The sequence below is a fragment of the Suncus etruscus genome, chromosome 5 (genome assembly GCF_024139225.1).
Source record: "Suncus etruscus isolate mSunEtr1 chromosome 5, mSunEtr1.pri.cur, whole genome shotgun sequence".
Classification (NCBI taxonomy): domain Eukaryota; kingdom Metazoa; phylum Chordata; class Mammalia; order Eulipotyphla; family Soricidae; genus Suncus; species Suncus etruscus.
Window position 1 is genome coordinate 149,231,332 of NC_064852.1, and position 72,089 is coordinate 149,303,420.

General features: G+C 45.5%; 1 protein-coding gene across 1 annotated transcript; it reads right to left on the reverse strand.

Moving 5' to 3' along the window:
• Positions 1-15,753: 15,753 nt before the first annotated feature.
• BAALC (BAALC binder of MAP3K1 and KLF4) lies at positions 15,754-49,956 on the reverse strand. Its single transcript, XM_049773940.1, has 3 exons — positions 49,733-49,956; positions 23,272-23,402; positions 15,754-16,296 (listed from the first exon to the last, which is right to left on the reverse strand). Exons 1-3 carry the CDS (start codon positions 49,890-49,892, stop codon positions 16,186-16,188), a joined length of 402 nt encoding a protein of 133 aa, XP_049629897.1. The 5' UTR covers positions 49,893-49,956; the 3' UTR covers positions 15,754-16,185.
• Between the last annotated feature and the right edge of the window lie 22,133 nt (positions 49,957-72,089).

Genomic DNA, 72,089 nt, shown 5'->3' on the forward strand with positions numbered 1-72,089 from the left:
TCTCCTGCTCCGGAAATATGCTCAAACGCTTTTTTTCTTCCTGTTATTTATCAGTCAGGCTTCAGATAAAAACAGCAACCTTTCGCTAGTTTTAGCAGAAAAGCATTTTAAAAATATGGACAAAGAGATAAGTCGATGAACTGGAGTGGATGCATTTCATGCAGGATTCCTGGGTTCAGTTATTCACACCACATGGTTCCCTGAGCACCACTGGCATTGACATTTCTGAACATTGAGCCAGTGGACCCTAAGCATCATGGGGTTTAGAGCCCCCAAATCAATAATCATTAGGCATGTAAAGAACTTCTGGAAAAACAAGAAGGCTACTTCCTGGTAACATCTCCATAAATAAATGGTAGTTCAACCCCCAACCAGAGATACTTGTCTAAGAAATTGCTAGTGGGGTGTAAGGAGGTGTCTCATCTTAGTCAGAGCTTTTGCAGTGAACTTACTATTGATAAAGTATGGATTTGTTATGCTTTATTCATTATTACTGACTTCATTATATTAATGCAGGGAAAAGAACCTCTTAGACAAGTGACTCAAGGTCCACTTATTTGCTGCATCAAAGTCCTTGAGAATTTGTGAGCCCCATACCCTATGATCAGGAGCCTCCAGGAACTTGGGTGATGCACAGGCAGTAAGAGCTACTGCTATTTCTGCTTTCCAGAACTGTTGGAAGGATTCCTGGGACAGGACTTTTATTACTATAACTGGACAAGCCAAAATAAACCAGTCATCTCAAAGGCAGCCAAACTGGGGAGGACTTATCTCAAGCCACCTGCAGAGCCACACGTTGGCAGGGAATGGGGTTGTATGCTTCTGCGTCACAGATAGGAGATGCAGTGGTCCTGAAGCGTCCCTGAAACAACATTCTTCTGCTCTCTCTGAACAACTTTTGTTTTTGTTTATGTTTTTGGTTTTTGGGCCACACCCAGCGGTGCTCAGTGGTTTCTCCTGGCTGTCTGCTCAGAAATAGCTCCTGGCAGGCACAGGGGACCATATGGGACACCGGGATTCGAACCAACCACCTTTGGTCCTGGATCGGCTGCTTGCAAGTCAAACGCCGCTGTGCTATCTCTCTGGGACCCTCTCTGAACAACTTTTGATGAGGCAGCAACATGCCCCATTGGCCTTGTTTCTCACACAGCCTGAGGAAAGGAGGCTCCATTGTTTGAGGCTGATTGGAGAAAGCAAGAGGCTCAGAGAAGCTTGCCCAAGTCCATCATACAAGTGGTGGTTCTTGTTATTAGTTCTGCCTGACAGTATAAATGCTTTTGAATCTTTCATGAGAAATCTTGATGTAGTTTTCTTATTCCATTCAGTATTCTTTCCCAGTGATGGAGTGTTTGCATGCCCAACTCCCTGGATAGAGTCTAAATGCCAGGGAATGTTTTCAGAGTTGTGGTGATGGGGGGAAAAGAAAGGCAACAGGCCTTGCTGGAATCTATGGAGATGCCCATTATCCCCACAGGAAAATTCTAGGGCATCTGGGTTCTCCATCTGGCCTTTAGTGACTGGTCTAGGAAGGTGACCCTGCGTCCCTCTCAGAACAGCTTCTGGTCTGCTGGCATCTCCACTCCTCTGGGCTGTCATAACAGCAGGGAAGGGCATGGCTGCACTTACACATACTCGCAGAATGTTGTGGAGAGTCTCCCCACAATGATCAGAGAGGCTGCTCTCAGTCAGCCCAGAGCAGGCCTCTTCCAATCAGTTTCTCTAGCCACCTAAAGGCCAGACAAGTCTCACAGGAAGTCAAATCTCACACACAAACAGTCTCATAGAAAGTCAAGTCTCACAGAGTCTAAAGGAAGTCAAGTCTCACACACAAATAGCCTCACAGGAAGTTAAGTCTCACAGAGTCTCAAAGGAAGTCAAGTCTCAAAGGCAGTCTTACAGGAAGTCAAGTCACATAGGCAATTTCACAAAAAGTCAAGTCTCCCAGGACTTGAAGATGTCAGTCTTAGAAATGCAGATATCTGGGCCCGGAGAGATAGCACAGCGGCATTTGCCTTGCAAGCAGCCGATCCAGGACCAAAGGTGGTTGGTTCGAATCCCAGTGTCCCATATGGTCCCCCGTGCCTGCCAGGAGCTATTTCTGAGCAGACAGCCAGGAGTAACCCCTGAGCACCGCTGGGTGTGGCCCAAAAACCAAAAAAAAAAAAAAAAAAAAAAAAGGAAATGCAGATATCTGGGTCCAGACCTCTATGAAGGTCCCAGGGATGATGAATCTTTAGGGCTTAGGAACCTGCGGGGAAAACACACTCATTTCTTCCCTTGCTTTCTTTCATTTCATCCTTCACCCAGTTCATTGGATATTCCACTCATTCTGAGTGAGAAAATCAGAGACTCTTCTTAAAGGTGTGATTTTCACACCTTTTCTCCTTAGTATAGTGTGGCAGAACCTGTTTGTAGTGCTGTCCTCTCACTTCCTGGCTTCTTCTGGAGCTCAGTGTTGACCTTACTCAAGTCAGCTGAGTACCTTACAAGAGGATCTTGAGTGAGCTCTTGGTATCACCACACCACAGTCAAACCCCTGGCGCAGTGGTTGCATGGGAGTAAGGCGAGAGCTATGTATGTGAGGTGATTCAGCAGAAAGGGCCATTCAAGCCTTTCTTATACCCTAGAAGGGACATTGTGCCTTCAGAAGAGGCTATAATGGTTGGAATTCTATAGCATTTATCTTGTCCCAAGAGGTCACCAAGCCAGTAGAAAGAGAAGTATACAGATGAGTAACTGTTGCTGATTACCTCATAACTATCATGTTTCCTTGTTAGTGTTTTGGGTTATATCTGACTGTGTTCAGGAATCACTCTTAGCAGGTCTTAGGGGACCATATGCTATGACATGGATCAAACTGGGGTTAGCTATTGGCAAACTAAGCACCCTAATCCCAGTATTACCTCTCTGGCCATAATTTTTTTTTACAGAAAAGAGTAATACATGTCTTTTCCTGTCCTGCAACCCAACTCACTCTAACAAGATTAATTATTGTGCTATTAAAAATCCTTTCTTCCAAGCTAATTTCTCCACCATGCATATCTCTCTCTCTCTCTCTCTCTCTCTCTCTCTCTCTCTCTCTCTCTCTCTCTCTCTCTCTCTCTCTCTTTCTCTCTCTCTCTGTGTGTGTGTGTGTGTGTGTGTGTGCCTCTCTCTCTCTCCTCTCTCTCTTGGTTTTAGGGTTACACCCAGCGGTACTCCTGACTCCTGGCTTTGCACTCAGAAATCACTCCTGGCTAGCTTGGGGGATCATATGGGGTGCCAGGATTCGAGCTACCATCCATCCTGGGTTGGCTGCGTGCAAGGCAAACGCCCTATCGCTGTGCTATCTCTCCAAACCCCACCATGCATTTCTCAAGGTCTACGTGGACAGTTCAAACTTGAAACTCCTTGTATTTCTCTTTAAGGATCTTGTAGTTCCTCTTTTCTGCAAACCACAAAGAAGATGAGATGGACATCGTGCTGCTTGGCAGAGTAAAGAAGCAACAGAGAATATATCAGAGTCTCCTACAGTAGGTAGGGCATTTGCTTTGCATGTGGCCAACCTGAGCTCAACCTCCAGTATTGCATACGGTCTTTTAAACCCTGCCAATAATGATTCCTGAGTACAGAACCAGGAGTCAGCCCTGAGCATCACTGGGTGTGACATAAAAACAAACAACAAAACCAAAACATTCAGTCTTACAAGTAAAATTTATCACCATTGGCCCTGAACATCTGACAACAGTCTGAAAGATGACTGGAGACTTAAGCATCATAGAGAAGCCAGAAAGAGGCAGGAAAAGGCTTCAGTAAGTTTGACAGTATCTGAAAACAGCAGCTGCAAATGACAGACTTCAACTGCTACTCAGCACTGCACATCCCTGCCTGTCTCAGTGGATGGGTCAGCATCTCTCTGTGTCACTTTCTAGACAGTCCCTACTGAAATTCCTTCTGCTCAGTCTTTGCTTGCTGAGACAGAGCTTGTCTCATTAACTATCCCATCAGTGAATGGCACAGGTCTCCAATTTATACATCACTTACTGTTTCTCTTTAAAAACACAAAGAAATTCTCTCCCACACCCACTACTCAGCTTACTCCTGGCTTGTGCTTAGGGATGACTCGTGATGGTTCTCAGGGTGCTGGAGATCAAACCTGAGTTGATTGTATGCAGGGAAAATGCCCTACCCACTGTACTTTCTCTCTGGCTCCAATTCTCTTACTTCTTACAGAATTCATGCTTTTTACAGCCTGGTTCACTAAATCAAAATTCCTGCCACAGGTATCACTGAGCATATGGCTATGTCTTAATTTTACTGTTTTACAAGATTGTGGTTTAGTTGGGTTACCTGTTTTTGGGTGTTTGATTGATTTTCACAATCAAGATGAGTAGAATTAATTCCAGTGAAATTTACATGTATAGTTGAAGATCTCCAAGTAAAAGTGAGTCATTTTTGTTTCAGATTCAAAAACATATCCCCCCCCCTCTAAATAGCAACTCCCCTCTTATATTATCAACCTATAGGACAAAAGTTCTATTTTTACAGTATCTGTTTAAATGACTGAGTCTTTGATCAGGCACCCCAGACCTGACTTTATTGGCCAAAAGGCTGTGTCAAACTTTTCGGGACAGTCTTGATTTTTGTTTAACTAAAATTTGTTTATACTCCACCCTGTTTCACAAAGAGTCGTACATCCCTCTCCAGAGCATACAGGAGAATCCCAATTACATCCACATACACTACCAGGACTGGGGAAAATAAAGATAAGATAAAAGCAAACATCACTATGCAGAACTCATGGGCCTGTGCCACTAATCGTCTCCCATTAAACTTTCTGCTTTCGAGATGCCCAGGACCCAGGGAAGTCACATAAGTTACATCAAGAGACAGGAAGCAGACAATTTCCTCAGGATGTGCATAGTTTGTCCTGGCACTAAAGTTTCAAAGAAATGTGTCATTTGAGGACATTTAAGCTTGCCCCACCATCTCTTCCTTCACAGACCACTCTGTTTTTAGGGGTGGGGGTTATTTATCAACACCGTTGCTCCTGCGGCATTCCTAAACTCCATTGTTCATGCTTATCTTTTCCTTGGTACCTCACTTGCCCCCAGTTATGCTTTTCCTATGTCCTGCCAGTCTGCATATAGCTCAGTTCCTCTGGTCATATATAAGCATTTTTAGAATGAAAAGAATCTTTGGTCATCAGCCTGGAACCCATTCTTTCCTTGGGGGTAATAGTCTTGGTCCTGAACACTATGGGGGAATGGAAGTTGACCTTTGCCAGCACAAAATTCAATGGATATTTTTGTGCATTTGGAATCATACCCAATAATCTCCCAGTGGGGCCAACCAGGCTATGGGGTGCCTGAGACTCCAGCAATTATATATTCACTATCTTTTTGATCTCCAAGGTTTGAAGATGACTTTCTTTTTAAAATATGATCTGTGTTTTTATGTAATTGTGATAGAGTACTAGTAAATTTTAGTTTATAGACTAGTACATGCCCTAAACCCTTTGCACACATAATTTTTAACCTCAATAAACCATTCTCTATTTGTAACTGAGATATTGAGACCTTAAGTAACAAAGTCAGCCATCCTGTGAAAGCCACATTTCTTCACACAAAATACTGCCTCTTGTGGAAAGATTTTGAAATGGGAAGAACTTAGAAAACGCAGTTATGTGCTTCTTTTTTTAGTACAGTATTTTTGAATTATAATACAATCATTATATTAGATTACCTTTATTGAAGTATTGCTATACAATAAACAATCCCTAGATCTCAGTGACCATAATGCTATGACTAATAAACTATTCACTTGCTCATATGTCTTAGAATCAGTCAAAATTGGTCAGTTTTAGTTAAGCTTGAAAAACTCAACTGGGTTGATCATAGGTCAAAAGGAAATAGCAAATAAAAATATCAATTAGATATGACAACACACATATTTCAATCATTTTAAAAAGTACTAGTAATTCAAGAGTTCTCATTAATTGTTCAAAGAGAGTGTAAGTAGGAAGATGGTTTAGTTATTCCTTACAAAAATGAACATAATTTTACCATATGCTGCATCAATCATTTGAGTCATTTGAGTTGAATTTGTGTCCATGTATAATTTGAATATAAATATTTGCAGCAACATAACTTACAGTTGTAAAAAAATTAAAGAGACCAATTGTCATTCAAAGGATCAACAGATAAAATGTAGTATAGGCATTGAATAGAATACTTTTCAGTTATAAGAATAATAATCTATTAAACTGTAAAATCACATGGAGAAACTATAAATGTACATTGTTAAATAAAAGAAGTATATCTAAATGGCTTGTTAAAATTACTATAACTGATATTTTACACCCTAAAACACCCCAAAATAGTATAAAAGTAAGTAACTGAGGCTTAAAAGGAGGAAAAAGTACATGAAAACAGAAATTTTAGAGTATTAAAACTATTTTGTGTGATCTTAGTAATTATAGGTACATAGGTTATGCATTTAGCTTCTTTCTTCACCAATAGAAAAGTATGAGTTTTAATATAAGTATGAATTTCAGTACATAGTGAGCTATCAATATTTGTGCCTTAATTGAAAAAAATGAATTCAAGATAAGAACAATAAGAAAATTTCTTGTATGTGGAAGCGGTTACTTGAGAACTTTGAATTCTAAACTCAAATTTTGTTACTATAAAACTATTAAAATTGGGGCCGGAGAGATAGCATGGAGGTAGGGCATTTGCCTTGCATTCAGAAGGATGGTGGTTCGAAGCCCGGCATCCCATATGGTCCCCTGAGCCTGCTAGGAGCAATTTCTTTTTTTTTTTTCTTTATTTAAACATCTTGATTACAAATATGATTGTGATTCGGTTTCAGTCATGCAAAGAACACCCCCCTTCACCAGTGCAACATTCCCACCACCAATGTCCCAAATCTCCCTCCATCCCACCCCACCCCCACCTGTACTCTAGACAGGCTTTCCAGTTCCCTCATTCATTCACATGATTATGGTAGTTCTGAGTGTAGTTATTTCTATAACTGCACTCACTACTCTTTGTGGTGAGCTTCATGAAGTGAGCTGGAAGTTCCAGCCCTCCTCTCATTGTTTCTGATTGTTGCAAAAATGACTTTTATTTTTCTTAAAACCCATAGATGAGTGAGACTATTCTACATCTTTCTCTCTCCCTCTGACTTATTTCACTCAGCATGATAGACTCCATGTACATCCATGTATAAGAAAATTTCATGACTTCATCTCTCCTGACGGCTGCATAATATTCCCATTGTGTATATGTACCCCATTTTCTTTAGCCATTCGTCTGTTGAAAGGCATCTTGGTTATTTCCAGAGCCTGGCTATTGTGAATAGTGCTGCAATAAATATAGGTGTGAGGAAGGGGTTTTTGTATTGTATCCTTGTGTTCCTAGGGTATATCCCTAGGAGTGGAATAGCTGGGTTGAATGGGAGCTCAATTTCCAGTTTTTGGAGGAATCTCCATATCGCTTTCCAAATGTTCCCCCAAGCATCGCCAGGGGTAACTCTTGAGCACAGAGCCAGGAACAGTTCTTCTAAGTACTGCCAGGTGTGATCCCCCAAGTTATTCTGTCCTGATCATTAATCATACAGACATGAATAAGAGAACCAGGGTTTGAACTGGGTTTTTCTACCTCCAAACACTGTCTTTCCTCTCCAGAAGTGGTGTACAATCCCAGTCTTAGGCCGGCTTCATTTACAGGTGATGGTAGAGTTAAAAATGACACCCCAGGGCTAGAGCAATAGTGCTCGTGTAGCCTAGGGCTACAAAAACGAAGATCTGGTGAGATGCAGGCCTGGAAGCAAACATTGACACAGGAAATAATCCACACAGTAAAAAAGATACAAGAATGGGTTCAGGAAATCTAGCACTCAAGCAAGTAATTCAACTACCCAAGCATTCTACTCCTAAGAAGGAATACAGCGGGCCCGGAGAGATAGCACAGTGGTGTTTGCCTTGCAAACAGCCAATCCAGGACCAAAGGTGGTTGGTTTGAATCCCAGTATCCCATATGGTCCCCCATGCCTGCCAGGAGCTACTTCTGAGCAGACAGCCAGGAGTAACCCCTGAGCAATAACCAAAACAAAAAAAAGAAGGAAGGAATACAGCTTAGTGGAAGAAGACCAAAGAATGAGCCTGTGCCTTCCTCAGACACCTGCTTTTCTTGACAAGAATCAGGCTACACCGTATGGTGGGAGAGGAATACCAAGTAGGGAATAATCTAAGATCCCATCACTAGATCACATCCTAGGCTAGAGTATGAATATTGATTAGGGTAGGACCAGTAAACTAATGCAATAGTACAATAGATAAGGCACTTGCTTTACATGTAGCAGACCTAGGTTAGATCCCTGGCAGGCCATATGATTCCCTGAGCATTGCCAGTAGTGATTCCTGGGTGAAGATCCAGGAGTAACTCCTAAATACTGCCGGGTGTGATCCTAAAACCAAAAAAAAAAAAAAAGGGCTGACACCTTACCCCAACTCCAAACCAATTGAATGAATCTCTGCAATTCAGCCTAACTTAAAGATGCTTCCTTTCTCTCCATTATTCTAATGTGTGGTGAAGGCAGAAAAATCTCTACGTTCTGATGCTTAATGGTTAATGTCAAGTTCAGAGAAGGAACAAATGATTATAGAGTCCTTTCATACCAGACCCAGCTGTGACAACCGCAGTCACAAATCTGCACAATTCTTTGGCCATTTCTATCCACTAGTTTTACTTTCAGTGCCACTCATCAATTCTTAGTGCTGTGAGAATTGGCCTTGTTCCTTCTCTCGGGCTGGGAAGGTGCTTACTCTTCTCGCCAGGGAGCACTTGGCCCAAGAGAAAGAAAACTTGCAGCCTTTTGTGCAGTTCTGGGAGCCCCATGGCTTCGGCTGACCCCTGCCTGGCGTGTTTCAGCAGCAGTTCCCAAGCTTCTCGGGCAAATTCATCTGGAAACGGAAGCAAAGGACCAAGAGAGCTTGAAGGGCTAAACCAAGAGCTGGCCCCTAAGGAGCAACTTTTAACCCAGGCATCCTCGTCTGCTAGATGGGAGTAAAATAATAGACTAGCAGCCCATGGTAACCATGGATGGCACTATGAATACATTACACAGGTATAGAGCTCTTGTCTTGTATATAGTTGACCTGGGTTCAATCACTGGCACCCCATATGATAACCCAAATTCCACCAGGGGTAATTCCTGAGTACAGAGCCAGAAATAAACTCTGAGCACTGCAGGGTCTCTCTCTCTCTCTCTCTCTCTCTCTCTCTCTCTCTCTCTCTCTCTCTCTCTCTCTCTCTCTCTCTCTCTCTCTCTCTCACACACACACACACACACACACACACACACACACACACACACTGCTTGTTACTTAATGTAGGTGTACCTATCTGAGACCAGCCCATTTCTGGGAGGGGTCTTGAGAACTGAATATTAGGTGTGACCTTACCTGCAAGACCCCGCCCATTCCTGGGAGGGGTCTTGGAATAGGTAGATAAACCCTTGAGCCAGGGGATAGGGTCTGCCCTGCTGGGCCTCTGGCTTTTGGGTCTTTGCCTCTTTGGGTCTTTGACCAGGATGGAGGTCAAAGGAAGATGGCTGAAAGGAGTTAAGATGCAGGGCCAAGAATAACTAGTGCTTGAAAGGTTATGATAGAGACCACACATGTGGTGAATAGGGATGAATAAAGCTGATGCTTCCTGATGCCTGCCTGTGAGTGAGTTCAATTCCCGTCGCTTTCCTGAACCCCAAACCCTCCAGCTGGATGGGGGTTGCGGAGCCACGTGGCCTGGGATGCCATCCACCTCCATCCAGCCCCATCGTTAATTATTTAATGCTACAGTAAACATTCAAAACATCATCATTCCTTGCTACCTTTGCTAAATTTCTGCATCTGGGTTTATAAATCTAGACACTGGAATTTTACAAAATCTCAAAAAATATTAGAACCTTTTTTGGGAGAGGGGCACACCTGGCAGTGCTCAGAATTTACTCCTGACTCTGTGCTCAGTAATCATTCCTGGCAGATTCAGGGGACCATATATGGTGCTGGGAATTGAACCCAGGTTGACTGTGTGCCAGGCAAGCACCCAACTTGCTGTACTATCTCTCCAGTCCTCCAATAGAACTTTTGTTTGTTTGTTTTTTTTGTTTTTGGGCCACACCCGGCGTTGCTCAAGGGATACTTCTGGCTGTCTGCTCAGAAATAGCTCCTGGCAGGTACGGGGGACCATATGGGACACCGGGATTCGAACCAACCACCTTAGGTCCTGGATCGGCTGCTTGCAAGGCAAACACCGCTGTGCTATCTCTCCGGGCCCCCCATAGAACTTTTAAGGCAGTCATTTCATCGTAGTCAGTAATAATAAAGTATCCATACATGTATTTATCTGATGCTTTCCTTACTGAGTGTTTATCAGCTTGGTATTTCCACTGTTTATGGTAAATAATCACAGAGTGGGAAATAAGTCTAAAATTCCCTCTAGAGCCCCATGACCTAAAAAACAGTAATCACATGATAGATGAACAAATAAGTGAATAGACTCCTAATTAAGCATTTGGGTCTTTAATGCTTTTGATTGCGTTAAGCCTCATAATTGTTTTCTGTGTGTTAAGCACTTGCAGAGCCAAGAGTTCGATCTGGCATGTTAAAGGAACAAAGATTTGCTCCCAGGAATGTAAAGCATTCTCTTCTCTTCTCCAGACATGCACAAACACCTCTAACATGAGTGGATGGTGCTGAGAGAGAGAAAGAGAGAAACCTGCAGTATTCAAAAGAGAGGGAACACATTTATATAACAGTTGATGAAAGAGGATTCAGGTAGCCCTGAGATTGAATCATGAAAGCAGAAAGAGATTCCAGCAGCAGTGGGGACTGGAACAGGCATTGTGAGAACTTGAGGACCCTCAGCCCAAGCACACAGACTGATTGGAACTGCAGACACTCGAGAGGTCTGAAATCCAGCCAGCTGAAAAATGTTTCCTAAGGAAAGGAGAGAGCCCAGAAATCCAGAACAAGGAAGAGTCATGTGTGAATGATGATCAAGGGGAGGGTCTCTATGTGTGGGTATGGGTGATATTCACGGAGGGTCCTGGCTTATCACAGATGCAAATGTGGCTCAAGCAAATACCATGACCCCCAAATCAGCTGTTTTGTACTCATATGTACTCAGACACCGCAATATCTCAGCTGCTTCTTGGAGGGTAGGTGGGACTGAAGGCAGGTATCCCAGTGGGGAGACAGGTGTTGTCTCCATTCACCCCTGCTTTGAATTAAACTGCTTCCTGACCTTCCTTCCTGAAAAAGATTAAATTCTTTAGAAAACAGAATGAACCCAAGTTCTTCTCAGACCCATGTGGGCTCAGATTATTCTTCCCTGGTCTTTTTTCATGCCCCCCCCCACGCTACTGTAAATCGTATTTTTATTTAAAAAAACTTTAATCTGCAAAAAAAAAAAATATATATATATATATATAAAATAATTTGAGCTGATTTTTTTTTATTTTTTGGTTTTTGGGTCACACCCAGCCGTGCTCAGGGGTTACTCCTGTCTCTATGCTCAGAAGTAGCTCCTGGCAGGCTCGGGGGAGCATATGGGATGCCAGGATTCAAACCACTGACCTGAATGCAAGGCAAACGCTTTACCTCCATGCTATCTCTTCGGCTCCCACTGCTGATTTTTTTTTTTTTTAAATCAGAAGTGATGTCTGGATTAATGGCTACAATGAGCACATTTTGCAATGCATACCTTTTCAAAGCGGGGTTTGAAGCAGAACACAGCAACTCTCAGCTCCAGAGACATAAACACAGGGCTTAGCTTATGACAGTGTTTGCGGAGGTCAAACGCGCGCCCCCCCCCCTTTATGGAGGGGCCCCACTATTTGAAAAGCACTGCACTAGAGGCTGAAGAAAGGCACCCTCACTTTGGGGGTGCCTGTTAAAGGGACAGAGGCCAAAGAAAGTCTCCTGGATATACTGACCAACAGCTGGTTTTCTCTCTGTGCTCTCTGATCTGGCCAGTTGCCACCGTGGGGCAGCACTTGGGCCCTGGGTGTATCCCAGGCCTTTGGTCTGAAGCTGAAAACCAGCTTCTTCCAGAGGAAAGACATGGTCTTGATCTTGCTAAGAATCATGGGTAATTTGTGGCTCTTTGTCCTCCTTCCGGAACCCCAAATAAAGCTGGTTAGAGTCTCTTCTGGATTTACATTTCCTCTTTTATTCTGTGATGCTGAGGACTGAAACCATGGCCTCACACATACAAAACAAGCTATGAGCCCTGAGCCAGCTCTCTGGCTCTCTCTTCTGAATTGAAAAGAAACTGTCTGAGCCCAATTGAGTAGACATTTGAAATACAGTTTTTCTTGGGTCTTGGCTGGTTTTGTCAGCCAGGAAGAAAGCTGCCATAAATTAGCCAGCCAGGAACACAGGGCCTGCATGAGGCCTAGAAAGCAGGCCAGGATGGATTTTTCTTCCTCAGGGAGAGTGGCCCATATTGCAGACTCTCAGGGTCTGGACAATTATTGTACAAAGATGTGCAAACCTCAAGTTTACTTACCACCACCTCCTCATTTACTTGGTTCACTTGCTAGTTAGAGAACTGAGAAATCTTTTTTTTGTTTTGTTTTGTTTTGGGTCACACCTGACAGTGCTCAAGGGTCACCCCTGGCTTTATGCTCAGAAATTGCTCCTGGCAGGCTCGGGGGACCATATGGGATGCTGGGATTCAAACTACCGTCCTTCTGCATGCAAGGCATGCTATCTCTCCGGCCTCAGAGAACTGAGAGATCTTAAAAATAAAAACTCCACTTTTTAAAGGGATAGCTGACCTCTCTGGAGCCCCAAACCTGCTAAACAAGGTTCCTTTCTTTTTAAGAATTGGCTGGTATCAGAGCCAAACACAAGCTTCTCAGCAAGAGTTTTGCTTGGAAACGGCTACAACCCTCAGCACAAGGGGATTCAACAGAGCAATTCTTTTGTTAATGGTTTGGGGCCACACCTGGCAGTGCTCAAGGGTTACTCCTAGCTCTGCTCTCAGGAATCACTCCTAGTGGGCTCAAAGGACAATATGGGATACCGGACATTGAACCTGGGTCAGTTGCGTGCAACGCAAGCACCCTCTCCAATGGCTATCACTCCAGCCCAAACAGAACATTTAGTACTAAGTAAGTAGCACTTTACTTGGGTCAGAGAAGGGCTCAAGTGGTAAAGAATCACTCTTGCCTGTGTGAAATCATCAACCCTGTCCTTGCGTGGTTCCAAAATACCACCACTACAACACACCTGAAAGTGCTTGCCTTGGAGAAAAGTACAATTGCATATGAGAAGAAATAAGATAGCAGGAACTCAGGGCCGGAGAGATAGCATGGAGGTAAGGCATTTGCCTTTCATGAAGGAGGTCATCGGTTCGAATCCCTGCGTCCCATATGGTCCCCCGTGCCTGCCAGGAGCAATTTCTGAGCATGGAGCCAGGAATAACCCCTGAGCACTGCCGGGTGTGACCCAAAAACCACAAAAAAAAAAAAAAAAAAAAAAAAAAAAGATAGCAGGAACTCAAATAGTTTTGTTGTAGAGATATTGTTGATGAAAAAGTAAAGGTGGATTTTGAACCAGGGCCTCTGTCTGACCCTTGTCTATGTGTATTCTATCTGGGAACACCGCTTTCTTCCCATGCCCCAGAGATATGCTCCTGGTGTATCTTATTCATGCCAGCATGAGTGAATTGTGGGTATATATGTTCATCCTGTCCAGAGTTGGCTCCCATATTTTACCTTGAGTTGTGGTGAGACACTCCAAAAAACGTTTATTTTAAGCTGGAGCAAGTAGGTTGGAAAATGCATGGATGAATAGATGTATGGATGTATGGATGAATGGATGCATGGATGGATGGTTGGTTGGTTGGTTGGTTGGTTGGTTGGTTGGTTGAATGGGTGGTGGTTGGATAGATGGGTGGTTGGATGGGTGGGTGAATGGGTGGATGGATGAATATATGGGTGAGTTGATGAGTGAATGAATGGATGGCAGGTTGGATGGATAAATAGATAGACAATATCATTACTCACTATTAGAATATTGGAGCCTTTAGAAGTTTAGTGATGTGACCATAAATATACTATAGAAAAAGAACTCTTGTTTATAACAATTAGCCTCTGATTAAATTGCTTTCATTAACCATTAGTTTCAACAATGAGGACTTACTGTATTTAAATATGGAACAAGTTCTTGGGTAAATTTACCCTTAAAGCTGAATTCTCTACGCCAACTGACCCATGTTTTAGAAATTTCAAGGCTGGACTTTAAGACAACAAGAGTAAATAGCCTTGGATTTTTCCCTCTATTGCAGAATGCAATCTTGTGTGATATATAACCCTTATCACACATTCAGCTTCATTGAGACAACTAACTCCATTTCATAACTGGGTCTAGTGAAGCATGAACAGGTGAGGCCATTCACTTGACTTTAACAGGCTAATCCCAGTGATGCTGGGATTCCAACCCAGCGGGTCTGCCTTGAGACTCCCCAAGAGTGCACTGGATCCACTAATTCTACCCGTTATCTGCTTACCCTTCTCCTGGCTATGCAAAAGAACACTGCAGCCATTTCCATAATATGTTGATTTGCAGATTAGATCCAGGGCCAAGTAAAGTGGAATCAAATCGAAGGGTATGGGTAGACCCAGGATCGAAGAGTTTTTCAAAGCTCCCAGGATCCTGCATTTAAACTTTATGTCAGAAGCTGAAAAGATAGCATGGAGGTAGGGTGTTTGTCTTGCATGCAGAAGGATGGTGGTTTGAATCCTGGCATCTCATATGGTCCCCTGAGCCTGCCAGGTGTGATTTCTGAGTGTAGAGCCAGGAGTAACCCCTGAATGCTGCCAGGTGTGACTTTAAAACAAAACAAAACAAAACAAACAAAAAAAAAAAACCTTATGTCAGCTGTGTAGATTGTAGCAACATACACAGACAGGCTTCCTCACTCTCTCAAAACCCACTTTATTGCATCAATTGGCACAATGATAGATTGACACCCTTTTCAATTGCTGAAGGCATGTTAACACTTAGAAAAAATTAAAAACAATCATGCTACGTGACTTTGGAGGGAAGCCCTTCCACCTTCACAGGCCCAACGCTATGTTAGAAAATTATTATATTCCCAGCAAAACAGTAGCTAACTAGTGTCTCACAGAGAGTGTCTGGATTTAGTGGGGAAATGGGTACACTAATAACTCCAGTTCCTGGGCTTTGTATAGAGAAACTGAGTGGGAGGGAGCCCGTGGGTGCTGGGTGACCTCCCATTTGTGGGTAGTGTTGAGTTTTTTTTTGTCAACTATTATAAATGACAGATTGAAAGAGAAAACATTCAGGGCCACAGCGAATGGAGATGAAAAACCATGAATACAGAACAGAAAGTAGAACCTCATTAGGTCTACAATAGGTTTCTGGGTCAGATATGTTGACCACAAGGGACTCTTGTCTGATGGCCTGATGTGTGACATGGGGGATACAAGAACAAAAGTGAGTGGGAGGGACAACACTGAGGCAGATGAGAAATACATACCATAGACATACCCTCACCACAAGGATACATGAGAGCTGCATGTAGGGTTCCTTTGTGTGAACTTGGGTCCAACTCTCTTTCCTACTGAAACTAAAAAAATAAGAATATAAGGGGGCCACCCTTTTTCTTGATTTTTCTCCTACATATGGTCTGAGAGTTGGGTGAAGATCAACCTTTCAGGAAATCACTGTTAACTCTGAGTAGGAGATTTTTCAAAAAAGAAAGAACAAGAAGAGTGACCAAACCTGAACCAGTGCTCCCTGTCCAGCTGTGAGGGTGGAGAATTGATGTGTGTACGTGTATCCAGGACCCAAGAATTTTCTCCTACTTGTCCCAAACTGGCCCAAGCTTTGAGCCCTATATTCACCCTGGATGTGGGTGCTGGAGTTGCAAAGAGGCTACTCTGTGATTCCTTTGCAGTTTGATACCCAAGGCGAGGGCTGTGATGGCATATTTACTGGGTGTGTGAGACTGAGACAGCCCTGCAGTGCCAGCTTCTCTGGCTGCTGGGGAAGATGCCCTTATAGAAACTCTCCCAGAAGAGTCCTCCTCTGCTTGATGAGTCCTCGATGGGCTCCATTACATGAGAGGCACCCCAGCCATGTGTATGTTCTTCTTATCCAACATGCTGCTAGTCGACACAATTCTTGACAAGCCTATGATTCCTGTCCACTGGTCGGATGGTGGCAGCGATACTCGTACTGGCTTCTTCTGTAAGCATTTGCTTAGCATCTCTTTTAGCCTGTTAAAAAGTTGAATACCAAGCACTGAGTTATTGAGATATAGCCAAAGATCTCTCAATGTGCATGAATTTCAAGATTATTGGGTGTGATAGCACAGTAAAGAGGGCATTTGCCTTGCATACAGCCCACTCAGATTTGATCCCCCAGGATCCTACATGGTCCCCGTGAGCCTTGCAGGAGTAATTTCTGAGCACAGAGCTAGGAGTAATCCTGGGCACCACAAGGTGTGGACTCAAAACAAAACAGACAAAAAAAGAAAGATTATCAAGATTGCTTTACACATGTGCGTACACATCAGGAGCAGAAAGAATGGCTTACAAGTGGCCATCTTGGACAAAAGGGCAGGCCAGCCTCTGCCCTGCTGAAGCCACACCTGCTGCATCCATTACTCAGAATCACCTATTTTCCCAATGGCCCTGCCTCACATCCTTCTGTGATTCCTTTCAGGGACACCAATGTGACTCAACTTCAGGTATGCCAGTATTTGGGCTGATCTCGTCAGGGCTTTTTGGAATGAGTATGAATACCCTCCCCCTGCATTTGCCTTCTTCTGGGAGCCTGGCAGCTGAGAATACACCCCTAAAAACCAGTAATGCTTTGAATTTCTGAACAACTTCATTTGCTTAACGCTGTCATCTCATTAGAAACACATTAATTTATCAGAATGGACAGCTAGCCAGGGCTTACTGAACTTTCTATTACTGTATTAATAATTTCTTTAGATATAAAATAATTTTCACAAATGTGTTTGCTACTTTACTTTTTTCTTTATCTTTCATCTTTTTTTTTTTTTTTTTTTTGGTTTTTGGGCCACACCCAGTGGTGCTCAGGGGTTACTCCTGGCTGTCTGCTCAGAAATAGCCCCTGGCAGGCACGGGGGACCATATGGGACACTCGGATTCGAACCAACCACCTTTGGTCCTGGATCGGCTGCTTGCAAGGCAAACACCGCTGTGCTATCTCTCCGGGCCCTATCTTTCATCTTAAACCTTCTTCTCTTCCTTTTTTCTTTCTATTCTTTTGTTAAATAACCTTGCTCTCATTTATCTGAAAACAAATGTATCAGGGTCACCTATGTCAACTATGTGATATATTTTCTTTAAATAAAGTGTGGTGTGTTTTCACCTATGTCAACTATTCGATACCTTTTTAAAATCAAGTTAAAAAAGAATAGCTTACAAAAACAAACACTATATAGACATATATATCTATATGCGCACACACATATGAAGAAACAACTCTTCAACAAGCGAAACTTTGAGGGAAAGACAAGAATATAAGCCATTGTCCCAGAAGTGTCTGTGGCATAAACAAATGCATTCCCAGGCTGAAAAGATAGTAGAGCAGGGAAGGCCTTGCAAGCAGCCGACCCCAGTTTCATCCCCAGCACTGTAGCCTGATTACTGCCAAGAATGATTCCTGATCACAGAGCCAGGAGTAAGTCCTGAGCACCACACAGGTACAGGCACAGGCCACACACAAATACACATATCACAGATGCTATATTTAATATATAGAATTGTAGATATATTATAATAATATAATATGTTCCTTCTCATAGATTGCTCTGTTGAATTTCTTTTTTTTTAAAAATATAATGTAATCTATTTATTTATTTTTGTTTGTTTGGGGGCCACACCGGCAGCGCTCAGGGGTTACTCCTGGCTCTGCACTCAGAAATAGCTCCTGGCAGGCTCAGGGGACCATATGGGATACTGGAGATCAAACTCAGGATCAGCTGTGTGCAAGGCGAATACCCTACCACTGTACCATCACTTTGGCCCTCTCTGTTGAATTTCTTTTTTCTGTTGAATTTCTAATACTAACCCAACATAGAGTCTGCATTGGGAATTCCCCATCCAGCAATGCTAATGAATAAATGGGTTTATTTAAGCACCCAAGGGTGAAAGGTGGGAAAGGTCTCAGAGTTAGTTTGAGTCACAGGGTTCAGGCTTTGAGCTTTGGACTCAAAATTTGATTTGCTCCCAGAATTTAATTCACTTTCTAACCCCGCTAACCCTAACCTTTCTAATCTATAAAATGGGTAATAATAGCACAATAGCAATGATATATGAGAAGGCTGCACAGGTGAAGGGGGGGGTGTTCTTATTATGACTGAAACCCAACTACAATTATGTTTGTAATCACGGTATTTAAATAAAGAGATTATTTTAAAAATTAATATGAGGGTGGGGCAGAGTGATAGCACAGAGGTTTAAGCACTTGCCTTGCAGTCCATGCACTCGGGTTTGAATCCCTGGCACCAGATGTCCCCCTGAGTACCACCAAGCATTACTCCTGAGTACAGAGGCAGCAGTAGCCCCTAAGCAGCACATGATGTGGCCTATTTCTCCCCAAATAAGTAAAACGAATTTGTGCTCAGGAATCACTCCTGGAGGGGATCAGAGGGCAATATAGGGTTCTAGGGACTGAAACCAGGTTGGTCCCTTGCAAAGCAAGCACCCTATCCACTGTGCTATCTCTTCAGTTCTTTCTACTTTAATTTTTTATATTGGTCATGCCTGGAGGTACTAAGGACCATCAGCGACCACAATCAACTATACTCATAAGTCAGGCAGTGCTGGAGATTAAACTCAAGACATGCACTCTACCGTTGAGCTACGACCCCAACCCCGGATTGACCACATTCCAGGAATCTGATTCCAATTATAGTTGTTAATTACAATTCTGTAGTGTCAGTCAAAACACCCAATTTAAGGGCAAAACCTTCTTTTTTTTCTGTTTTTTGTTTTTGTTTTTGTTTTTGCTTTTTGGGCCATACCCGGCGTTGCTCAGGGGTTACTCCTGGCTGTCTGTTCAGAAATAGCTCCTGGCAGGCACGGGGGACCATATGGGACACCGGGATTCGAACCAACCACCTTTGGTCCTGGATCGGCTGCTTGCAAGGCAAACGCCACTGTGCTATCTCTCCAGGCCCAAAACCTTCTTATTTTTCCAAGCTGATGCCTATCACCACCACTACTTCAATTGAATAGCCAAATCTTTGATAAGAGGAACTTCTGGGGAAAGACAAGCCAGAGAATATAAGCCATTGGGCCCAGAAGTTTCTGTGACATAAACAAATGTATCCATTCGCAGGCTAGAAAGATAGTACAGCCAGGAAGGCACTTGCTTTGCATGCAGTTGACCACAGTGGATGACCCCAGCACTCATCCTGAGTATTGCCAAAAGTGATTTCTAAACACAGAGCCAGGAGTAAGTCCTGAGCATCATACAGGCACATGAATAGATCTCACACACACACACACACACACACACACACACACACACACACACACACACACACACACCACTTCTCTATTCTGATAAATTGTTTCCAGTCCTAGGCTCCATCTCATAGAGCAACCAGGTGTCAGATGAACGGCTGTGCTGTCAGGTTAACTAATGTGGCATCAGGCTAATGGATGTAGTGGGTCTTGGGTCCCCTATGACTTCTTTTGTCCTCTCCCTTCTTTTGCTGCCTATATCTCTCCTATGCCTATCATTCAGGGAGGCATGGGGGATGCTCCACTCCTTCCTGCTCAGGCCCCTCCACTGCCCTGAACCACAACCTGCCCAGGGACCCTAGGAAAGGGGAGGGAGAGCAAAAGATTGGGTCAGAGCTACATCAGCAAATTCCTTAACCTGGACAAGATCAAGAACCTGATCATGAACCACAAGGTCAGGGGTCAGAACAATAATCAAAAGAAGAGTGCTCGCCTTGTATGTGGCAGAGCTAGGTTTGATCCCTCTTTCTCCATAAGGGCCTCTGATCTGCCATGAGTGATTCTATGCAGTCAGGAATAAACCCTGAATACTGTAGGGTGTGGTCCCAAAACAAACCAAAAGAACCATAGAAGATGAGGGTGTTTGGAGACATGAAGTGAGGCCAGCTTCATGTCTGGAACCAGGTCTGCTCAGTACCACAGCTAACAACCATTTCTGGGAATGAGGAATTTCTGTGTGATGAGAACCTGAGACCAAGGAATGTATATTCAGCTGGGGAGCAAATTCTGAGGCTGCTCACACTTTCTACCCAATTCATGAGCAGTAGAGAAGCAGCCAGGACAAGACCTTCTTCTGGGACTCATGGCCCAGGGAAGAAGCTGGAGGGAGGAGCTGGAGGTGGGGTTGGGAATGGCGCTGCGGAAGGAACTAAGGATAGAACTGGAGATGAAGATGGAGCTGGGAGAAGAGACCAGAGCAACACCTCACCGGGTGCAGCTGAAAGGGTGCAGGGGGCTTGAAGAATTCCAAGGACAAATAAATACATTAATTAGATAAGAGGAAGCAACAGTACCTAATAATTCATTGGGTTCCAATGTGTGAAAGAGTGTTGCAGTCACGTTCTTTTTTCGTTTTGTTTTGTTTTGCCAGATGGCGCCTAATAAGACTGGGAGTGAGACAGCAGCTGGAGGAACTGCAGAAAGGAAGCAGGGAGGGTCTGCTGAAATTTGGGCACTAAATGGCTCAGAACATGTTGTGTGGCAGCTCTCTCAGCATCAGCAATTCTGTAGCCCCTCCTGGCTCTTCACTGCCCTGGCCTGCCCTCCCCTATCAGGGCCTTTCGAATGGATGTCCTTCAGGGCCCATAGCACTATTCATTAGTTCTGTGTTATGACTTTCCCTTTCAGCCCCCTTCTCATTGGTATCTACTTTGGAGCAAAGGACAGGCGTGCCTTCCCGAACTCTGTTGGATCCTTGGCACACCGCAGGCACCTTCTGAGGCTCAGTGATGTTAGATGGATGATGGATCTCAAGAGCATGGCAGGGAAATTATTAGGAGATTGTCCTGGGCTAGCCAAGGTTGCCTAGATCACAAAAGTTTTTGAAAGGCTCCGAGAGGAGGGCGTATAGTATTCTTCCAGAAAAGGAATGTTTTAAAAATAGCTCAGCCAGGAGCCAGAGATAAAGTACAGTGGATAGGATCTTGCATACAACCGACCTGGGTTCTATCCCTGACATCCTCCTGACACCACCAGGAGCTGTTCCTGAGTGCAGAGTCAGGAGTAACCCCAAGCACTGTTGGGTTTAGCCTCCCTAAAAAATATCTCGGCCAGGTGGTCTGAAGCTCCTAGGAGAACCACTGTGAGAAGCTAACAGGCTTTCCTGGGGAAACTAAGGTCGAGGAGGGACAAGCTGGAAAATAGTTTTATTTATTTTGGAGTGGTTTGGGGGAGTTGTTTTTCTCTGGTTTTGGGACACACCTGGCAGTGCTCAGGGGTCACTCCTGACTCTGTGCTCAGAAATCACTACTGGTGGCCGGAGTGGTGGCGCAGTCGGTAGGGCATTTGCCTTGCATGCGCTAACCTAGAACACACCATGATTCTATCCCCAGCATCCCATATGGTCCCCCAAGCCAGGGGCGATTTCTGAGAGCATAGCCAGGAATAAGCCCAGAACATCACTGGGTGTGGCCCCAAAACCAAAAACCAAAAACAAACAAGCAAAAAGAAATCACTCCTGGTAGGCTCAGGGGACCATATGGGATGCTGGGAATCGAACCCAAGTTTCAAGGTAAATGCCCTACAACTGTGTTATCTCTAAGCTAGAGAAATAGTGCAGGGGCTAAGGCTCTTGCCTTGCATGTAGATGACTCTAGTTTGTTCCCTGAAACCCCACAGGGGCTCCCAAGCCCCATTAGGAGTGATGCCTGAACACAGAGCCAGGAGCACCCTGTGTGTGGCCCCAAATATATATATATATATATATATATATATATATATATATTTACATATACACATAATGTATACATACAAATATATACATAGGTGTATATACATGTTTGTAGATAATTTAAATACAGGAATAAAAAATTAAAATAAATAAATACATCCAGGGATGGTGCAATAGTAAAGGGAGGTAAAGAACTTGATATGGTTTTGGTTGCCTGCACTACATATGGACCCCTGAGCACTGCCGGGAGTGATTCTTGAGTGCAAAGATAGAAGTAAGCCCTGAACATTGCCAGGTGTGGCCCCAAACAAACAAAATAAAATTTAAGTCTAAAACAGGAAGATGAGAAAGGAGGCCCCCGGGCGACAGGAAGGCCCTGTCCTCCCCTAAAGTTAATCCCTGCCCCTGGAAGCTGTCATGGGACAATTCCATAGCTCAGATAGCACTGATGAAGAAGATTCTGTTGAGGGAGCCAGTTAGAGGGAGGATCTCTTGGTCCACTGCCACTTTGTAGAGGCCTGAAGACACAAAGATTTTGGAGCCACACCCAGCAACGCTCTGGGCTTACTCCTGGCTCTGTGCTCAGAGGATCTTATGGGTTTGTGGGGATTGAACCAGGGTTGGCTAGGTGCAAAACAAGTGCCTCATCCCCATATTATCTCTCCAGCCATGTTCTGGAGTCCCAGAATCCTCAACTTATGCAACCTGGAGGCCTCCCCGTGCCCATCTAACAGAAGGATCTATTTTTGGTTCTTGGGGACCTTTTATTATTTTGTGGTTTGATATTTAGGACATACACGGTGGTGCTCAGGGATCGCTCCTTGCAGGGCTCAGGGAACCATATGAGATATCAGGGATTGAACTTGAGTCAGCCTGTGCAAGACCAGTACCCTCTCCCTACTGTGTAATTATTCGGGCCTTCGAGCAGGAAGATCTGAAGTTAAGTGCCTTGTCTTCTGTCTCAATACTATGCTCACTCTTTCCCTAGCAACTCCCAAAGAAGGGCCAAAGTCTGGCCTTGTCTAGTTCCTATAATCTGTACAGTCCTCACAGCCCAGAAGAGCAGAGCCAGAAAGGCAGGTCCTGGGACAAGAGTGACTTGGCAGCATACATTGCCCCCCGCCCATGAGATACCCAGGACCCCACTTTAGATGAAAAAACAACTTCCAAGATGGGGTTTGGAGTGAGATTATGGGGGGAAGAGCCTGATATTTTGTGTATAGTGATTTTCCCTGGGCTGACATGGGTTTTACCTCCCTTCCTCCAGCCCAGGTGGATTTGTGGGAGGTGGGCCTTACCTCTGCGGTCCGGAGGCCTGAGGCCAGGCTCTGTGGGTGGGAACACTGTGTTCCACAGCTTATCTTCTTTTCTGGGTTGGAGATTGCAGAGCGGGGTGCCCCATTGGAGGCCAGTCCATCTTCTAGCACACCTAGGGAGGGAAGAGGAGAGGCTGCAGGCTCGCACAAGAATCCCCAGGGACAGGGGTGGGTAAAAAGAAAAAAACAAACATCCTGAAATCCCACCATGCAGAGTCCTTCTTTCTTCCAAGAACAGGACTGGGGCTTTTTAAATTTTGATTTTTAGGGGCTGGAGCAATAGCACAGTGGTAGGGCATTTGCCTTGCATGCGGCCGCTCCGGGAAAGGCCCAGGTTCAATTCTCAGCATGCCATATGATATCTGAGTAATTTCTGAGCACAGAGTCAGGAGTAACCCCTGAGCTCTACAGGGTGAAGCCCCCAAATTTTGAATTTTTCATAAAAAGACAGTGTTAGGATCAGAGAGACATTACAGGAGAAAAAGCATGTGTTCTTCGCATGGCCAATTCGATTTCATCCCTGATACCATCTAGGCTCCCCCAAAACCTGTCAGAAGTGATCCTTTAGCACTTAGTCAGGTATGTTATCCCTTCCCCTCAAAACAAACAAACAAAAAACATGTTTAAATGACTTTAAAAGTTTGTATCCTGGGGCCGGAGAGATAGCATGGAGGTAAGGCGTTTGCCTTTCATGCAGGAGGTCATCGGTTCGAATCCCGGCATCCCATATGGTCCCCCGTGCCTGCCAGGAGCAATTTCTGAGCCTGGAGCCAGGAATAACCCCTGAGCACTGCCGGGTGTGACCCAAAAACCAAAAAAAAAAAAAAAAAAAAAAAAAGTTTGTATCCTGCAACTTTCACTGAATGATATATCACTGGCATATCTCCATGCCATATCAATCTCTTATTTGTCACTCAAGTTTTGTCACTGTGTGGATGCTGGTAAATGTCACCATTATATTCACCTGGTCCCCTTGAATCGGACATCTGTTTTTACACTTTTCATAAGTGTCATTGTCATGCAACTCCTTGAAATTCAGACTTTATCTTAATCTCCTTAGGAAAAAGTCCTGAAGCAGACCTACTTCCCACATCTAAATACCTAGAGGTGGGTAGAAGAGTTTTGGGGTATATATATATATATTTTTTTTTTGGTTTTTGGGTCACACCCAGTGGCGCTCAGGGGTTCCTCCTGGCTCTCGGCTCAAAAATCGCTCCTGGCAGGCTCGGGGGACCATATGAGAGGCCAAGATTCAAACCACCATCCTTCTGAATGCAATGCAAATGCCCTGCCTCCATGCTAGCTCTCCGGCCCCACACAGAGTTTTTATTACATAAATTCTTTGCGAGGACATTTCGGAAGCCTATGTCCCTCCCAAAACAAATATGAGGACATAGTCGAATTAATTTGATTGAATAGTCTCACCATTGAATTTCACTCAAAATAGTAATTCAGGGAGAAGGACAAATAACCAGATGTTCTTATTTGCCTGTGATATCTAGAGACAAAACAAAAATAAAGTGGTGGTGAACCCTGGGCCCTGGATTATAGAAATGAGAAGAATGTCATGGAAGGAAGGAAGGACTTATGAGAACAGATTGACCAAGTGTCTTGGTCATTTTGATGGTGTAGAGGTGAAGACAAGTTGTTCCTACACAACAAAACAACCCATGGAATCAGGCTGAGTCTATGCTAATACTAAAACAAAATTTGTATCTGGCTCCTCCTTCTCTTTCCCCTCACTCCTCCTGCATCTCCCTCTCCCTCCTTCATGAGCTTTTACTTCCAGATATGACTCTAGGAATCACTGACACTAAATGCCCACTTCCAGATCTGCATCTAGGAATCTGGGCCCCTGGCAGTGTTTATATACCACCCACAATGACTTGTCTATCCTTTGCCTGAATGACCATTCTTGCCCACTTGCTTCTACTTGAGTGCCACTAGCTAATGAGTACCACTGCCTACAGAGGACTACTGTGTGGATGAGCTTTTTTTCCCCCTATTCCCTCCCTGCAGGGGTACCAGGGGCACCTGGAGCCCATTTCCCACTCTCCCTCTCAGAGAGGAACAGGACCAAGCAAAGCCTGAGAGGGTCATAGTTTTATGGCTTCATGACAGGAAAGAGTTTGATGAGTCTGACTGCAAGCAAGAAAAACCGACACCAGTGATGTAAAGGAGAAAGAAGATTCCTTAAACAAATTTGGGGAGCCCTTCCATTTTTCTGGGGGTTGTGTGAAGGTTGAAACATGGGGTTCTCTGTCAAGGAACCATAATTCTTTCTACATTGCACTGTGAGATGTAAGACTCTAAGCTCATGGTTGTTCTTTAGAAATTCAAGTTTCATAGACTTCATGAACTTTATTCCTGACTCTATTAGGCACCAAGAGTGCTAGACGGTGCTGCTGGGAAACATTGAAAATCACCTCAGGCATTGGTGGAGGGAAATGGACCCTAGTGAAGGGATGGTGCTTGAACATAGTACCTTGAAACTCAATCAGGACTAACTTTGTCATTCCTGGTAATTCAATACATTTACTCTTAAATAAATATATAAATAATCAGACAGACAGATAGATGATAGATAGATAGATAGACAGATAGATAGATACATAGATACATAGATAGATAGATAGATGATAGATAGATAGACAGACAGATAGATAGATACATAGATACATAGATAGATAGATAGATAGATGATAGATAGATACATAGATAGATAGATAGATAGATAGATAAATAGATAGATAGATAGATAGATGATAGGTAGGTAGGTAGGTAGGTAGGTAGATAGATAGAGATAGATAGATAGATAGGTAGATAGATAGATAGATAGGTAGGTAGATAGATAGATATAGATAGATAGATAGATAGATAGATAGATAGATAGATAGATAGATAGATAGATAGATAGATAGATGATAGGTACCGCCACATTAAGAAACCTGGAGTTCCATCCAGGCCACCCCCAGCTGCCTGGGCTGTGGGAGTGTTCCCCTAATTTCACAGGAGAGGGAACAATATAACTCAACTGAGGGTTTGCATGTCTCCAGAGCTGGTAGTGGCAAATGTTCCCATTTCCGGGGCCGGAGAGATAGCATAGAGGTAAGGCATTTGCCTTTCATGCAGAAGGTCATTGGTTCGAATCCAGACATTCCATGTGGTCCCCCGAGCCTGCCAGAGTGATTTCTGAGCATGGGGCCAGAAGTAACCCCTGAGCACTGCTGGGTGGGACCCAAAAACCAAAAAAAAAAAAAAAAATGTTCCCATTTCCTTCCCAAAATGCTCCCAGAATGAGGTTCTTAGACTACAGAGGGCATCTCCTGGGGTGTCTGATTAAAGGCAAGTTCCTTCATTCATGTCTCAAAACATGAGTCTCAAAGAGGCCAGGATCCCATTCACACAGCTATGAGGTCAGGAATCTGCATCCTGCGCTTCAAGCACAGGCTCCTGGCAGATAGACAGAGCCTGGGCTCTGAAGGGTGGGCTGCAAAATGCCCATTGATGGACCTTTCCATGGAGAACCCAAGGAAATGCATGGGCCCTTAAGGCATGGATCCTTGCAGGGAAGCCCTTCACAAAATTTGCATTCCCTCCAGAAGACAAGCCAAATCACTGCCTTTGCCAAAAGATGGGAACCAGCAGTGTGCGACGCTTGCTGAGGAATTATAGCTCATGGCTTCTTGCCAATGTGCTGGCTGTTTTGGAAATTGGCAGGGAGGGCAGAGCCTAGGCTTTGAACATGGTAGCTGGAAGTCATAGGGACAGTATGCTCGGAGGTAGTTCTGTCTGAATCCAAGCACCTAGCATCCCTAGAAGAAGGTGATCACCAAGTCTCTTCTGTGTCATAAAAACTAGTGGTAAGTCGCTTCCCAGAGTGGCTAAGAACCAAAGGTTAAGCCAGGAGCAGCTTTGTAAGAAAGAATGTTCTAGAGTCCTACGAGATGAGATCCTGGCTCATCAGACACTATCTACTCTCTAGCCCTAAACATATGGCAGATGATCATTTTGTCAGAACAGAGAAATAAACTAAATAAACTACAATGACTCAGCCTCTTGCAGACAATCTGTCTTCTCCTTTTCAAGAAGAACAAGAACTTCAATCCGATAAGCAATTTTGATCACAAACAATGTGCAGGCAGCTACTATGTGACTTCTGAGTAGTTAAATATAAGAAACCACTATTAAAATGGTGAGAGGAGGGCTGAAGTGATAGCGCAGAGAGTGGGAGTCTTGCCTTGCATGCACTCAACCAGGTTCAATCCCTGGTGTCCCATATGGTACCCTGATCGTGAGTGCAGAGACAGGAATAAATCCTGATTACTTCTGATTGTGTCATCCTAAAATACACAAAGTTTTAAAACTGATGAGGGACATGAGTGAGGCTGGCACACATTCAAAAGAATAAAAACCACCAGTGCTGAAGTAGATGTGGGGAAAAAGGAACCTCAATTCACTGCTGGTTCAACAGTATTTATTGGCCATAAGCAAAATCAAAGTACAAAAATAGGGCTACAGTTCTGAGATCTCTGAAAGTGAGATGTGAGGTTAAAAAAAACAAGGTACCAAGAACGTGGGAATCTGATTCTATTTTTATGTAATGTCCAGAAAGAGACAACTCCAGGAACAAGGAACAAGGAAGTAGATTGTTGACTGCCTAGAGTCAAGGCTGTGCTGGGGGGTGGGGGGGTGTCACTCCTGGCAGGGTCCCCTATGTGGTGCCATTCATTGATCATACTGGGGTTGCATGTGTGCAAGTCAATTACCTTACTAAGGCTAGACTGCCTCTACATTTCTACTGGTATCATTTACAAACATGGTGAGCTGGAATGTTCCACAAACTAAAGGAAATAAAGAAGATCACAGGCAAGGGTGAGGAAAGAGGACAACTGGAGACCAATATTCTGTTTGGCTTCTGGGAAGTGCCAGGCTTCTGTTCAGAGCCTGGAAGGAAAAGATGGATAAATACCTGCAAGGATTGATGGCCTGGGACCCCAGTTCTGCTTCCTATCATGGCTGCCTGGCTGAAGGTGATTATCATCCGCCACTAGTACCCCAAGATTGCCCAGAAGAGAAAATAGAGGTTGAAGAGGCTGTCACCTGAATAGGAACCTAGAGCTGGAGCTAGAGCCAGACTTTAGTTTGACATGCACTTTGTTAGCTCATATCATTACCACACGGGCACGCTCACGATGAATCATGGTCCCCCTTCTTAGAACCGGGCTATCAGGAGTCCATACACAGTAGCATCTAAATAAAGGAAAGTCACTTAAGTGTTGTTTTAGAGCTAATTCATAGGGTATCTTATCCTTTCTGGGCAGAACAGATCCTGAGGGTATTTTCTTATCCACAGAGCCTGATGGCAGGATCAAACAAGTTACTTTTCAGCCCAGGGCTTCTCTAGCCTTTTCCATACACAATCACATTTTACCAAGAAACGCAACCCAGGCCAGCTCTGCCAAAAATGCCTTGAATGTGTGATGTGCTTGAGTTTCAATGAATGTTTGGTTGTGAGGGCTTCATTTCACTAATACCAGATTTTTTTTTTCATGACCTGCCTTCCTCATCTCACACTTCCCCATCTGATTATTGATCTCCTTATGGGGGGGGGGGGGGTAGTGGTCCCTAGCTTAGAAACCTTGACTTGAATACAGCTGGGGACAACTAAATGTGTGTTTCCTTAAATCCCTTGCTGCATTTTGCCACCTCTCAGCCCCCTGAGGTAGCTCGACCTGAGGGGTGAGGCTTACCTGTGGGGTACCCTTTATAACTAAAAGCCATATTTCTGGCTCTAAAAACACCCTGACATTTCCAAAGATGGGTTCCTGGTATGCTCACCCCCACCCTGCTCCCTGTTAATGCTTGCTGCCTTGCTCAGACCCCAGGAGACCTGCCTACCTGTCACTTCTATATGTCCTTGAGACATATACAAGTGTAATGAACAAATCTATATCTAATGTAAACATTTGGTGTTCAAAGAAATGACTTTTTATACTGCCTCTCTGTGGAACTCTATAAATTGTCATGTAAAATCACTATTAAATGGACTTTGCTGCGACGCAGCATTTTCCCCAGCTGCTGGGGCGCATGCCCTTGCTAGCTGCATCTTCTAACCCCAGCTTGCCTCTGACCCTGAATAGGGTTGACCACACAGCAGCCCCCTCAATGGAAAGGTCCCCTCTGCTGTCTTTTGTGAGCTAGTGGAACCTCCGTGCAAGCGAACCATACCTAGACTTTTTGTCTAAGTCACTCTACTTGCTGGGGGAAACAATGGGTCCAAGAATCTAGCAAAGGAGGAAGCTGAACCCTGCTGTGCCAGACTAACAAGCCTTGGCTCTGACACTTAACTACTTTGAATTCCTCACAGATCCCAAACTCTTGCCCAGCAAATTACAATTGGACCTAAACCAAAGCTTCTAGACGGTTCTAAAGCTCTGAAGCACAGATTCTCAGAGAAGCCAGGGTCTTAATCATTGTGGCCACATGCAAGGCCAGTGCCTTCCCTCCTATGCTAACAGAGGGTCCTTCTGTTCCCTTTACCAGCCCTTGAATTTCCTCTCTGGAGGAAACTGGAATTATTTCTTCCATACCTGCCTGTCTTTCTAGCCTGGCTCCTGGAAGACAAGAAGCCTGCCTGTCTTTTTCATTCCCATACTTGGTCTGTGCTTTTCCTCCAAGATGTGTTTGTAGAAAGAGTCTTTGGGGTTAGGGAAGTTAGCACAGGGTTAGGGTACATGCTTCGAATGTACTCAACCTTCATTTCATTTCTGGAATCTCTGGATGATGCCATAGAGCTGCTCCTAGCACCACCAGGAGTTCCCCAAAAAGGCCCCAGCACTCCTTGGTGGTCCCATATTCCTGGTACTACAAAGCTCAAACAACCTTGCGTCCCTGAACCTACAGTCCACTTGGCTGAGAATTGCCAGTGGGGTCCCTAGATTTCTGAAGCACTACTTGGGAGCCCTGACCCTGCCAAAGAACCATAAAGCAGAGGGCCCAAGTCTATTCTTTCACCGAAAAAGATGCTGCCTGAGAGACCTCAGAGTGTTCAATGTTCTCTCCCACTGCAAACAATTGGAAAGGAAGCAAATGCAACTGTAAAATGTGCTTGGCTTCCCCTGTTAGCATGGAGGGACAAGGAGCAAAGAGGAGAGCTAACAGAAGGAGCAAAGGGTGACCATCACCTCTCCTTAGGGCTGCACTCCCAGGGCCCTCAGTCAAGTCCTGTGCACAGGCAATGGTTCCCTCATTGGCAGGAACCCATTTGCCTTAAGGGGTTTTATGCTACAGAAAGGAGGATGGCAGCTCCACATCATGAAAGTCCTAGTCCTTTGGGAAAGCTGCTCCCCAATAAGTCTGACCTGAGCCCAGCTATCAGGAGAGCCAGTGACAGGGCTAGGCCATCTCTCTGGGCTTCCCTGTCTTCTCTTTGCCAACAGTAGTAATGCTGCTGGGAAGCAGAGCTTTACTGTGCTGGGTTTCTGTAGAAGGTATTGAGGGCCTGATACTCACTAGTAGCTCCAATTTGATGCAAACAAGGAAGGAACCCAGCCCCTCCTTTCCACAAAGCAGGAGAGAATCTTTGGCATTAGAGGTGGTGCCCCATAACACCACCACCCCCAACAGAAAAACCCAAACAAATCAAAAAACAGTTTAGAAAAAGGATGAGCAGTGTGAGAATCAAGAATAAACACTGGCTGTTCCTCTCCAACTATCAAAATTGTTCTAGAATTTGGGGCAGAGACAAAGTTGGAAGATTTAGTTTTGGCTCTTTGTAACTGATTTGGGGCAAAGTATCTAGAGAACTATGTCTCAGAGGCACTTCTGCAGCAAAGGAGGTACCAGGCCCAGGGGACATGGAGGCCATATCACAAGAATGCATATATTTGGTTTAGGGGTTGGGACTGAGTTCAGGAGAGAAGGCAACCTTGGGGCATGGTCAGACCCATTGCAAAGGCTCAAGTCTGGGGTTTGGGAAACCAGCCGGGAGACTGGAACCTCTGGAGATCTTTGCCTCCTTGTATTCATCTGAATATATCATATACTACCATACAACTGTAGCATATTTTATGATAATATTCTTGTAAAAAAAAGTTGGATATGACCAAGCTTTTTACTGGAATGAAAAAGAAAGGCACAGGCCAAACACATAGTATAGCAGGTAGGGGATTTGCCTTGCATGTGACCAACCCAAGGTTAGTCCTCAGATTCCCATATGGTCCCCTCAAGCCCACTAGGAGTAATTCCTGCGTGCAGAGCTAGGAGTAATCACTGAGCATCACCAGGTGTGCTCCCTAAAAACAAAACAAAAACACAACATGCAATGATTATATGGTGAAATATAGTTTTTGTTTGTTTGGTTTGGTTTTGGGCCATGCTTGGCTATACTCCAAGGTTGTTCCATGCTCTTTGTTCAGGATTGTTCCTGGTGTTGTTCAATAGACTACACAGTGCTGGGAATTGAACCCAGAGTCTCATATATAAAGGGAAGTATAAAATCACCCCATGCACCATATCTCCAACCCCAGGTGAACAAGTCTGAATCAGGGTCTCACATGAAATAATCCAAACCAAGCTGAGGGTGAAACGTGTAGTCTGGCAGTCTTCTACCTCATAGGCAGAGCAAGCAGCCTGCCAGAACTGCCCTTTTTATTGAGTACAGAGACCACCCTTGGGTGGGGCAATAAGGACAGATAGCTCAGACTATCCTGAGCCAGTCCCACCCAGGTTTACAAGTGAGACAATCTCTGTTTTGGGGTAAATCCAAGTGGTAAACAAACAGACAAAGGAACCAGGGATGATCTTTGTTTTAGGTAAAATAAGGTATAACCTAACAGGCTCTACACACCGAGCCATATCCAGCCCCTGGATATTTTTCAGGTTTATGTTTTTGGTTTTGGGGTTTTTTGTTTGTTTTTGTGTTTATTTATTTATTATTTATTTTAGATCATACCCAGTCCTCAAGGCCTATTTCTGGCTCTGTTCTTGGAGGTCACTCCTGTCAGTGCACAGGGGACCATCACTGCCAGATCAAAACTGAACCTGCTGCATGCAAGGCATGAGCCCAACTCATTGAGCAATTTCTCCAGCTTCTTGAGTGTGTTTTTGCTTGTTTTGGGTGTGGAGGGTACACACTATTACTCCTGGCTCCACACTCCAGGATCACTCCAGGTGGTGCTCAGAAGCCACAGGAGGTGCTAAAATTCAGTTTGGCCACATGCAAAGCAAGACTTACTCGCTGTACTTACACTCCACCCCCAGAACGTGTCTGCAATGATTTTCTTCCCAGAAAAAATCTTCCCAGACTCACCAAATTAAAAAACACTTTCAGAAGAGTGGAAAATTTTACCCCTTTGGAACAAATTAGCTTTTTTTTCCCCCAGTACACATCTCACAAGTGCAATTGAATATTTTAGAAAGAAAAGGAAGAAGTGAAAAAATATATAAAAAAAAAAACACATTAGCGTCATTGTTTATCAGCACAACCTAGATGGAATGGTTCTCAGTAACTATTTCAAAGGTCACAGCCAGAAGAAACAGAGTCACACTTGAAAAGGACTGGCCGGGTCCTTCATGAGGTCCCAGATCTTTCCTGCAGCCACCTCCTACGTCTGGAAAGTATAGGAAACACGGAAGCACTCTGACTGCACTGGCAGATGCTTGCATTTCTAAAATGGCAGCAAGGACTCTTACATCTCTAGCCCGTCCCTGCAGCGCTGTGGGAAGCAGGCTGAGACATGCTTCTGTCTGCTGAGATGTCAAGTTCATGCTTCCCATGCCCTTTCAACAAGTCCCTGCAAGGTTCCAGGAGCAGTTGCCTTTGGCTTTGCTTTCAGTTCTGTCTGTTCCTGGTGGAAGGAGGCAGCTTCTACCGCAGAAGAATCTGCACACTATCACTGATAAAATCAGTGATGCATATGCTCTAGTGCTGTGACAGGGCAGAGTTTAGCTGGAGTAGCCAGAAAATTCCTCATCTTTGTCCTTGGACTTCGCAGGCTTCCTGATTTAAGGTAAAACAGTGCTCCTGAGTCACAAAAAGGACCCCTATGTCACTACTCTCTTCTTTTTCTATTTTCCCGCTTTTCCCTTCCTCTGTATTCCCTTCCTTTCTTCCTTCATTCCTTTTTTCTTCCTTCCTTCTTGTCTTTCTTCCTGCCTCCCTTCCTCCCTTCCTTTCTTCCTTCTATCTCTTTCTCCTTTCTTTTTTTCTTCTTTTGTTGTTGGGCTATACTATATACTCAGCAATGCTCAAAGGGACAAACAGAAAAGTGAGGGAGAACATGGGAAAATGGTCATGCCTCCGCTCCTTGATACAACTCAGGAGGAGAATAGGGCACCCTAAGGAAAAGGGCTGGGAATGAGAGTGGGACTATGGAAACGTGAGGCTAAGAGAAGCTGATCTAGATGGAATTAAATGACCTTTGCAGCCATCAGGGCCCACCAACAGTTAAAAATCCTATTTGGGAGCTGGAGAGACAACATCACGAGCAGAAACTTTACAGTAGGAGTCCAGGATTTGAGTCCCCGCCCCTGCCCCTGTCCCAGGACCCATGGGACAACCCTTGAGCAACTGCTTTGGGATTTGTCCCTAAGCACTGCCCAGTGTGTGAAACCAAGACAATATTTTTAGTAAGTAAGACTGTAGGTGAACCGACTGCAATGAAAGATGGAATCTGAGAGCAAGTCACTGGGAGAAAGCAGGATGAGCCTGCCCTGGGGTCAGCTCTAGGTCACTGAGAGAGGGGGTACAACTCTGTTCTCTCCACCAGGTAGCTTGCCTCAGCTGGCATGCCAGGGCCTGTTGCCTGCCACACACTGCTCTAGGCTCCCCAGCATGGATAAGTCAGTCTGTTGATGGCTTGCCTCTATTTTAAGTTGACCCCTATAGTCCTTGAGATCATAGCCTTCACCCCCAGCCACACACATACACACTGCCTGTACCCACAAGTGAGCAAATGTGGGGACAGAAGGTGGTAGGTCATATCCACCAACCCAGTTTTGCCCGTCCACCAGCCAGAACCACCATCCTCCTCCCAATGGCTGGAAAAGCACCAATTTCTGAGGAGGAGGTAGAGGGTTTAGGACACACCAGCAGTGCCCAGGGCTGACTTGTGGCTCTATGCTCAGGGGTCACTTCTAGTGGAGCTCAGGGGGACCATACATGGTGCTGGGGATATATCTTGGTTTGGCTACATGCAAGGCAAGCACTTAACCCCTGAATTTTCTCTTCATCCCTTCTGTGATGTTTTTGTTTGTTTGTTTTTTTTTGGTTGGTTTTTTTTTTTTTTTTTTTGGTTTTTGGGCCACACCCGGCGGTGCTCAGGGGTTACTCCTGGCTGTCTGCTCAGAAATAGCTCCTGGCAGGCACGGGGGACCCTATGGGACACAGGGATTCGAACCAACCACCTTGGGTCCTGGATCGGCTGCTTGCAAGGCAAACGCTGCTGTGCTATCTCTCCAGGCCCTATCAACAACTTTTTAACTATGATCACACACAGTGATTCAGTTAAAAAATTTAAAGGAAGCACTCAAAGTTGAAAAAAATACAAGATACTGAGCATGGCTTTCTCTTCCCAGGGAAAACAGGAGAGGGAGCAGAAAGCAATGCAACAGGGTCTGAGCATGGAAATGAACTGGGACTGACCAACCCAAACGCCGCTGTGCTATCTCTCCGGGCCCTTTGTTTGTTTTCAATGATTATGACTAACAGAATTCAAGTAGGATGGCAGGGATCTCTATCTCGTCATGTTGTACATGTGCTGCCTAGCACAATGTGGAGTGCAAAATAAATGCTGAACGAACACTTGTCAAATTTAAAAATGTTTTCCCCTACGGAAGACTTTCCGTAATGATGGCAATAATAAACAACAGGCCCTCCTCATGCCCAAAGGAAAACTGAGAAATGAGACACCCCACATTAGCACATACATGTTTACATGATTTAATTTGATGTCACAGTTTCTTGGGTGGAAGAGATAGCAGGTAGAGAGCTTGCCTTGCATGCGTGCCGCTAACTCTGGTTGGATGACCAGCACCGCATATGATCTCCAGAGCCCCACCAGGAGCATAGCGTCAGCTGTAACCAAAGGTTGCCTTGGAACACTGCTGGCTGTGATCACCAACACCCCTTTTCCTTCGATGCTCTTATTGGCTCATTATTGGCATTCTAAAAGATTTTAGGGTCTCAGGGCAGGATTTGGGAGTAAGGCTGTTGTGATCTGAGGTGTCTCCAACCTTCCACTGCTCAGCCACAAAACAGAGTAGAAAGGAAGGGTGGCAGAAGACAGACTCAGGGTGCCCCTGTATGCATCAGGGTGAGGGAAGGTCAGGGTGTAGATGGGTTATGCTAACTTCCAGGATTCCTGTGGCTGAGCCCAGCCTTCTCCACCCAAGCCCCAGCTCAAGTGCCCTTTAGGGGTCAGTGTGCCCTCTGCGCCACTGTCCACAGGAACCATACCACAGAGAAGAATCCCAGAAACAGTTTCCTGGCATTCAAGATCAAGAGATCAGATGCAATGTAAGGACTGAACCCAGGCTAACTTCGTGCAAGTCCTGTCTCCAGGTCACATCTCCCCAATGTTAAATTACTGCAGCTGGTTTCTTCTTCACAACTGATATTGGAGGCAACGTCTTGTGGCCTTTTAATTTGCCAAATAAACTGTGAAAGAAATCCAAGCTCCTTAGTACAGGAGAAAAGGGGCTTGTCTGGCAATGCATCCCACGCTTACATATTCTATCCCAAGTGCCACATATGGTCTCCTGTGCAGAAAGTTACATGATACTTGTCTTCTGCATACATAACAACCTGTGGTGTGTACTTGCTGACTGTGCACATTTGGGGTTCTTTTTGGTTTTGGTTTTGGGGTGTTTTTTATTTTTATTTTTGGTTTTGGGTTATACCCAGTGGTGCTCAGGTGTTACTCCTGGCAGGCTCAGGGAACCATATGGGATGCCAGGATTTGAACCACCATTCATCCTGGGTCGGTTACCTACAAGGCAAACACCTTACCACTGTGCTAACTTTCCAGCCCCTGTATTTGTTTTAAAGGAAAATGTATGAGGCCAGAGAAAGATAGAGTACAGTAGGTAAGGCATTTACCTTACATGAGGCCAACCTGCATTTGATCCCCAGCACCCATATGGTCCCCTGAACTCAGCCATGATCCCTAAGCACAGAGCCAGGAGAAAACCCTGAACACTGAGTGTGCCCCAAAAGCCAAAAAAAAGTTACATAAATAAAGAATAGACTTAAAACAAAGCTTTGCACTAAACAGCCATCAAGCATTCCCAATGCACCTGGCTCAGAGCTGGGAACAGCATAGGGAAATGAGTAAGAGGTTTGGTTCTTCTGCCTTGGTAGTGCTAAGACTGCCAGGATGCCTGAAAGGCTAAAACTCTGGTTCTTATCCCCTCATTGCTTTGGACACATCTTGAACCAGCTGGAAATTGGTACTGGTTTATCCACCAGAGTTGGGAGTCAGCGAGCATTAAGGCTGCTCTTCAAACTCTAATGTGTCTTAGATCTTGCCCTTAGGTTGACTGGAAACCATTTCACATAATACTGCTTTCCAAATATGAAGAAGGAAATTCACTGAAAAGCATGATGGAGGCTCAAGTAGGGTGCTTGTTTTGTGTGCAGCCATCTTGGGTTCAATACCTGGCATCCATTATGGTTCCCCTGTGCACTACCAAGAGCAATTCCGAAGTACAAAGCCAGGAGCTACCGCTGAGCACCACTGGGTGCTAGTATGTATTAAATATATGATGTTATATGATATGATAAATATATTATTTTATATTAAGTATACAAAACTATATATAACATGCATTTTATTTTCTATTTCTTATTGATATACTGTGATTTATAGAACTATCAATGGCATACATTACATTTTGATTATTTTGGTGTTTGGGGCCTGTGTTTCTCAGGGCTCACTCCCAACTCTGAGCTCAAAGCATGAGACCAGGGTCCTATCTAATTTCAGGACTCACACCTGGGCTGGTTGCAATGCTAAGTGTACTGTACTAAATCTCCAAGCCTGAAGACTGCAATTTCTTACCAGTATAAATCGTTGCATTACACATTATGAGAACTGCCCAATAATAGTTTGTTACTAAAAGTGACCTTATATTTTTCTGATAAAGGCACCCATATATTTCTTTGACAGTCTTTGATCTCCTGGAAATGGGACATGTTGTACCTAAACTAGCAATGTACTTGCTAAAGAACAAGGGGTCTTTTTCCTTTTTCTCCTAAACTATTTACCGAGTCATCATGGTTTCCAATTGTGTCATTACTATTATTTTATGCTTTAAAAGCTACTATTCTGCATCAGAATGTCACTATTAATCCAAGGGTTCTTCATGGTAGAAAACCTAAACCATAACTAATGGTCTAACTCACAGAAGAGACAAATATACTCCTGAGTATCTCTAGGGCTGTCATCTTCTCCTAAGTATTTCTAGGGAAGACACTTTCCTCCTATTTCTAGGGATGACCTTCTCCTCCTGAGTATTTGTAGGGATTACCATCTTCACAGAGTGAAGATATATCTTCATTTACAACATGGTTATAAAACCCCACAAATGTGGGGTATACATTTTTATTTATTATCAACTTTGAGTAGAGACTCAAGGAAGGATGATAAGAGAGCACTGGAACCAGCTCCACTCCCACCTGTCTCTCAGAATTCAGATATTACACAAGAATCTGTCCTTCCCAGGCTCACAGGTCTATCTATCCATCAGAAGACTCTGTCACCTTCCCATCACCAATGATTTTATGGGTTGGCCATAAAAACCCAGAAGCAATCTATTAGGAGACGAACAGGGCTCTGGGAAAATGTTTCCTTGACCTTCTAGGAAGTCTCAAAGGAATTGGTCTCTCTTCATCCCATGGGAATTATAAGAGGTAGCCATCTTCTTCTGAGCATTGCTGAGATGGCCATCTTCTTTCTGTGGACATTACTGGGAATGGTCATTTTGTTCCTGTGGGTGTTCCTGGGCATGGCCATCTTCCTCCACCAGACAGTACTGGAGATGGTCAACTTCTCTCACAGGTGTTGTTGGAGATTTGGGAAATGGTCGTCTACTTCCTCCGGGTGGTGTAGAGATGGCCATCTTCTCCCACGAGAGTTGTTGGGGATGGCTTCTTCTTTCTTTGGGTTTTCCTGGAGACAGTGATCTTCTTCCTCTGGGGATTGTTGAGAATGGTCACCTTTTCACCCAGGATATTGTTGGAAACGGTCAGTTTCTTCCTTTGGGTTTTCCTGGGGATGATCGCCTTCTTCTGAGTATTTCTAGTAATGGCTACTTCCTTCTCCTGACTATTTTTAGGAGTGGCCATCTTCTCTTCCTGAGTATCTTTAAAAATGGTTATCTTCTCTTCCTGAGTATTTCTAGAGATGACCATATTCTTCCTCTGGGTACTGGTAGAAATGACCATTTTCTCTTCTTGGGTACTTCTTGAGGTGCCCATCTTTTCCTTCTGGGCACTGGTGGGGATGACCATCTTCTCTTCCTGAGTATTTTTAGGGATGGCCATATTCTCCCCCAGGGTATTGCTGGGAGCGGGCATTTTCTCACCTTGGGTACTGGTGGAGATGACCATCTTCTCTTTCTGGGTACTTTGGGGAATGACCATCTTCTCTTCCTGGGCACTTTTTGGGATGACCATCTTCTCTTCCTGGGTACTTTTGGGGATGACCATCTTCTCTTCCTGGGCACTTATGGGGATGACCATCTCCCCCAAGGTATTTCTAGGGATGACCATCTTCTTCCCCTGTGTACTTCTAGGGATGGACATTTTCTCACCCTGTATACTTCTGAGCATGACCATCTTCTCCCCCTGGGTATGGCTGGTGATGGCCATCTTGTCCCCCAAGGTATCTTTGGGGATGGCCATTTTCCTTTTGGGTTTGTCAGAGTTGGTCACCTTCTTCCTATGTTTTTTGGGGGGAGTGACCGCCTTATCCCCAGGGTGATCTTGACCACATTCTCCTCTGAGTATCATCAGGGACGCCACTTTCCCCTGAATATTGTTGGGAGTGACCATCTTCTTTCCCTGTGCCTTGTTGGTGATGGCGACCTTCTTCCTCCTCGGTGTATCATTGGGGTTGGCCATCTGCACCCACTGGGGGATGCTGGAAGAAGCTGCTCTCCTCCTCTGGGTTTTTTTAGGAGTAGCCCCCTTCTCCGAGGGGTGTTGTTGGAGGCAACCATCTTCTTTCCCAAGATATTGCTGACCATATCTTTCCCTGAGTAAAAACAGGGAGGCCATTGCTTCCTGAATGTCTTTGGGGATATTCAACTTCCTCCTCTGGGTGTTGAGGGGGAGGGCCATCTTCTCCCCATGGACATTGTTGGAGACAACTATCTTGTCCCCATCAGGATCTTTGGGGATTATCAGTTTCTCCCTCTGATCATCATATTGGGGGGTGATCATCTTCTTCCTCTGGGTATCAGGGATATTCACTTTCTCCCCCTGAGTATCTTTAGAGATGATCATCTTCTTTCTCTGAGAATTAGGCATGGCCATCTTTTTCTTCTGGGTATTGTTCAAAATAGTCATAAAATGGGTGGTGGTGAGTTTGCTATCAGGCTGAGGACTTTGCTCTTGGCTAAGAGTGGCTGGATAGAACATAATTCAAATTTCTCACTTCAGCCCTGGTTGATGTGAGACTACAAATTTCCCTACCTTTGAACCAGTTTAAATTGAGTTTTCTGTTACTGGCAGTTGAGAGCTTTCTAACTGAAATCCCCCAACCCACGCTGAATCTGACCAAGCCTTCTAGAATAAAGCTGCAGGTCAGGAACACTCTCCAACAGTTGGGGGGGTGGGGGGGGAGGTATCCTCTGTCTAGGATTCCCATCAAAAACTATTATTTTTCTCTTAAAATTATATTTTCTAAACAAAAAACCAAGAAAATCACTGAGCTCTTTTTTCATCATTTTCCAGGCTAGCACTGAGAAAAACCACTTTCATTTTACACTGTAAAATGCTTGGCTAAGGCACCTTACGACCAACATCCCCCCCTTATTAGAGTACATGTAAGAACCTATTTACATGGGGTTTGTCTCTTAAGGAGTCACACACACACACACACACACACACACACACACACACACACACACACACACACACACACACTACAGTTGATGAGAAATTATGAGATAGCTCACTGGGGTAAAAAACAAAACAAGGGGCCCGGAGAGATAGCACAGCGGTGTTTGCCTTGCAAGCAGCCAATCCAGCACCAAAGGTGGTTGGTTCGAATCCTGGTGTCCCATATGGTCCCCCGTGCCTGCCAGGAGCTATTTCTGAGCAGACAGCCAGGAGTAACCCCTGAGCACCGCTGGGTGTGGCCCCCCCAAAAAAAAAAAACAAAAAAAAAAACAAAACAAAAAAACAAAAAATAAAACAAAACAAAGACTTAAGAGAACGATAAGCCTAAAAGGAAAAATGGGAAAGAAGAAAAGTATCTGTCATAGAGGCAGGCTGGAGGGACACTGGTGGTGGGAAATGAACACTAGAGTTGTTGAAATATTGTATAATGGAAATTCAACTATCAACAACTTTTTTTTGTTTTTGTTTTGTTTTTTGTTTTGTTTTTGGGCCACACCCCGGCGTTGCTCAGGGGTTACTCCTGGCTGTCTGCTCAGAAATAGCTCCTGGCCGGCACGGGGGACCCTATGGGACACCGGGATTCGAACCAACCACCTTGGGTCCTGGATCGGCTGCTTGCAAGGCAAACGCCGCTGTGCTATCTCTCCAGGCCCTATCAACAACTTTTTAACTATGATCACACACAGTGATTCAGTTAAAAAATTTAAAGGAAGCACTCAAAGTTGAAAAAAATACAAGATGCTGAGCATGGCTTTCTCTTCCCAGGGAAAACAGGAGAGGGAGCAGAAAGCAATGCAACAGGGTCTGAGCATGGAAATGAACTGGGACTGACCAACCCAGAGTCAAAATTCAGTCTAGTTTCTGTGCACCAACATTATTTTTCGTTTGTTTGTTTTTGGGTCACACCTGGTAGCGCTCAGGGGTTCCTCCTGGCTCTATGCTCAGAAATCGCTCCTGACAGGCTCAAGTGGGGGGCCCTATGAGATGCCGGGATTCGAATCACCGTCGTTCTACATGGAAGGCAAACACCTTACCTCCATGCTATCTCTCTGGCCCCTTTGTGGCCTAACATTCGGACCTGCTTGTGCATCAGAGAGAGGACTCTGGGACAGGGAAGTGACCCAATAGTCAAAGAATATTTGTCATAGATTCTGATTTTGGCCCCACAAACGCATACATAAGAATAAGGGGCAGCAAAAAGCACCCACATGACCTTTGGGATGGTGGCAGAATGACACAGGCAGGCACAGGGATGTGGCTTGCTTTTCCAGGCTCTTTGGATCCCAGGGGTCACAGATGGACTGGGGCCAATTTATTTGCTCAGTGAAGTACTGGGGGTATCATTCACTTAGGGGGTTCATCTCGTGTTTCCCAGAGAGGCTTCCCACGATATTTGCAGCATGAGAATGGATACTTTGAGTTGAGAGTTTAAAGGAAAGCTCTGTGTCAAACAAAGGCATGTTGGTTTCCAGTGAGCATGGTGACCTCACCCTTATTTATTCTCCCATAGTTCAGTAGGTCTGAAGACCAAGTGCCACTTTTCCCAGTGTCCCTTATTGGTCTGGAATGTTACGACCTGTGGGTTGGGCTTCCCACAGCTGCCTCTGAATCCTGTGCCCTGTATCTCCGAGGATGTCTCCATGGGGAATGGAAATTGAACCCCTTATGTTCATTCAGGAGAAGAGATGACCACTGAGGTCCTTCATGGATCCGTCAGCCCATTGTCCAAGGAAATAGCTATCTGGTGAGCATCCCAGTTCTGGGGATCAGGCGTGTTGCTAGAACATTGGGGGTCAGTCACACAAGATGGACACATACATTCACAGGCCATTTCTATGAGCTTTTGAGGTGCCAGTGGGCAAGTCATCAGTTCCCAACTGTATGATGGGCTCGGTGGGCTCAGTTGCCCTTTTGGAACAGGTGTAAGGAAATGGTGCTGGGCCCTGGAGAGATAACACAGGGGGAAAGGCACTGAATTTGGACACAATTGATCCTACTTCCATTTCCAGTCCCAGCACCATCAAAAATAAGACCTGAGCACCACTTTAAAAGGGGGTGGCCCTTCCCCTTTAAAAAGGGAAGTAGTGAACTGGAGCTATAGCACAACTGATAGGGCATTTGCTTTATATATGGTTTAATCCCAGCATCTCATATGGTCCCCTGAGCCTGCCAGGAGTGATTTCTGAGTAATCCCTGAACACCATCAAAGACTGCCTACACTGTGCTAAATGGGTCTCCCTCTTGGAGACCTCCAATGCCTGACGAGTGGACACTCTCTTCAGGTGTGACCAAAAAATAAGGTGGGAAGAGTGTCCTGGGTCCCCAGGTATCTAGAACCACTCTCCATCACCAAACTGTTATGTATTTAGAGGTCCCTTTGATGCAAGTTTGCAGACACAGATATGGTCAAAAAGCCAGAAAAACCTACCCAGCTCTGTGTGTCCCAGGTTCGGCAATCAGGCCCTGGTGAGCCCAACATAGGGTGTTCAACCTTGGTTCTCATCAAACACACAATAGATTCTCCTCTCCTCCCTGGAGTTTGTTTTTGTTTTGGGTGCTAGGCCGGGATGGTGGTGGTGGTGAGACTTCCTGGACAACCAAACTGGCATCACGCATTTACTCTTTCTTGTGTGAGAAGACATCTGGATGGAGGAAGTGATCGGGGATCCTGTCCCCTTTCAGAGTCAAGTGAGTCACCAACTTCAGGGGCTTGAAGCCTCCCCCATGATGGGGTCATGCTGCTGCTATCTTTCCTCTCTTGGAATTGTCTGCATTTGGGACAAAAGACCCTCAAAACTAATGGGAAAGACTCAGCCTCCTCCTATTGTCTATGGTTTGGATGGAGTATTTTTGAGGGGTCCAGGACATACCAATTAATGCTCAGGGCTTACTCCTTGTGGTGTTCAAGGGACCATCTGGGGTGCTGGAGATGAACCGGGTGCCCTTTCAGTGTGCTATCTCTCCAACTGCCCATATTATAGTAAGAGAGGCCCCTCAAAGCCCCTGGAAGACACCCCAGGAACCTCAACCCTGGTCTCACAGGTAAAACCCCAATGCTGACCCACTTCCTTCTGTGTTTCTCACTGTTGATTTTCCCTAAGGGATGAGCACTGCCTGTGAGACCACAGCAAACAGATTCTGTCGAGATGGTGTCTCGTTAATGAGTGCAGGTATTCTTCAAAGGGTTTGGTAGCCAAGAGTATGGTCAGGCACTAAATTCCTGGGATTCTCTGAGCTCTGGAGTGACCCCTGGAAAGAAAAGGAAAGGAAAGGAAAGGAAAGGAAAGGAAAGGAAAGGAAAGGAAAGGAAAGGAAAGGAAAGGAAAGGAAAGGAAAGGAAAGGAAAGGAAAGGAAAGGAAAGGAAAGGAAAGGAAAGGAAAGGAAAGGAAAGGAAAGGAAAGGAAAGGAAAGGAAAGGAAAGGAAAGGAAAGGAAAGGAAAGGAAAGGAAAGGAAAGGAAAGGTAAGGAAAGGAAAGGAAAGGAAAGGAAAGGAAAGGAAAGGAAAGGAAAGGAAAGGAAAGGAAGGAAGGGGAAGGGAGGGAGGGAGGGAAGAAGGAAGAGAGGAAGGGAAGGAGGGAAGAAGGAAGGGAAAGAAAAGGAAAGGAAAAAGGAAAGGAAGGAAGGGGAAGGGAGGGAGGGAGGAAAGAAGGAAGGGAAGAAGGGAAGGAGGGAAGAAGGAAGGAGGGAGGGAAGAAAGAGGGGAGGGAGGAAGAATGGGAGGGAGGGAAGGAAGAAGGGAGGGAGGAAGAATGGGAGGGAGGGAAGGAAGAAGAGAGCGAGAAAGGGAAGAAGGAAGGGAGGAAGGAGGGAAGGAAGTAAGGAAAGAAGGGAGGGAGGAAGGGAGGAGGGAAGGAAAGAAGGGAGGGAGAGAGAAAAAGGGAAGGAGGAAGGAAGAAAGGAAGGGAGGGAGGGAGAAAGGAAAGGAGGGAAGGAGGGAGGGAGGGAGGAAGGAAGGAAGGACAGACTACAGTGCTAACAGGTATATGCAAGAAGTTGAGGTGAGGAAGGAGCAGGAAGGCAAATCTATTTGGAAGTCAGTCCAGGGGAATTCCCCAGAGGTTCTCACTAAGGAAGGAATCTTGAACCTTTCCTTTTCAGGGGTCACTCCAGAGCTCAGAGAATCCCCAACCATGATCTCAAAGTATTTTGTGGCTGCCTCTACAGAGCTCCTTTGAGGTCCAGCCTTCCTACTCTGAAGACAACACAGTTCCCTGCATCTCTGTGGCACCTTCCAAGGTGAGCTGAAGGCTGCCCCACTCTGGGTCTGTCTCCCCTGTACTATACTAACTTCTCAACATCAAGAATGAGCTATCCTTGTGCCAGATGTCCAATGAATGAGCACAAGAACTATCTTCATCCCTAGATCCCCATCATTGATCCAGGAGCTGAAAAGGCTGGCTTATGCCCCTGGAAAGATGCAGAGTTCAGTGTCCACATTCACCTCATCACTGAGTGCAAGAGTACTCAGGGCCTTGCTCTTGCTCTATTCTGCTGCTCAGTTCTTAAAATCAGTCTAGCCAGGCTCTTCTCAGGACATGCTGCCCTTATTTTATTTATTTATTTGTTTGTTTGTTTGTTTATGGTTTTTGGGTCACACCCGGCATTGCTCAGGGATTACTGCTAGCTCTGCACTCAGAAATCATTCCTGGCAGGCTCGGGGGACCATATGGGATGCCGGGATTCCAACCACCATCCTGCATGTAAGGCAAATGCCTTACTTCCATGCTATCTCTCCGGCCCCTGTTCACCTTATTTTTTTTTTGGTTTTTTTTTTGTTTTTTTTTTTTTTTTTTTGGTTTTTGGGCCACACCCGGTGACGCTCAGGGGTTACTCCTGGCTATGCGCTCAGAAGTCGCTCCTGGCTTGGGGGACCATATGGGACGCCGGGGGATCGAACCGGGGTCCGTCCGAGGCTAGCGCAGTCAAGGCAGGCACCTTACCTTTAGCGCCACCGCCCAGCCCCTCACCTTATTTTAAGTGCATCTCCTTCCCTTCTCATGAGTGGTTCAGAACATGTTACAATCAACTCACCACCTTCTCAGAACTGGCTTATGTCTGCTACTTGGCCACCTCCCAGAAGTAACTTGCCCATAAAGAGCAGAAACTTCCAGTCTAAGCATCCCGGACACACGATCCAAGACTGCCCGGAACTGTGCTAAGTGGGTTTCCTTCTTGGAGACCTCCCATGTAACAGCCTGACTAGTGTATTCTTTGCCCATAAAATGACTTTGCTTTTTCCCTAAACCAGCTTGTTCTACTGGTCAACTCTTTGACCACCACATATCTCAGATCCAGTGGGAGAAAAGGGGATTAAGCGTACACCTTCACAGTGGCATCCCAATGAATCAAAGTGGACAAATTCAACTGAAACCAGTGAGAAATTGGGGAGGGAGTGGTTAGAGTCAAAAGATGGGTGTTTAAGGCTGTCATTTAAATTTTTTTTGTGTTTGTGTTTAAAGTAAAGCGAAGGAGGTAGAACACAACATCATTCCAGGCACATTGAAAAGATGGTACATGTACCAGTGAGGTGTCTAGAACCTCTGTATGTGACTGGCATTAAAGACTCACTGAAGCCAGAGCATCTGATGTCCTCATGTGTCCTTGTGTCCACTGAAGCCTGGTTCTTGGTTACAGGAGGAGGTTCAACAATTCCTAGTACTGTCAGTCCAGTTGGAGTACAGCCAATCTGGGGTGTGGGGGAAGGTGCATGAAAGCTCATGAAGCTCAGTGAGCCCAAACGGTACTACAGAAGGCTCATCTAGCACCAATCAGCCCAGTAAATCCTCACACAATGACTTTAGTAACACCAGGGAGAGAAGGCAATCACAAATGGACTCCTATTAAGCTAAGATTTGATCATTCCGTTTTACAAACAATATGAAATAAATTTGTGCTACAAGGGGGCAGACTGAGATGGTGGGTGGGAAACTGGAGACAATTGGTAGAGAGAAGGTCACACTGGTGGTAGGACTGGTGTTGGAACATTTAGTGCCTGAAACAATGGTATTAATAACAACTTGGTAAATCACAGTGTTATAATGATTCTATTTATTTATTTATTTATTAAGTGTGTGTGTGTGTGTGTGTGTGTGTGTGTGTGTGTGTGTGTGTGTGTGTGTGTGTGTGGTTTTTGGGTCACACTCGGCAGCGTTCAGGGGTTACTCCTGGCTCTATGGTCAGATATCGCTCCTGGCAGGCTCGGGGAACCATATGAGATGCCGGGATTCGAACCACCATTCTTCTGCATGCAAGGCAAATGCCCTAACTCCATGCTATCTCTCCGGCCCCATAATGATTCTTTTTAAATAAAAATGTTCTCACTGAATTTGTGGGCCAATGATATTGAATGAGCTCCCAGCAGAGAAACCAGAGACTCCCAAAGCTTTTAGAGTAAGAAAGAGTAAAACAGATATCCTTGGTGGTTCTGAGGGAAAAAATACAAAGACTGGAGCAGGAGAAATTGAAATAATTCACTTGCAGGCATTCTTCAAAGAGTTTGGTAGTCAAGAGTATGACCAGGTACTAAGTTCCTAGGGTTTCCTGAGCACAGAGCCAGAGGAGTGCTAGTGCTTGGGAGGGATAAGGAGAAAGAGAGGGAGAGAGAGAAAGAGAAAGAGAGAAAGAGACAAAGAATGAAAAAACAAATAGAGGAGGGAATCCTAGGCTCTGCCAGATGTTGCAAAGCAGTAGAGCAAACTTGGGGAGATTTTTAAAAGGTTCTCTGGCTTCCTAAAGGCCAGCTGAGGAATCTAGGGGAGGAACAGTTTGGACAGCAGGAACACCATGGAGAAGAGGAAGAGGAGGGAGTCTCTGAAGGCTGGAAGAGCAGAGGGGAAGGAAGGTGGAGTTCTAGAACGTTCCACAGGTACAGGGAGAGTTGGATCTCGTGTGGCTTGACCAGATAGATGATGTTCTCATACCCTTCCCCACTCTAGAATTCCACCAAAAATGAAAGCAGTTTTTGGTGGTTTTTGCAGTTTTTGGTGTCAGAAGAGGAACTGAGGGGGCAGGAGATGACGGGTCAGAAGCCAAATAAGTTGCCTTTGGGAACAGTGTGAGACAAGAAGGAATTGATATAACCAGGAAAAAGCTTCGAATCACATCACTTGGGGCTGCTGGGAGCCCTCCTACGAGGCTGAGTCTAAATTCATGGGGGAGCTTTCGTATATATGGAGGTGGGGGGGCAGGGGAGTCAGAGGGAGAAAAAAAAGAATAAGGAGCCTGGCTAACCCCTCAGAAGGAGCTGAACCCCAGGAGACTGGCAGCTTGCTAGAATGACCTTCTAAGTCAAGAAGACCTGTCCCCAGATGATGGCACCTTAGGAATCAATATCTTTCCCAACTAGGGGATTCCATGTGACCTGCAAGAATGACCTCTGGCTTTTATTGGTAATCATGGGATAGGGTGTGGTTGGGCCAGATCTGGTGGTGCTCAGGGGTGACTCCTGGCTCTGCACTCAGGAATCACACCTGGTGGGCTTGGGGGAACCTTATGGGATGTCAGCCAAATACAAAGCAATTCCCCTCTCTCTGTACTATCACTCTGGCCCTGACCTCTCTCTTAAGGCTGGAAACTTTGAGCAACTTCCAGTGAAATGGAATGATCATCTACCCATCTATGAGTTCTGTCTATTTGGGGGTGCTGTCCTAGAAATGGAGGTGAGTCCTTGCACAAATGACCATTGGGTGACCAGGTTAACTCATAACCGACAAAACAAGTGAACACAAGTCTCTCAGTTCTCATCCGTGCAGAAAGCCTATCTCCTAATGGTGACCCCAAGGGTGGAGGGAACTGATAGATCAGAAAGGACTGAATATGGGCATATTTAGCCACCTCCATTATAAGTCTCTTACACCCATCCATATGTACACACACACACACACACACACACACACATCATATACTCCCAGTCACCAAGGCAACCATCCCTGAGGCTGTAGTTTCTTCGCACACTCAGTCTTGGAAATGCAGTTTCCCTAGTGTAGCTCAGCTTTTTTGATTGCTAAGAACTCAACTTCCTTGGGGAAAGCAGCGGCTCAACATGTGTCAGTTCCTTTTTTTGGTTCTGGCTATAGTCTGGGGCCACCTGGAGGGGTAGTGAGTGCTCAGAGGGGAACCCTGTGGTACTAGGGACTGAACCTGCAGCTTCCAAAGGCAAAGCGCCTGCTGCAACCCTCAGGTCATGACCTGGTCCTGTCTGGGTTCCTCTGAAGGTTTTTGTCTGCTTTTCATTCTGACCCAGTCTTCAGGCAACACATCATTTAGACGCTTGCGAAAGCATCGGCAGCATACCATAATCACCGGGATTGTCACGGGACAGGGAAAAATTACAGACCAGCAGAGGCGTCTGCCTGCCTGGCGTGGCTTCTCTCTAGGGACCATTACCAGGTTCAAAGACAACCAGGCGGCGGTTCACAGGGAAAAGGAGCCAAGTTGGGCTCTGAGAAATGGAGACTCTGTCCTCAAGATGAAAGGAGGTGCTCCCTTTTGGGAAAGGGTATAGGTGGGGGTGATTGACCCCTTCCTTCCTTCCTTCCTTCCTTCCTTCCTTCCTTCCTTCCTTCCTTCCTTCCTTCCTTCCTTCCTTCCTTCCTTCCTTCCTTCCTTCCTTCCTTCCTTCCTTCCTTCCTTCCTGTTACTTACTGTGCGCTTGAAACCAACCTCATTTCCTCTATCCCATTCACCTCTTGGAAAACACCAACAAACAGAAAGGGGTGAGGGATGAGATCCTCCACATCAAAGAGGCGATTCCTTCCTTTGAATAGCTGGATGACGACAGCCCAGGTAAGGCCCTGGCTGGTCTGCTTCTCTCCTCCCACCTACAGCCAGGAGCAGGTTTGCCCACAAAATTCTCCTGGGCCACTGGGCCTGGGAACTTTGTCGGCCTCTCCTCGCAGCTAGATTTCGGGGTATAGGGGAGTGACACCCCGACCCGTCGTCGCCTTTAAGCCTGAAACAACAGGTCCAAAGCCAACCCTAGTAGTGTCCAGCTAATGATGGGGATGGCAACACCTTTCGTTCCTGGCCACTAGGATTCAGAGCTTGGGTGAAAGAAGCCTCGCTCTTTGGTAAACCAAACCGGGGTGGGGTGAGAATACCCAGACTTGGGGCGGGGAGGGTGGGGACCCAGGCTGGTGCGTTCCCAGGGGAACCCCAAGCAAAGCGCCCTGGATGCCAGGGCTGCTAGCCAGGTGGCTGGCTTCGCCTCGCGCGGTCCCTCCATCCCTAGGGCCTAGGGACAGCACACAAGTCTTGGGGATCTCTCGGGAACCCCCTGCCTGCAGACCGCCGGGTCTGGGTCCCCGAGCACTCACCCGCGTGCAGGCCGCCCGCCTCGGGGCCCGGGTCGGGCGCGGCGGCGCTGGGCAGCGCGTCCGAGTCGGTGTAGGTGAGCCAAGTGGACTCGGTCTCCCGGGTCCAGCTCTCGTAGTAGCGGGGTTCGATGGCATCGGCGCGGCTGCCTCCACAGCCCATCCTCCCGCCGGCCCCGCGCGCGGCTCAGCCCGGCGCGGCCCCGGCCCCGCGCCCCTCCCGCGCCACCCAGGCTCGGCCCCGCGGCGCGTCCGCACCCCGAGCGCAGGCCCTGCGCATCCACCGGCTGGCCCTTTAGGTTTTCCTCGCTCCCTTCCTTCCTTCCTTCCTTGCTTCCTCCCTCCCTCCCTCCCTCCCTCCCTCCCTCCCTCCCTCCCTCCTTCCCTTCCTTCCTTCCTTCCTTCCTTCCTCCCTTCCTTGCTTCCTCCCTCCCTCCCTCCTTCCCTTCCTTCCTTCCTTCCTTCCCTCCTTCCCTTCTTCCTTCCTTCCCTCCTTCCTTCCTTCCTTCCCTCCTTCCTTCCTTCCCTCCTTCCTTCCTTCCTTCCTTCCCTCCTTCCTTCCTTCCTTCCTTCCCTCCTTCCTTCCTTTCTTCCTTCCTTCCCTCCCTCCCTCCCTCCCTCCTTCCTTCCTTCCTTCCTTCCTTCTTCCTTCCTTCCCTCCCTTCTCCTTCCTCCCTTCCTCCCTCCCTCCCTTCCTCCCCTCCTTCCTTCCTTCCCTCCTTCCTTCCCTCCCTCCTTCCTTCCCTCCTTCCTTCCTTCCCTCCTTCCTTCCTTCCCTCCTTCCTTCCCTCCCTCCTTCCTTCCCTCCCTCCTTCCTTCCCTCCCTCCTTCCTTCCTTCCCTCCTTCCTTCCTTCCCTCCTTCCTTCCTTCCCTCCCTCCTTCCTCCCTCCTTCCCTCCCTCCCTCCTTCCTTCTTTCCTTCCTTCCTTCCTTCCTTCCTTCCTTCCTTCCTTCCTTCCTTCCTTCCTTCCTTCCTTCCTTCCTTCCTTCCTTCCTTCCGGCCTCCTTTCTCCCCATCTTTCCCTTCTCTCCGTCTAGCCTTTCGTCCTCCCTCCTGCCCCTCTGGCTCTCCATCCTTCTTCCTTTCCCCTCTCTGCATACTTCCTTCCTTCCTTCCTTCCTCCCTCCTCCATCTTTTCCTTCCACCTTCTTTCCTGGTGCTCAGGAAGGGACCCCACGCTCGCCCTTCATGTGCTTCAGAGGTCCTGGATCCTGCACACTAAGAACCCACCCTGGCAGGAGCCAACGCACCTGCCTGTTCCAGAGGATTTGGGAAGTCAAGGGGTGGAGGGTTTCTGAGAATTGAGCTACACACAAAGTCTCCTGTTCTGCGACTTTGTGATCCTTTGAACTTTTTTGCCCACCCCAAAATCTCTGAAAGGGTCTTGGGGAGTGTATCGCAAGCTCACAGTGGACTTGGTATCTTTGGGGAAGTCCGTCCACTGCCAGATATGTCTCTCCTTTTCCTGGTGCGCTCAGCTGTGTCTAAAGCTCAAACTTAGGGGTCTGAAATGACCAGTTTCCCCCAAATGGAGCCCTTTAGAGAAACAAAGTGCTCCTAAAGAGAGGTGGGAAGGCAAGGGCAGAAGTGCCCTCTGCATGCCAGGTTCTGTCTGAGTAGAACCGTGTTGATTTTGCAGCTTCCATTCATTCACTCACATGTACTCAGTACTATTGTTGTTTGGGTTACACCTGGCAGGGTTCAGGGGTTATTTTTGTCTCTGCACTCAGGGACTGCTCCTGGCAGTGCTCAAGGAGCCATATAGGATGCCAGAGATTGAACCTAGGTCAGCCTTGGACAAGGCCATCCACTATATTATCTCCTCAGCCACTGTACTAAATACTTCTGATGGCAAAATACTGCTTGTAGAAATGTTGCTTAAACAGGGCCCAAGCAATAGTACATACAGCAGGGAGGGAATTTGCCTTGCACATGGCTAACCTTGGTTCAATTTCCAGCATCTCATCCAATTCCCTGAACACCACCAGGGAGTGATGCCAGGAGTAACCTTGAGCACTTCCAGGTATGGCCCCAAACCCCAAAACTAAAAAGTTTAAACGATATACTATAGAAATTATCTGTGAATATATACCGCTGCACATACTGTTAGATGCCTCTTACATAGGGTAGATACAGACCTCCTCTACTCTCCAAAAATGAGCTGTTGCTATGACGTACAACACATTTCCTAAAGCCGAAACGGCAGAAAGCAAAGAAGCAATTTCGACTCATTTACATGGGAAATTTTGTGACCGTTTCCAGGCACTTCAAAATAACCCAGTCATCCCAACTGAACTGTAAACCCCACAGATGATCAAACTAACAGAGTAGAAGCAGAAGCAATGTGATCAATGCACAGCTTTATTCCTGGAGAAGACTAGTCAGTGGGATTACTCTTGCTGCTTGGGGGATCCATTGCCAGACATCGGGGACTGCAGAATCCAGCTCCAAATGACATCTTCCCTTTCGCCTTTTGTTGTAAAAGAGAAAATCCTTTTCTGGTCTCTCTCAGGAAGTGAGAGCAGGAACTAAGGAAGTAGCCTCTCATGGAATTTTTTAAAATATACAAATTATTTCATGATCATGAGTTACATAGTTGATCATAATGTTTGCTTGCAGTGGGAGAAAAAATTATTTAAAAATAAAATAAATAAAAAGGAGAAAGAAGAAAAAGAGTACAGCAACAAGAACATTTGTGAAAAGTATTGCATCTCACGAAGAGGTCATTAAGTTATTGTCAGAAGGTTTATTAAGAGCTCTGGTTGCTAGTCGATTATTCTGTTACTTCTTTTGTTTCTGAACATTAGGTGGCTGCAGATACACACTGGCATCTAAACTGGTGTATTTCTACGGGGATAATAGTATTTAAAAATGGGAGTTGTCATGTGATTGTAAATGTAACCGTATCGTCCAGGAATTTCAAACATTATTGCTGATACTGTGGCTTTTGTGGGGCATGTTTGCAGCCTCAAGGGTTTCTGGAAGTATGAGAGAACGGGGAAAGAGTGCTTGCACTCACTCCAAATGATGTCAGCCCAAATACAGGCATACCTGGGGTGTTGGTCAGATTGGTGTTTCTGCAGAGACTCATGTGAATTTTAAAAAGCAAGAGTTCCCAGTCCAGGAGCTATTGTATTACACCCAACACATAGAATGAAGACTAGGAGACATTGTCTAACACATTTATTTTGTAGCTTCTTGTAGAGAGGCAATCCAGGGCAATCCCAGCCAAGAGCAGGCCCTCAACAAATATCCCCTGCATGAATAATAAAGTTCCCTTTTGTGATCTTTCAGTGCACTTTCATGATTGCAATTCTAACAACAGAAGATCCAAGAGAGCTGTCAGAAGTCCTTGGGGCTGAGGCTAATCAATTCTCCAGCAAAAGGACTGCTGGAAAACCAAGCCCAGTAACTCAGCTCCCACCAAGGCCCAGTCTGGCTGCCCTTAGAGGAGGGCACAGCAGCCTCTTTCAGCCTGGTGTCAGCTCTGTGGTGTGGTAGCTACGTGGGAAGGATTCTAGAAGAGTTTCCTAGCATGTCGGCACTCAGCTCCTTGGGTCTCTCTGCCTTCACCTCCCTCAATATTTTTGGCTCCAATAAAACCTGCTGTCGAGGATTGTTTTCTTAAATTCTCTAATTCCTGCCCAAGCACTTCTTTTGATAATCATCTACTGGAGGGGTGGGGGGTCAGTACTGGAAGAACAATCCAGAAAGGAAGTGAGCCCACATTTGGGAAGGTGTCACGTGTTCTAGAAGATGAAAAGAAGCTGGAGCTGGGGCAGCCAAAGCAAAGGAAGTGAGGTGGTTTAGAGAGGGGGCCGGAAGCACCTGCCCAGGTATGGATAGGGATTTTATTGGATTTAAAACATTTTTTTTTTTGATTTTTGGGCCACACCCGGTAATGCTCAGGGGTTACTCCTGGCTATGTGCTCAGAAGTTGCTCCTGGCTTGGGGGACCATATGGGACACCGGGGGATCGAACCGCGGTCTGTCCAAGGCTAGCGCAGGCAAGGCAGGCACCTTACCTTTAGCACCACCGCCCAGCCCCCCGGATTTAAAACATTTTTAATTAAATTAGTGAGATAGCTACAAAGTGGTTGCTAGTTGAGTTTCAGTTATACAATGCTCCGTTGCCCATCCCTTTACCAGTATTAATTTCCTGGTAACTTCCATTAACTCTCCCATTAACTCCCCATTATCCCCCATCATCCCACCCCCAACACCAGCCTACCTCTATGGCAGATTCTGTTTCTCTGTCTGTCTCTTTCTTTCTCTCTTCCTTTTAGGCACTGTGGTTTGCAATACTGTTACGAAAGGAGTATTTCTATCACTTTACTTCCTTTCAATTCCCAGTTCTTGTCCAGAGTGATCATTTCACACTATCATTGTCACAGTTGTCTCTTCTGTCTTAACTGCATGTCCCACCCATCATTTCTATTGCCATGATGGGATTTGCCCGCTGGTTGAGAATGTAAGAAAATAATCAGATGAGAAAGTCTGAAGTGAATAGAATACGTAGCGAGAGCTTCGGGAGAGTTTCTACCTGTAATGACTCCAGGGTCCTGAGGATCAGGCTTGGGTTTCTCTTCACAAACACAAGAGTGGAACTGAATGTTCTCACCTCTGACCACAGCCTGGAGTATTGAGACTCTTAAAGGTTCGGCTAGCTCTAGCCGGCATGGGGTCTGGGGAGACCCCACATCGAAGGCCTTCTCCCTAGCTTGGGGGTGCTGAGAGCCTTGGTAGGCCCCCAGCCATCCCCTCTCCTGCCCCCCCCCCCCCGCCTCCAGGCCTTCCCTGGGAGCCAGCCCAGGCGGCCAGAAAAGGTGGGTCCAAACTTGGGGGGTGCTGAGAGTTGCGCATTTTCACTAAGGCAGTCTCTGGTAATTTCTTACCAGTCTACATGTTCAAAACCATGTGGGGGCTAGCGCCCCTGCATGCACAGTATATATTAATAGTATTCCCTATCCTTAAGTTATGTTTCGTGTATGCAGAATGTCCATCTTGTATTCTGCCCTTTTGCACACCCCTGTAAAGCTCATTCTTACTCCTTAACTCTCTCACCCCCAAGCATCAGTACCCCCATTTACCCTTTTTAACTTCAGTACTGCACAGTCCTAATCACAGACCAAAGTGGTGCACTGGATTTAACAACCCCCAACTATTTCAAAAGACATAAAATGGACACGTATGGCTTTTGAATATTTTATGTCTATTTTCTTTGACAGCTATAACTCTTACTAAATATTCTCTTATACAGTGACGATTTTCCCCACTTTTTATCTTTTCTTCTTTGTGAGCTGTTCATTAAGGAATTTTTGGTGAAAGAGTCCCTCAGTTTAATGCTTATGTTTGAACCATGTCATGGCGATTGTTGGACTTGTTCTTGCAGCCCCCATATGGGCCTATAACACCATATGGCATTGTTTCTTGTTTGCATAGGCACATTAAAATGGGCTATATATAGAAATAAGTTCTTATCTAATAGAAATAAGAACACACAAATCTTGTAGTGCAATGGGTCCTTACACCCTGATCATTGACATAATGACCTGGCACAGGCCTCAGAAGAATGGGCATTCTCCATTCATCCCTGAACCAGGGAAGCTATCTATGAACATCCAAGGTTATTTATAACATCATCTGGAAACAATCCTCTACCAGGGAAGACCCTACTGCTGCTCTGACATTGACCTGCTCAAAAGAGACTTCCCTCAACACTAAGAAGACTTGACAACAACAACCTGCTTACAGGACAGGGCTCTCTGCATTGCCCTTTTATTGTGAGGTGAAACTAGAGGACGCTCTACACTACCCTGACTTCAATGTAGGATATGCAGATTCCAGGATCTTTTATACAGAAACATGATACCAACAACAGAGACTGTGAAAAATAAAAATGTATTGGCACTACAGACAATGACTTGGATTGGACAAACTAGTTTGCATGGAGCCTAGAGTTGGTCTTCTGCCAAGAAACTTCAGGGGTAGGGTCTCCTTGTATTTAGGCCAAGGCTTTTCCTTTCCATGTCCCTCATATTTTGGTGGGCCTATGCAAACAATAACTGGCACTCTAACACGTTTTTTATGGTGCTCCTTTGACTCTAATCCTTAAAAAAAAAAAAAACACTTAAATGTTTGAGATTAACTTAAACTAATATGCATGTGCAAGGAAATGTAAGAAAATACTATGCCTTCAATGTTTAAGGAGTTACATAAGTTTTATGGCCTTAGATTGCTTTGTGTACTGCTAAGAAATGTTATAATGTACTACAATCTGGGGACTTGAGGGACAAAGTAATTGTACTTGGGTTCTATTTTATTTTTCTTAATGTTCTTTGGCTGAAAGTACAAAAATAAAGTATCAGCAAGGGGATTTCCTCTACGAATTCTATTTATGGGTGATTGTCCTTCCACTGTAACTTTACCTTGTCCTCTTTCTTTGCATCTTTGTTCTCATAATTAAAATAAAAGTTAAGGGCCCGGAGAGATAGCACAGCGGCGTTTGCCTTGCAAGCAGCCGATCCAGGACCAAAGGTGGTTGGTTCGAATCCCAGTGTCCCACATGGTCCCCCGTGCCTGCCAGGAGCTATTTCTGAGCAGACAGCCAGGAGTTCACCCCTGAGCACAGCCGGGTGTGACCCAAAAAACTAAAATAAAATTTAAAAAAAGGTTCTCACAGAATCCAGACCCCATCAGGTCACTGAGATTCTTTCCCTGCAAGCAAAGCACCTACCTGTTTGGTTACTTTCTGGAACAGCAGTAACTGTGTCGCCTATGGTCCAGGGATCAGGCCATCCTGGGCATCTCCCATTGCAAAGTGTTGCTTGCTTGGCTACTCAGAGCAAATCAACAGGCCTCCCAGGCAAGGGGGTAGGAACACGGATTGGTTATTCTCATTTCACCAAGAGAAATTAACACAGGAGCAACATATTTGATCTGTGTACATATATGATATTTAACCAAGTTTAATGCCACGACCACACAGTATTAACTCCCCTTCTCCCCCAGAGGGGATGTGCGAAGGTTTGTTGTCTTAGAGGCTCACAAGAGCACAGAGGTTATTGTTTATGACTGAAACCCAGCTACAAACATGCTTGTAATCATGGTGCTTAAATAAAGATATATATATATATATATATATATATATATATATATATATATATATATATATATATATATATATATATATATGAAAAAAAAAGCACAGTTCCCGCTGTCAGATGAGCCTGCTGATGACAGGAACGGTAATCTCCTGTGGGGGGGCAGGGTGGTGGTTCTACTCAGTGGGAGGCACTCCAGCCTCTAAGTGTGTGGCCCCACCTCTGCAAGGATCACAGATCATGGACAGAGCCCTGCCTCTGCAAGATACATTTGTTTTTTTTTTTGTTGTTTTTTTTTGTTTTTGTTTTTTGTTTTTTTTGTGTGTGTGTTTTGGGCCACACCCGGTGACGCTCAGGGGTTACTCCTGGCTATGTGCTCAGAAGTCCCTCCTGGCTTGGGGAACCATATGGGATGCCGGGGGATCGAACCGCGGTCCGTCCAAGGCTAGCGCAGGCAAGGCAGGCACCTTACCTCTAGCACCACCGCCCGGCCCCTGCAAGATACATTTGATACCTAGACAGCACTCAGAGAAAAAACTGTGGGACTACATGAGGTTTCCAGGTCCCAAAGCACCACATCCATTTTTTGTTTGTTTGTTTTTGAGGAAGGGAGGGTCTGGGCCACACTTAGTATTGCTCAGGGCTGACTCCTGGTTCTGAGCTCAGGAATGAGTTCTGGGTCAGCAATATGCAAGGCAAGTGCCTTGTCCACTATATACTCTCTGACTCCTTGTTCATCTGTTTTTGAGTGGTGCTCACAGATTACTCCTGTTTCTGTGCTCAGGAATCAGGGAATCTCGGCAGGGCTAATGGGACCATCTGATGTTCATGGGATAGACTGAGTCAGGGTCAGTAGCATCCGAAGAATCCTTGGACCATCCTCCATCAGACCCTTGTGGGGAGAGCCGCAGAGAGAGGAGACAGACAAATGTGTTCGGGAAAAAGATGTGAGGGGGAGACAGAGTGAGAGAGACAGAGCAAGGAGAAGGGGGAGACAAAAAAGAGGCATAGGGAAGACAGGGAGACAGGAGAGACAGAGACAGGAGTGAGATGGAAATGGGAGAAGAGAGGAGAGAGGGAGAAAGAGGAGCGAGGGAGGCAGCGAGAGGACGAGCAAGAGGGAGAGAGGAAGAAAGAAAAAAGGGAGGGAGAAAGGAAGGAAAGAAGGAAGGAAGAAAGGAAGGGAGGGAGAGAGGGAGGGAGGGAGGGAGGGAGGGAAGGAGGGAAGAAAGGAAGGAAGGGAGGGAGGGAAGGAGGGAAGGAAGGAAGGGAGGGAGGGAAGGAAGGAGGGAAAGAGGGAAGGAAGGAAGGAAGGGAGGGAGGGAAGGAGGGAAGGAGGGAAGAAAGAAAAAGAAAGAAAGAAAGAAAGAAAGAGAGAGAAAGAGAAAGAAAGAAAGAAAGAAAGAAAGAAAGAAAGAAAGAAAGAAAGAAAGAAAGAAAGAAAGAAAGAAAGAAAGAAAGAAAGAAAGGGGACCAGAGAGATAGCATGGAGGTAAGGCGTTTGCCTTTCATGCAGGAGGTCATCGGTTCGAATCCCGGTGCCCCATATGGTCCCCTGTGCCTGCCAGGAGCAATTTCTGAGCCTGGAGCCAGGAATAACCCCTGAGCACTGCCAGGTGTGACCCAAAAACCAAAAAAAGAAAGAAAGAAAGAAAGAAAGAAAGAAAGAAAGAAAGAAAGAAAGAAAGAAAGAAAGAAAGAAAGAAAGAAAGAAAGAAAGAAAGAAAGAAAGAAAGAAAGAAAGAAAGAAAGGAGGGAGGGAGGGAGGGAGGGAGGGAGGGAGGGAGGGAGGGAGGGAGGGAGGGAAGGAAGGAAGGAAGAACGAGAGAAAAGAGAGAAAGAAAAGAGAAAGTCATCTCTGCCCATTTTGTAAACACTGACTAGTCAGGTGATGCCCCCCCCCCACCCCTCCCTGGCCTCACTCTGGAGAGATTTGACTCCAGAGCAGACAACACCTGACAGGCAATTCCCCCAGATGAATCAGAGGAGGAGCTGAAGTGACTTTCTGTATTTGAAAAGAAATGCAATATTTAGAGATTTCTCTCTCCCTCCCCCTCTTCTGGGGAAGGGAGCCCTTAATATTCCCATCAACCCTGGCAAACAGGGATCCAGCCCTTTGGTGCTGATAAAAGCAACATGAGTCATGCTAGGCAGGACCCACCCACAGCAGCAGCTCAGGCTTCCTCTGGGGAAGAGCTCAGGGTGGGGGGTACTACCCCAGCTCCTGGAGATTCAGAACCAGCCTTTCTGCGTGTTTCAGAAACAGGGTGGAATAGGGAGGATGAAGGACATGGGTGACCCCCACCCCCATTCTTCCATGGCCTTTCGCTTTCTATCCCAAGTTGTCTGCAGACAGGGATAACACAGCATCATCCGTTTGGGGCCAATTTAACAGAAATGCGCTTCACATACAGTCTGCTGCACCCCTTTTGAGCCTGCCGTCCTCTCCCCAGAACCATCTCAGGCCCATTAGGGACCAGGTCCGCCCCCACCCCATTCCCACCCCAGGCAACTGTTGTGTCTCTTGTTCACACTTCAGCATCCTTGCAAACATGAAAAATGTTTACATGGGAGTCTGAGCAAGGGGCTAGGTTTCCTCAGCTCAGCACCAGTTCTGAGAGTGATCTTGGGCTGGAGGTGTCCAGTGTCCAGGTTTTTGTAGCTGAGGACTATTCCCTGGCATAGACCCAGCCCCTGTCCTTAGTCCTCAGCAGTTTATCTAGCAGGTGATCAGCATTTGGGATGTGTCCAGTGTGGGGGTGACAAGCGTGAATACCCTGGCTTGGGACCCATCTTTCTCCTTCCTAAGCAGTCTGGATTTCTAACCTCCATGAAAGGTCATGTGGGCCACTGTGACCCGGAAGAACATTGCAGTGGGACAAGGCCATAAGACTCCAGCAGCTGGAGATGAGCCTTTGTGTCCAGGAGCTCAGTGATGATTCAGGTCCACCATTTGCTTCTCTGCATAGAGCTGGGCCCACACTGACCAGATCCACCACAGAGCCTGAAGCGCTTCCCCTAGGGCAGGGGAAACAGCATCCAGGTTTGGCCTGTACCCTAATGGGGCTCACTCCCAGCACCATATGGGAGCAAGCATTGCCAAAGGCAGCCCACTGAATACACTGGCTATTCCCGGGGCCCCCAAATCCCAAAATTTTATGTCAAGACCTCTGAGAATGGTACCTTTCCATGGCAATAGTGCTTCCTCTCACAAGTGCTGCGGACCCTTTATCCTAATGGGATAAAAAGTCCCTAAGCATAACCTTAGTGGGTTCTTATTCCCACTGAGAATCAAGCGGAAGCATGAAGAGGCGAATATGAAATATGAATTATGAAATATGAAATAAATGAGACCACACAAAATGCATGGGAACTTGCGTCTAGAAAGACGAAGACAAATTTATTTTTTGAGCTGGGTAACTTTTAAGGGTTGAGCTCTGGAATGCGGGGTGTAATTTTGGAGATCAAAGAAAGTGGGAGATGGTCAGGGAAACAGAATGAAAGGCCATGGCTAAAATCTGCATATTAAAGAACCGATACAGAAGGTGAAAAGAAGTTTTGTTGTGGGTTAGCTTTGTTTTGGGTAAGCAGGAGAAACCAGGTAATTTTCAGGGAAGTGGGAAGAGAGAGAAATGTTTTAGAGTTTTGGGGAAAACTGAAAATTGCTTTACTCATGAGCTAAGTTTTGGGAAAAACATGATCTTGGCGCCAAGGTAGCAGAGATCACAGAGAGCTGGTCAGTGGGAGACTTTTGGCGGGATTTGTACTGTGCTTCTTTGTTAGAAAGAAATATAGAGGCCTGATTTCTAATAATGGTCAAAAATAATGAGAGAGATAGTTACAGCCACGTTTAGAATTATGGCCAAACAATCCACGCAAAGGGTCAACTGATTTTGAGTGCTCTAAGTGGGCCTTTTTGGCAAATAATTCTTTTTCAGGAGTGCAACACTTCTGATGTATGCCCTTCCTGAGTGGGGTATAACACACAAGTGCTTGAAGCTTCTAACAGCAACCGAACTGGGCATGCTTCCTCTCTCCAGAACTCACGGGGTATTTGCTGATGGGGCTGATCCCTTACACATCACCAGCTCCCAAGGCCTGCACAATCAGTTGCGTAGGCTGCCCCTTATCACCCTTTAATGGGGGGGGGGCAAAGAGCAGGGCTTTGTGAGCATGCCCTCATTTACCCCGAGGGGTGCACTGGAGTCCTGCCCAGGGCAGGCAGGTGGGTGGGTATTGCATTGCTAGGAGACAGTGACACAGACCCAAGCCACTCCCACTCAAGGCCCGAGTCGTTGGAGCTGCACCGCCATGAAATGACTGCATGCAGAGTGCATGGACACGCACACAGACACATCCATGCACACATCTGCACTCAGACTTATACATACAAACCCACTTGCAGACGCATATAAGCACACGCATGTTGTATACTCATAAACAAAGACACATGCGTCCATACTCATATGGACTCATATGCAAAATTCACACACTTACACACACACACAGGTACATATTGAGCACATTCATCCACTTACACTCAGACACACAGACTCACATAGGCTCAAACTCACACAGAGACACGCAGACACGCACAGTGTCACTCATACGCTCACTCACAACAGAGCCTCACTCTCTCCTCGCAGGGGACCCAGCAGGGCTTCCCCAGACTTGGAAAGCACTCAGACCTCCAGCTCTTCCTGAATACAGGGAGGAAGAAGCTTCTATGAGGGAATGGAGGTGTGCGGGCTGGGCTCAAGGACTCAAGGAGCCATCCAGGCTGGATCCTGATCTTTAGGGTTCAGCCAATGAGAAAAGGAAGTTTGGGTCTAAAATGATGGATTCCCCCCAAAGGCCTTACATTGAGCTGAAGCCCTCAGGACTGAAGGCAGCCACTGTCTGGGCTTAGTTTTCAGATCTCAGGGCCATGCAGTGATTTCCTTGTATTCCTGATTCTGGAACAGAGCTAAAATACCAGGCTCCTCTGCATCCAAGCAAGTGCCTTCTTTAAAAAAAAAAAAAAAAAAAAAAATCATGAAATTAGTTATTCATGACTGGGTTTCAGGCATACAAATTTCTTTTTGTTTTTTTTTTTTTTTTTTTTTTTTTTTTTTGCGGGGGTCACACCTGGCGGTACTCAGGGGTTACTCCTGGCTCTGTGCTCAGAAATCACTCTCAGCAGTCATGGGGGACTATATGTGATGCTGGGATTCGAACCACCATCTGTCCTGATCGGCAGAGTGCAAGGCAAACACCCTACCACTGTGCTATCTCTCCGGCCCCAGGCATACACATTTCAACACTGATGCTGCACCAGCTTCCACTTCCCTCCAGCAGTGCTCCCCACCTCACCCCTATTGCCTCCCTCCACCAGTGTGCCTCTACAAGGGGTGCTTCATATATATTCTATATGCATATATATTTATATTTATAAAATATATTTATATATTATTTTTTTCACTTTGATTTACAGTACTGTCACTGACAGGGTTTCGTACATGAAACTTTCCCACCTCTCAGCACCATTCCCTCCCACATAGCCTTGTGTAGTCTCCTTATTTCATATTTCATCACCCATGTATTCACTTGTCCTTGAGGGAACTCAAAGAAGTACTCTAATGCTACCGGACCAAAGTTAGCCACAGCAGCCCTTCCCGTCCTATTCCTTAGCCTCATCATGTATCCAGTTTCCTACTGAAGACCAGTTTTCATGCTTTGTTTCCACTATCTTTGTGCATTCATTATCTCACCATTATGCTTTTTTATACCCTGCAAATGCGTGACATCATTCTGTATCAGTCTCTCTCCTTCTAACTTCCCTCACCATGATACTCTCCAGGTCCCTCCACAGAGCAGCAAATTGCATTATAGTATTTTTTTCCTTATGACAGAGTAATATTTCATTGTATATATGTACCATACTTTGTTTATCCAGCCACTTATTCTTGGACACTTGGATGGTTTCCAGATTTTGGCTACTGTAGATAGTCCTGCAAGGAATACAGAGGTGCAAATATCTCTTCTTCATTTTGTATATTCTAAGAAGCAGAGTTGCTGGGTCAAATAGAAGCTCAATTCCCAGATTTTTAGGTATATCCATATTATTTTCCAGAAAGGCTGGACCAGTTGACATTCTCGCCGGCAGTGAATTAGAGTCCCTTTCTCTCTGCAATCATGTTCATACTGACTGTTCTTTCCAATGTGTACAGTCTCTGTACTGTGAGATGATGCCACATTGTTGCCCAGTCTCTGTACTGTGACTTGATATCACATTGTTGCCGCACCAGATCCTTCTAAAGCAATGGAGAGTATAAGAAAAGTGGGAGGCTAGCAACCTTGGCCTGCTGGGTTTTCAAGGCAAGAGCCCAAGAAAAAGTACTACTTGTGCAGGGCCTATAGTGCTGGGGAAAGTCAGGCTCCCCAGCCATTCTGGGACCTCCTTGATTGCACCCCATGGGGCGGGAATCAAGCCAGGTAAATGCCTTCCCAGCTGTCCTGACTCATGGGCCTTTTTCCTATTAGAAGGATGGAAAGGGTCCTAGTCATGCTCCAGTAGGAGCCCTCAATCAATCCCACTAGGTGGGATGGCCACACTTACTGCTCTATGTGCCTCAGAACTGGGAATATTGAAAACACTGTCTTAGCTGTGGGAGATGAGGACAATCAGGCACAAAGGGGGAAAGGAAGGATCATTCTGAGGAGAGACAACTCACAGGGTATATGCCACCTGTCTGCTAGCTATGGGCACCTGCCACTGAAGAGATGTGTATGCCAACTGTGGGCATCTGCCACCACTGGGCAGATTTGTGCCATCCAGGAAAAGATGCATGATGATTATGATCATTCACTGCCCACCACTGAGCAGCTGTATGCCAGCTGTGCCATCCACCACAACCATTCATAGTGGTGAACTTGCCCAGCCCACAGGGATTCTCATCCCAACTCACCTTTCCCTGTTCTGGGACACACAGGCCTCTTAGAGGAGAGGACAGGAGGGCCCTCAAAGTGGCCATGGCCACAGGTCTCACATGTGCCTGAGCAGGAGTAACTGGATCATTTTATGGGGACACAGCTTTGTCTTGGCCTGGCAAGCTTGGAGATGTGTGTGTGTGTGTGTGTATGTGTGTGTGTGTGTTATAGGATAACCCATCCCCCATGTGTGTGTGTGTGTGTGTTATAGGACAACCCATCCCCCATAGCCCAAGCAAACACATGATAGTAACATATCAGAGGTTCTGGGAGTACATCTCAGCTGGGCCACCACTAGTGAGAGACCCGGAGAGGTGTCAGTTCTAAAACACAGGCTTTCCCTGTTGTGATGTCTGCACAGAATAACCCAAAGAAGAAGAGCAGAGAAAGCAGAGCTGGACTCTCCAGGCAGGCTTGGTACAATGGGCTGACAGGAAAATAAGGCCAGACCATGCTTTGCTTTTCTGTTTCAGACTCACTGGTCCACGGAGTCCAACAGCAGGGCTTCTAGAAGTGAAAGCAGACCTGAAAACTGTGATTTTTCTACATTTAGGTCAGATTCCTTTTCTATTACAAGGAAATAGATTGAGTCTGCCAAGGAAAGCCAGAATAACTAAGACCACTGAATAAGAACGCCTTGGGGGCATGAAAATAGCAAAGAAGATAAAATAGTCATCATGGGGCTCAGGGGAATCACTCGAAGGTAGAGCAGGCACAAGACCTCACAGCAAATCCCGATCACCACCCCACATGGTGCAGCCACGCACTGATGGCCCTCAGCTTCTCTACAAAGTGTGTGATGCCCCCACCCCTGCCCACAACCACACATTCACAACATAGGAAATGAGAACAAGAAATGGTTCTATAAAAGAAGGAAAGAAATTGTCTAATAAATGTTTCTGTGGACTCTGGGTCTGACCAGGAATTTTTTCCAGCTAGAGCAAGGGGAGCAGGGGCTGGGCAGGAGGAGCCAGGGCAGGGCTTGGTACTTGTTAGAGGTTGAGCAGGAGGAAGCACATCTGCGGCTGGCTGGAAAGATAAGAGCCTTCCTAAGCACTTGATTCAAAAACTATGGTGCAGGGGCAGGCAGCCAGCTCAAGTCTGGAAAGCTCTGGCCATGGAAAATTTGACGCTTCCTCAAACCAAGTGCTGATGGGCGCGGGCCCCTTCCAGAATGAGCACTAATGCTTCACAAGCCACCAGTTCAGGCCCCGCAGCCACCCTTCTCTGAAGCTGCAGCACTTTCCCTGAATGCCGGGGCTACTGCAGTTGACCCTCACATAGCTCTTCTAGAGCTATGGCGGCAGGGGTCAGGGACCAGGGACCAGAAAAGATTGGGGTGCCCTTCCCAGGTGCTGCTGGCCTCTCATCTCCCACCAAAGAATCTGAGCACTGGAAACCAAAAGGCTATTTTCCCCCTTGAGGAAGGATGGAAGGCAGAAATACAAATTATAAAGAAAAAAATGAGGAGGAATCTGGAGCCCCACTCCAAATTTCACAGCCAGTAGGAGCACAGAAAATTAGATGGGAAAGTTGCATAGAAGCCCACTGAGCCCAACAAATGAAAACTGTCACATATTCACATCAAACAGGTCAGTAAATCTTCAGTGACTTTAGTGGCACCTTTATGATTACATATGTTGTGGCAAGCAATATAAAGTAAACTATTTTGTGCCTGCTAAAGGAGAGTGAGTGGGAAATTAGGGCCGTTGGTGGAGGGAAGGTCACACTGGTGGTGGAATTGGTGTTAGAACAAATGCCTGAAAGAACTGTATCAGGAACAACTTTGCAAATCATTGCATAACATAAAAGAAAAAAATAGCCCTAGTAACTGCCCATGTTACTATTATCAAGTCACCACTTAGGCACTGCAAATGATTTCGAATGCCTAATATTCTGAAGACCAGAGTTTCAAACAAGAGCCTAGTTGGCATGCAGACATTTTTTTTTTTTTGGCAGCTGCTAAAGAGAGGGTAAGGAACACAACTGCCTTGCTCACAGCTGACCAAAATTCAATCCCCAACACGGGGTCCCCTGAGCCTGCAAGGAGTAATTCCTGAGTACAGAACCAGGAGTAAGTCCCAAGCATCAATGGATGCAACCCCAACCCCCCGCCCACACACACACACACACACACACACACACACACACACACAAAAGAAGAAATTTGGAAAGACAGGACAGCAGGTAAGGCCCTGCCTGCTTTGTTTGCAGCTGACTGTTTGGCTACTCAGTACCACATAAAGTTCCCTTAGCACAGCAACCAGGAGTAAGCCCTGAGCACTGCTAGAGGTGGCTCAAACCACCTCCCTCCCAGCCAACAAAGCAGAGAGGAAGAGTTTGAGAGATGAAGCAGGTTCTATAAGAGAAGGGAAAGGAGAAATGTTGTTTGTTTGGGGGCCATATCCAGTGAGACTCAAAGGATACTTCTGACTCTGAACTTGGGCATGACTCCTAGCAGTGGTTGGGGGACCATATGGTTTTGCTGTTGGAATGACATAGCTACTGTCATATTGCTCTGGCCGCTGGAAAGGAGAAATCTTAAGGCATAAATGCCCAAATCTTCCTACAAACCCTCAAAAAAAAGAATTCAAATGATGTTATAAAAAAGGATATTGATATGAAAAATAAGCAAAGAACTGAATTTGTGGAGCTGCAATCACCTCTGGTAGGTTCTTGAAGAAATACATAATTCACCTATCTCAAAACTCATCTTTTTCTCTTTATTGGGGTTGGGGAATCTGTCCAGTACTCTGGACATTGTCCTTAATTATGTAGCGAAGTAGGACCCTCACTACGCAGGGTCCTCTCTTACTGGATTTAGATAGAAGTGCTGGACTCAGTGCCAGGCCCCAGTTGAGGCTTAAATCAGCCTACAGCTTAACCCCACCTAACAGAAGAAGCCTGGCTTGGAAGAAGCAGGAGGGACCCCCCTCCCTCCCCATTCCTACTGCATCTCCAGTCTGCATTCCTTCTGAGGGTCTGGGGCTAATGAAAAAGCGAACTGGGAATTTTGAGCCTGCAGGAAGCACAGAGCTGAGGCTGAAAGGGGAGGAGGTGGAGACCCACGGTTCACACAAAGGGGCTTTATTCCCGGACAACGCATACCACAGCCAGGGCCGGGGTGAAGCAGAGGTGAGCAGAGCTGGAAAGGAGGCTAGTCAGGGGCCCTGGGATGGCTGGCGTGGGGGGCAGTCCCCTGCATTCTAGAAGGGCGCCTTGCAGAGGGGAGAGCTGGGGGGAGGTAGGCCATGCACTGAAGAGTGCAGTAACTCTTCCTGCCCTGCAGAGGGTGACAATGTCCTCCTCATCCCAGGGCATCCCCTCAGGCCAGTTCTAGGGGAAAAGCCAAAGACCTCAAGGAGCTGAAGCGAATAATGCAGAGGCACTGTCTTGTCTGGTCTGCAGTCTACTGCAGGGTTCAACCCCTAGCATCCCATATGAGGTCCCCTGAATTCTACCAGGAGTGATCCCTGAACACAGACAGAGCCAGGAGTTAGCCCTGACTAAGTGTATGACCCCAAAACAAAACAAACCCCCTCCCCCCCAAAAAAGGGAAGAAACAAAAAGAAAAGAAAAAGAGATAGGCCTCCTTCCCAGCCTTCCCTCAGCCTCCTTCTGGGTTCCAGTGCCATTACTGAAACCCCTTCCTTCCCATCAGTCTTCCTTTTCCTAAACCGCATGGATATGCTATGAATTGAACTCATTTCAATTTATATCATAGACTTCCTGGTAGGCTGGATCTAGCATTTACCTCCTGATACTCCACCACTCCAAACCACTAAATGCAAAGATCATTGGGGAAGCTAAAGGAGACATCTACTGTGGGGGATACGGTGAGAAATCCTGGTAAATCTCCAAGTCCACCCAAATGCCTGAACCTTATAGATGAGGACCTAAAATCAACACTTAATGGTTTATCAATGGAAATCAAGGAGTCACTAGCCTGCAAAATTAAGAAATCTACAGATGTACAATTCAAACAACTCAAAGAAGAACTCTTTCAGAAGATGAGAGAATCCATACAAATGGAACTGAAGGAACTAAAAAACATCTTAGCAAGCCATAATGGTAGAATTATACAGGTAGGAAATCACATAGACAAACTTGAAGACAAATTACAAGTTAGCTGGGATAAAGAAGTCAAAAGAGTAAGGAGAGACAACACTCTGGAGGAAAACGTAAGGTACTTAATGAACAAAAACAAGAGAAAAAAACTCCAAATTATAGGAATTCCAGAAGGGGAAGAAAATGGGAAAAGGGGGGCCTGAGAGATAGCACAACAGTAGGACATTTGCCTTGCACGCAGCCAACCCAGGACAAATGGTGCCTCGAATCCTGGCATCCCATATGGTCCCCTGAGCCTACCAGGAGCGATTTCTTTTTTTTTTATGTGTCAGATATGAAAACTAAATATTTATTAATATTGTTAAGATATCAACACTTTTCTATTGGTCTCCAGATTCTATACAATCCAAGTCACAATCATAGCTCCCTTTTTCACAGAACATAAAAAAGCCAGTCCTCTAAAATCCACCTGAAAATGCCAGAGACACATAATTAGAAAAATCACATTTGAAAATGAACAAAATATGTAAAATATAGTCAAGTATTTTTCAAAAAAGAAGTTAACTATTACTAGTCATACATGATTTATCAATCTAAATATATAGTCATATCTCTATTTCCCTACATATTCAACAACCAGTACAATATAGTGGAGGTTACAAATCCAGGAGTGATTTCTGATTGCAGAGCCAGGAGTAACCCCTGAGCGCTGCTGGATGTGGCCCCAAAACAAACAAAAATTTTATGAAGAAAATGGGTAAGGGGACAAACAAGTAGTGAGGAAAATAGTAGTGCAGAAATTCCCCACCCTTGAGAAAGAGGTTTCTCTACAAATCCAAGAAACAAAGAGTGCCAAACAAATCAGACCATAATAGAACAACACCAAAACAGTAATCCAAATGGCAAAAAACAGAGAAATCGACTTTAAATAAGGAAGGAAAAAACCTCAAGTATAAAGGAAAGAACCTAAGAATCAAACCAGATCTTCCATTTGAAACAATGCAGGCAAGAAAAGACTGGAACGATATATACAAACTATTGAATGAAAGAAACTTTCAACCTAGAGTCCACTACCCAGCGAAACTCTCATTTACATGGGAGGGAGTGTTAAAAACATTCTCAGACAAAAAATTAAACTCGCAATATTTGCGCTAACCAAATCAACCCTAAATGAGCCACTCAAAGAGCAATTACACAAACCAAATTCCCTACTGTAACAATAACCCTACACAATATAATGGCACAACAACCCATTCTGTCAATAATTTCCTTAAATGTTAATAAATTAAACTCTCCCATCAATAATGAATACAGCTGCTTAGATTGAGCAGGTATCCAATAAACTGCTACTTATAGATAACTATAATAATGTTCTAATGCTCTTATCCACAGAAACTGGTGCAGAATGCATTTAGAAGCCATGGAATCCCATAACATTGCTTGTTATAAGTACTTTTAATGTCTTAATTAAACTATGTCTATAATTCCTTCATCTTTTTGTCCACAGTGGTACTTGGAGATATAGGTTGGTCACCCCAGTTCCACATCACAATATTAGAACTATATTAGATTCAGAAGACAGGGCTCATTAAGATAAAGTCACAACAAAAATTCCATTCATTTTCTACTTGATTATGCCTGCTAATATAATCTAATGTTTATGTCCACAGATAGCAATGGAATATGCAACTGCATGCCATGAACTCGTGTTACAGAGCTCACTCATTGAATGTTATTGTAATCTGTTTTCAATTGTAGGTAGTTTACCATTATAATATAATGTTCATAATTTTAGATTGCTTTTATGAAAGGAACCTGATGCTCAAGACCCGCTAGATGATATTTCATGGTATAAACTCCTCTTACCATATCACTTAATTTTCTACACTTGAAATTTATGATTGTTTTTAAGAATGCTCTATACACAATCTAACCTACAAAGCCTTTCTTCAGTAAAGTTTACCCTCACCAATCATGAAAATGGAAAACCTTTAGATCTGACTTGCCAGTTTTTTGTTTTTATTTATTTATTTATTTATTTTTTGGGCCACACCCATTTGATGCTCAGGGGTTACTCCTGGCTCTCAGAAATGGCCCCTGGCTTGGGGGGACCATATGGGATGCTGGGGGATTGAACCGCGGTCTTTCCTTGGCTAGCGCTTGCAAGGCAGACACCTTACCTCTAGTGCCACCTCACCGCCCCCCCTTTTTTGCAGCTTTTTATTTTTTAAGCATTCTATCCCATTTCACCGTTTTTAGCTGTAACCCATGGATCAATCCTCAGTGTCTATGTGTGCGCCTGCGTGTATGTGTTGGCCACCTCAATGTCTGTCTGTAATATACACAGTATCTATGTTGTAGGCTGTCCTTCCCATTATATATAACCCATGCTTCCCCCTTTCACTTACCTTACAAATTCTTCTCTAGTCCTCCACTCTCACCCATCTGTTGTTTCCCTCTATTTGGCCCTTTTGCCCTAGGTTCTTGGCTCCTTTGGAAGCAAAACGTTTCCCCCAACCCAACCAGCTGCTAGTTAGCTCTCAAGGTAGAGACAGATTCTCAGCCCAAGAAGAAGCTGCCACTGTTGCTGCTGGTTTGCTCTTGGCGGCCTCCTTTCCCCCACCTTCCTTCACTGTGGACTGTTGTCGCTACCGGATTCAGTTTCTGGGAGGCTCCCAGCTCAAGGGTATTTCCTGATATGTGACTGCTGAGAATCATTTTTTTAGACTCCCAGGACCAAATCGCAGGCTGAGGCTGTGCTCTGGATTTTATCCTCCAACCTACCGCTCACCAGACTATTTTAGAAGACTTGAGTCATGTATATCTCCTTTGAATGTTTCTTTGGATGTGTTCCCTTAATAGGTGTAATCCTCATTGTTTATCTTCTTATGTAGAGGCAATTTCCCCCATTTGTTTGGGTCTATTTAATAGGTAATTCTAGTAGATAAGTTTCTCTAGTGTCCTGAATTCATGTTAGAACCCAGGTTATAGGGGTTGTTTAACTTGTTTTTTGTTTTTTTTTTTGTTTTTGGGCCACACCCGGTAACGCTCAGGGGTTACTCCTGGCTATGTGCTCAGAAGTTGCTCCTGGCTTGGGGGACCATATAGGACACCAGGGGATCGAACCGCGGTCCGTCCAAGGCTAGCGCAGGCAAGGCAGGCACCTTACCTTTAGCGCCACCGCCCGGCCCCCTAACTTGTTATTTTTACCCCCATATGTGCCAGTAGTACCATGTGGCATAGTTTCTTTTTGTATAGGCATATTAAAATGGGGAATTCTCGCGTGAACAAACAAGTCCTTATCTAAGAGAAATAGTAACATAAATTTTATATTGCAGTGGGGCCTTACACTCTGAACACTCATCGAAGTGACTTGGCTTAGGCTTCAGAAGATCAGACATTGACCATTCACCCCTAAAACTTGGACCCCATCTATGGAAACAGCACAGTTTTCTACTCCAGCACCAGGAATCGGACTTCTACCAGGAAAAGCCCTACTGCTGCCCTGGCATCGACTTACTCCAGAGTGGGTTCTTATGATACCCTAATGATGTGGTAACAACAACACCCTGTTTTCAGGGCAGAGTTCTCTGCATTGCCACCTAATGGTGAGATGAAACCAGAAGACCATCCGCATCGCCCTGATTTCGACACAGGATCTGTACAAAATCCAGGATCTCTAACTACAGAAACCTGACAGCAACAACCGTGATTATGAAGAGCTTTTACTGAGACTACAGAGAAAGACTTTGGGGTCAGACAACTTAGAATGCCTGGGGCCTGTAGTTGGTCTTATGCCACGATACTCATGGCTAAGGTCTGCCTGTTTTTAAGACAAAGAGTTTTCCTTTCTATTTTCCTCATATTTTGCTGTGCCTATGCAAACAACTGCCACACACACCATTTTTATTGCATTTTTTTAAATCACTTTTTTTTTGTTTCTGTTTTTGTTTTTGGGTCACACCCAGCAGCGCTCAGGGGTTACTCCTGATGCTCAGAAACTGCTCCTAGTAGGCTCAGGGGACCATATAGGGTGCTGGGATTCGAACCGCCCTACCTCCATGATATCTCTCCAGCCCTGATTTTTTTTTTTTGGTTAATCTCATATATTTTTTAAAAAGCTTACCGTGCCTTCTGCTGATTGTATTAAAGACTTTACTGGAGATACAATAATTTTCACAAATATACTTAGTACTGAACTTCTTTCTTTTTTCTTTTC

Bases quoted from the DNA above. Each gene is read 5' to 3' on its own strand.
- BAALC (XM_049773940.1), bottom strand. From the start codon at position 49,892: ATGGGCTGTGGAGGCAGCCGCGCCGATGCCATCGAACCCCGCTACTAC. The intron at 23,403-49,732 runs GTGAGTGCTCGG...TTCCCTCCCTAG, and splicing joins GGCGGGCGGCCTGCACGCGG to GTGTGCTAGAAGATGGACTG. The intron at 16,297-23,271 runs GTAAGGCCCACC...ACTTTTTAACAG, and splicing joins CAGGCCTCCGGACCGCAGAG to GCTAAAAGAGATGCTAAGCA.